The sequence below is a fragment of the Vigna unguiculata genome, chromosome 10 (assembly GCF_037176805.1).
Source record: "Vigna unguiculata cultivar grain cowpea cultivar isolate G323 ecotype 2 chromosome 10, ASM3717680v1, whole genome shotgun sequence".
NCBI lineage: Eukaryota > Viridiplantae > Streptophyta > Magnoliopsida > Fabales > Fabaceae > Vigna > Vigna unguiculata.
In genome coordinates this window covers 22,856,417-22,928,505 of record NC_140801.1, presented here as the reverse complement: position 1 = coordinate 22,928,505, position 72,089 = coordinate 22,856,417, and the positions used below count along the sequence as shown (strand labels likewise).

General features: G+C 26.6%; 1 pseudogene; it reads right to left on the bottom strand.

The window, feature by feature from the left end:
• Positions 1-25,102: 25,102 nt before the first annotated feature.
• On the bottom strand, positions 25,103-27,740 carry LOC114171272 (putative beta-1,4-xylosyltransferase IRX10L; annotated as a pseudogene).
• Positions 27,741-72,089: the final 44,349 nt, after the last annotated feature.

Here is a 72,089-nt window from a genome sequence, read left to right as displayed (position 1 = left end):
TAAAATTTCGATTATTTAGATCTCAAATAGTAAAAATTACAAAAAAATTAAGTAACTGTCACAAAAGCAAGAAAATTTTCAAATTTCGTAACACCATTAATCCCTTTTAAGTATAACAAGTTTCTCATAAAATTTTGAGCAATTTGTATGTAGAAAACCTGAATTATTTAAGTTGTAAATAGTAGAAAGTATAAAAAAACAATTGAAAATTTGTTACCTAGAGATTGAATTTGTTAAATTTCAGAAACTAATCCCATTTGAGTATCCGCCAACATGTTTATTATGAAATTTTGAGTTCTTTTTGTACATAAAATCTCAATTATTTCAATTGTATATAGTTAAAAATAGTAAAAAGAATTAAAAAAGTGTTACAGGAGATAGAACTTGTCAAATTTAAGAACACAAATCCTATCCTGGTATTGGCCATCTTGTTTCTTGTTAAATTTTTTGCAAGTTTTGTATAAAAAATATCAATTATTTAAATTGTAAATAGTAAAAATTAGTAAAAAAGTAAAGTAGTAAAATAAAAAGAACAAAATTTTCAAATTTCATAACAACAGTAATCCCTTTGACAATTTGCAACGACTTTCTTATAAAATTTTGAGGAATTTTTATGTAGAAAACATGAATTATTTAAATTGTAGATAGTAGAAAGTAGTAAAAAACAATTGAAAAATTATTACCTAGAGATTGAATTTTTGAAATTTCAGAAACTAATCCCATTTGAGTATCCGCCAACATGTTTGTTATGAAATTTTGAGATCTTTTTGTACATAAAAGTTCAATTATTTGAAATGTAAATAGTTAAAAATAGTAAAAAGATTTAAATAGAGTTACAAGAGATGGAACTTGTCAAATTTAAGAACACAAATTCTATCCTAGTATTCGCCAATTTGTTTCTTGTTAATTTTTTTGCAATTTTTATATATAAAATATCAATTATTTAAATTGTAAATAGTAAAAATTAGTAAAAAATAAAAGAATTGTCACAGACCAATAATCCCTTTGACAATTTGCAACAAGTTTCTTATGAATTTTTGAGCAAATTTTATGTAGAAATCGTGAATTATTTAAATTGTAAATAGTAGAAAGTAGTAAAAAAAGTTGAAAAATTGTTACCTAGAGATTAAAGTTTTTTTAAATTTCAGAAACAAATCGCATATGAGTATCAGCCAACCTGTTTGTTATGAAATTTTGAGATATTTTTGTACATAAAATTTCAATTATTTGAATTGTAAATAGTTAAAAATAGTAAAAACAATTAAAAAAGAGTTACCAGGAGATGGAATACGTCAAATTTAAGAACATAAACCCTATCCAAGTATTGGCCAACTTGTTTCTTGTTAAATTTTTTGCAAGTTTTGTATAAAAAATATCAATTATTTAAATTGTAAATAGTAAAAATTAGTAAAAAGGTAAAGTAGTAAAATAAAAAGAACAAAATTTTCAAATTTCATAACAACAGTAATCCCTTTGACAATTTGCAACGACTTTCTTATAAAATTTTGAGGAATTTTTATGTAGAAAACATGAATTATTTAAATTGTAAATAGTAGAAAGTAGTAAAAAATAATTGAAAAATTATTACCTAGATATTGAATTTTTGAAATTTCAGAAACTAATCCCATTTGAGTATCCGCCAAACTGTTTGTTATGAAATGTTGAGATCTTTTTGTACATAAAAGTTGAATTATTTGAATTGTAAATAGTTAAAAATAGTAAAAAATTAAAAAAGTTTTAGCAGGAGGTGAAATTTGTCAAATTTAAGAACACAAATCCTATACTAGTATTGGCCAACTTCTTTCTTGTGAATTTGTTTCCTATTTTTATACTTAAAATTTCGATTATTTAGATCTCAAATAGTAAAAATTACAAAAAAATTAAGTAACTGTCACAAAAGCAAGAAAATTTTCAAATTTCGTAACACCATTAATCCCTTTTAAGTATTTGCAACAAGTTTCTCATGAAATTTTGAGCAATTTGTATGTAGAAAACCTGAATTATTTAAGTTGTAAATAGTAGCAAGTATAAAAAAACAATTGAAAACTTGTTACCAAGAGATTGAATTTGTTAAATTTCAGAAACTAATCCCATTTGAGTATACGCCAACATGTTTATTATGAAATTTTGAGTTCTTTTTGTGCATAAAATTTCAATTATTTGAATTGTATATAGTTAAATACAGTAAAAAGATTTGAAAAAGTGTTACAGGAGATGGAACTTGTCAAATTAAAGAACACAAATCCTATCCTGGTATTGGCCAACTTGTTTCTTGTTAAATTTTTTGATAGTTTTGTATAAAAAATATCAATTATTTAAATTGTAAATAGTAAAAATTAGTAAAAATATAAAGAAGTGTCATAAAAAGAACAAAATTTTCAAATTTCATAACAACAGTAATCCCTTTGACAATTTGCAACGAGTTTCTTATGAAATTTTGAGGAATTTTTATGTAGAAAACATGAATTATTTAAATTGTAAATAGTAGAAAGTAGTAAAAAACAATTGAAAAATTATTACCTAGAGATTGAATTTTTGAAATTTCAGAAACTAATCCCATTTGAGTATCCGCCAACATGTTTGTTATGAAATTTTGAGATCTTTTTGTACATAAAAGTTCAATTATTTGAAATGTAAATAGTTAAAAATAGTAAAAAGATTTAAATAGAGTTACAAGAGATGGAACTTGTCAAATTTAAGAACACCAATTCTATCCTAGTATTGGCCAATTTGTTTCTTGTTAATTTTTTTGCAATTTTTATATATAAAATATCAATTATTTAAATTGTAAATAGTAAAAATTAGTAAAAAATAAAAGAATTGTCACAGACCAATAATCCCTTTGACAATTTGCAACAAGTTTCTTATGAATTTTTGAGCAATTTTTATGTAGAAATCGTGAATTATTTAAATTGTAAATAGTAGAAAGTAGTAAAAAAAGTTGAAAAATTGTTACCTAGAGATTAAATTTTTTTAAATTTCAGAAACAAATCGCATATGAGTATCAGCCAACCTGTTTGTTATGAAATTTTGAGATATTTTTGTACATAAAATTTCAATTATTTGAATTGTAAATAGTTAAAAATAGTAAAAACAATTAAAAAAGAGTTACCAGGAGATGGAATACGTCAAATTTAAGAACACAAACCCTATCCAAGTATTGGCCAACTTGTTTCTTGTTAAATTTTTTGCAAGTTTTGTATAAAAAGTATCAATTATTTAAATTGTAAATAGTAAAAATTAGTAAAAAGGTAAAATAGTAAAATAAAAAGAACAAAATTTTCAAATTTCATAACAACAATAATCCCTTTGACAATTTGCAACGACTTTCATATAAAATTTTGAGGAATTTTTATGTAGAGAACATGAATTATTTAAATTGTAAATAGTAGAAAGTAGTAAAAAACAATTGAAAAATTATTACCTAGAGATTGAAGTTTTGAAATTTCAGAAACTAATCCCATTTGAGTATCCGCCAAACTGTTTGTTATGAAATTTTGAGATCTTTTTGTACATAAAAGTTGAATTATTTGAATTGTAAATAGTTAAAAATAGTAAAAAATTAAAAAAGTTTTAGCAGGAGGTGAAATTTATCAAATTTAAGAAAACAAATCCTATACTAGTATTTGCCAACTTCTTTCTTGTGAATTTTTTTCCTGTTTTTATATTTAAAATTTCGATTATTTAGATCTCAAATGGTAAAAACTACTAAAAAAATTAAGTAACTATCACAAAAGCAAGAAAATTTTCAAATTTCGTAACACCATTAATCCCTTTTAAGTATAACAAGTTTCTCATAAAATTTTGAGCAATTTGTATGTAGAAAACCTGAATTATTTAAGTTGTAAATAGTAGAAAGTATAAAAAAACAATTGAAAATTTGTTACCTAGAGATTGAATTTGTTAAATTTCAGAAACTAATCCCATTTGAGTATCCGCCAACATGTTTATTATGAAATTTTGAGTTCTTTTTGTACATAAAATCTCAATTATTTCAATTGTATATAGTTAAAAATAGTAAAAAGAATTAAAAAAGTGTTACAGGAGATAGAACTTGTCAAATTTAAGAACACAAATCCTATCCTGGTATTGGCCATCTTGTTTCTTGTTAAATTTTTTGCAAGTTTTGTATAAAAAATATCAATTATTTAAATTGTAAATAGTAAAAATTAGTAAAAAAGTAAAGTAGTAAAATAAAAAGAACAAAATTTTCAAATTTCATAACAACAGTAATCCCTTTGACAATTTGCAACGACTTTCTTATAAAATTTTGAGGAATTTTTATGTAGAAAACATGAATTATTTAAATTGTAGATAGTAGAAAGTAGTAAAAAACAATTGAAAAATTATTACCTAGAGATTGAATTTTTGAAATTTCGGAAACTAATCCCATTTGAGTATCCGCCAACATGTTTGTTATGAAATTTTGAGATCTTTTTGTACATAAAAGTTCAATTATTTGAAATGTAAATAGTTAAAAATAGTAAAAAGATTTAAATAGAGTTACAAGAGATGGAACTTGTCAAATTTAAGAACACAAATTCTATCCTAGTATTGGCCAATTTGTTTCTTGTTAATTTTTTTGCAATTTTTATATATAAAATATCAATTATTTAAATTGTAAATAGTAAAAATTAGTAAAAAATAAAAGAATTGTCACAGACCAATAATCCCTTTGACAATTTGCAACAAGTTTCTTATGAATTTTTGAGCAAATTTTATGTAGAAATCGTGAATTATTTAAATTGTAAATAGTAGAAAGTAGTAAAAAAAGTTGAAAAATTGTTACCTAGAGATTAAAGTTTTTTTAAATTTCAGGAACAAATCGCATATGAGTATCAGCCAACCTGTTTGTTATGAAATTTTGAGATATTTTTGTACATAAAATTTCAATTATTTGAATTGTAAATAGTTAAAAATAGTAAAAACAATTAAAAAAGAGTTACCAGGAGATGGAATACGTCAAATTTAAGAACATAAACCCTATCCAAGTATTGGCCAACTTGTTTCTTGTTAAATTTTTTGCAAGTTTTGTATAAAAAATATCAATTATTTAAATTGTAAATAGTAAAAATTAGTAAAAAGGTAAAGTAGTAAAATAAAAAGAACAAAATTTTCAAATTTCATAACAACAGTAATCCCTTTGACAATTTGCAACGACTTTCTTATAAAATTTTGAGGAATTTTTATGTAGAAAACATGAATTATTTAAATTGTAAATAGTAGAAAGTAGTAAAAAATAATTGAAAAATTATTACCTAGATATTGAATTTTTGAAATTTCAGAAACTAATCCCATTTGAGTATCCGCCAAACTGTTTGTTATGAAATGTTGAGATCTTTTTGTACATAAAAGTTGAATTATTTGAATTGTAAATAGTTAAAAATAGTAAAAAATTAAAAAAGTTTTAGCAGGAGGTGAAATTTGTCAAATTTAAGAACACAAATCCTATACTAGTATTGGCCAACTTCTTTCTTGTGAATTTGTTTCCTATTTTTATACTTAAAATTTCGATTATTTAGATCTCAAATAGTAAAAATTACAAAAAAATTAAGTAACTGTCACAAAAGCAAGAAAATTTTCAAATTTCGTAACACCATTAATCCCTTTTAAGTATAACAAGTTTCTCATAAAATTTTGAGCAATTTGTATGTAGAAAACCTGAATTATTTAAGTTGTAAATAGTAGAAAGTATAAAAAAACAATTGAAAATTTGTTACCTAGAGATTGAATTTGTTAAATTTCAGAAACTAATCCCATTTGAGTATCCGCCAACATGTTTATTATGAAATTTTGAGTTCTTTTTGTACATAAAATCTCAATTATTTCAATTGTATATAGTTAAAAATAGTAAAAAGAATTAAAAAAGTGTTACAGGAGATAGAACTTGTCAAATTTAAGAACACAAATCCTATCCTGGTATTGGCCATCTTGTTTCTTGTTAAATTTTTTGCAAGTTTTGTATAAAAAATATCAATTATTTAAATTGTAAATAGTAAAAATTAGTAAAAAAGTAAAGTAGTAAAATAAAAAGAACAAAATTTTCAAATTTCATAACAACAGTAATCCCTTTGACAATTTGCAACGACTTTCTTATAAAATTTTGAGGAATTTTTATGTAGAAAACATGAATTATTTAAATTGTAGATAGTAGAAAGTAGTAAAAAACAATTGAAAAATTATTACCTAGAGATTGAATTTTTGAAATTTCAGAAACTAATCCCATTTGAGTATCCGCCAACATGTTTGTTATGAAATTTTGAGATCTTTTTGTACATAAAAGTTCAATTATTTGAAATGTAAATAGTTAAAAATAGTAAAAAGATTTAAATAGAGTTACAAGAGATGGAACTTGTCAAATTTAAGAACACAAATTCTATCCTAGTATTCGCCAATTTGTTTCTTGTTAATTTTTTTGCAATTTTTATATATAAAATATCAATTATTTAAATTGTAAATAGTAAAAATTAGTAAAAAATAAAAGAATTGTCACAGACCAATAATCCCTTTGACAATTTGCAACAAGTTTCTTATGAATTTTTGAGCAATTTTTATGTAGAAATCGTGAATTATTTAAATTGTAAATAGTAGAAAGTAGTAAAAAAAGTTGAAAAATTGTTACCTAGAGATTAAATTTTTTTAAATTTCAGAAACAAATCGCATATGAGTATCAGCCAACCTGTTTGTTATGAAATTTTGAGATATTTTTGTACATAAAATTTCAATTATTTGAATTGTAAATAGTTAAAAATAGTAAAAACAATTAAAAAAGAGTTACCAGGAGATGGAATACGTCAAATTTAAGAACACAAACCCTATCCAAGTATTGGCCAACTTGTTTCTTGTTAAATTTTTTGCAAGTTTTGTATAAAAAGTATCAATTATTTAAATTGTAAATAGTAAAAATTAGTAAAAAGGTAAAATAGTAAAATAAAAAGAACAAAATTTTCAAATTTCATAACAACAATAATCCCTTTGACAATTTGCAACGACTTTCATATAAAATTTTGAGGAATTTTTATGTAGAGAACATGAATTATTTAAATTGTAAATAGTAGAAAGTAGTAAAAAACAATTGAAAAATTATTACCTAGAGATTGAAGTTTTGAAATTTCAGAAACTAATCCCATTTGAGTATCCGCCAAACTGTTTGTTATGAAATTTTGAGATCTTTTTGTACATAAAAGTTGAATTATTTGAATTGTAAATAGTTAAAAATAGTAAAAAATTAAAAAAGTTTTAGCAGGAGGTGAAATTTATCAAATTTAAGAAAACAAATCCTATACTAGTATTTGCCAACTTCTTTCTTGTGAATTTTTTTCCTGTTTTTATATTTAAAATTTCGATTATTTAGATCTCAAATGGTAAAAACTACTAAAAAAATTAAGTAACTATCACAAAAGCAAGAAAATTTTCAAATTTCGTAACACCATTAATCCCTTTTAAGTATAACAAGTTTCTCATAAAATTTTGAGCAATTTGTATGTAGAAAACCTGAATTATTTAAGTTGTAAATAGTAGAAAGTATAAAAAAACAATTGAAAATTTGTTACCTAGAGATTGAATTTGTTAAATTTCAGAAACTAATCCCATTTGAGTATCCGCCAACATGTTTATTATGAAATTTTGAGTTCTTTTTGTACATAAAATCTCAATTATTTCAATTGTATATAGTTAAAAATAGTAAAAAGAATTAAAAAAGTGTTACAGGAGATAGAACTTGTCAAATTTAAGAACACAAATCCTATCCTGGTATTGGCCATCTTGTTTCTTGTTAAATTTTTTGCAAGTTTTGTATAAAAAATATCAATTATTTAAATTGTAAATAGTAAAAATTAGTAAAAAAGTAAAGTAGTAAAATAAAAAGAACAAAATTTTCAAATTTCATAACAACAGTAATCCCTTTGACAATTTGCAACGACTTTCTTATAAAATTTTGAGGAATTTTTATGTAGAAAACATGAATTATTTAAATTGTAGATAGTAGAAAGTAGTAAAAAACAATTGAAAAATTATTACCTAGAGATTGAATTTTTGAAATTTCGGAAACTAATCCCATTTGAGTATCCGCCAACATGTTTGTTATGAAATTTTGAGATCTTTTTGTACATAAAAGTTCAATTATTTGAAATGTAAATAGTTAAAAATAGTAAAAAGATTTAAATAGAGTTACAAGAGATGGAACTTGTCAAATTTAAGAACACAAATTCTATCCTAGTATTGGCCAATTTGTTTCTTGTTAATTTTTTTGCAATTTTTATATATAAAATATCAATTATTTAAATTGTAAATAGTAAAAATTAGTAAAAAATAAAAGAATTGTCACAGACCAATAATCCCTTTGACAATTTGCAACAAGTTTCTTATGAATTTTTGAGCAAATTTTATGTAGAAATCGTGAATTATTTAAATTGTAAATAGTAGAAAGGAGTAAAAAAAGTTGAAAAATTGTTACCTAGAGATTAAATTTTTTTAAATTTCAGAAACAAATCGCATATGAGTATCAGCCAACCTGTTTGTTATGAAATTTTGAGATATTTTTGTACATAAAATTTCAATTATTTGAATTGTAAATAGTTAAAAATAGTAAAAACAATTAAAAAAGAGTTACCAGGAGATGGAATACGTCAAATTTAAGAACATAAACCCTATCCAAGTATTGGCCAACTTGTTTCTTGTTAAATTTTTTGCAAGTTTTGTATAAAAAATATCAATTATTTAAATTGTAAATAGTAAAAATTAGTAAAAAGGTAAAGTAGTAAAATAAAAAGAACAAAATTTTCAAATTTCATAACAACAGTAATCCCTTTGACAATTTGCAACGACTTTCTTATAAAATTTTGAGGAATTTTTATGTAGAAAACATGAATTATTTAAATTGTAAATAGTAGAAAGTAGTAAAAAACAATTGAAAAATTATTACCTAGAGATTGAATTTTTGAAATTTCAAAAACTAATCCCATTTGAGTATCCGCCAAACTGTTTGTTATGAAATTTTGAGATCTTTTTGTACATAAAAGTTGAATTATTTGAATTGTAAATAGTTAAAAATAGTAAAAAATTAAAAAAGTTTTAGCAGGAGGTGAAATTTGTCAAATTTAAGAACACAAATCCTATACTAGTATTGGCCAACTTCTTTCTTGTGAATTTTTTTCCTATTTTTATATTTAAAATTTCGATTATTTAGATCTCAAATAGTAAAAATTACTAAAAAAATTAAGTAACTATCACAAAAGCAAGAAAATTTTCAAATTTCGTAACACCATTAATCCCCTTTATGTATTTGGAATAAGTTTCTCATGAAATTTTGACCAATTTGTATGTAGAAAACCTGAATTCTTTAAGTTGTAAATAGTAGAAAGTATAAAAAAACAATTGAAAATTTGTTACCTAGAGATTGAATTTGTTAAATTTCAGAAACTAATCCCATTTGAGTATCCGCCAACATGTTTATTATGAAATTTTGAGTTCTTTTTGGTACATAAAATCTCAATTATTTGAATTGTATATAGTTAAAAATAGTAAAAAGAATTAAAAAAGTGTTATAGGACATAGAACTTGTCAAATTTAAGAACACAAATCCTATCCTGGTATTGGCCAACTTGTTTCTTGTTAAATTTTTTGCAAGTTTTGTATAAAAAATATCAATTATTTAAATTGTAAAGAGTAAAAATTAGTAAAAAAGTAGAGAACTGTCATAAAAAGAACAAAATTTTCAAATGTCATAACCCCAATAATCCTTTTGACAATTTGCAACGAGTTTCTTATGAAATTTTGAGGAATTTTTATGTAGAAAACATGAATTATTTAAATTGTAAATAGTACAAAGTAGTAAAAAACAATTGAAAAATTATTACCTAGAGATTGAATTTTTGAAATTTTAGAAACTAATCCCATTTGAGTATCCGCCAAACTGTTTGTTATGAAATTTTGAGTTCTTTTTGTACATAAAAGTTGAATTATTTGAATTGTAAATAGTTAAAAATAGTAAAAAATTAAAAAAGTTTTAGCACGAGGTGAAATTAGTCAAATTTAAGAACACAAATCCTATACTAGTATTGGCTAACTTCTTTCTTATGAATTTTTTTCCTATTTTTATATTTTAAATTTCGATTATTTAGATCTCAAATAGTAAAAATTACTAAAAAAATTAAGTAACTGTCACAAAAGCAAGAAAATTTTCAAATTTTGTAACACCATTAATCCCCTTTAAGTATTTGGAACAAGTTTCTCATGAAATTTTGAGCAATTTGTATGTAGAAAACGTGAATTATTTAAATTGTAAATAGTAGAAAGTATAAAAAAACAAATGAAAATTTGTTACCCAGAGATTGAATTTGTGAAATTTCAAAAACTAATCCCATTTCAGTACCGCCAACATGTTTATTATGAAATTTTGAGTTCTTTTTGTACATAAAATCTGAATTACTTGAATTGTATATAGTTAAAAATAGTAAAAAGAATTAAAAAAGTGTTATAGGAGATAGAACTTGTCAAATTTAAGAACACAAATCCTATCCTGGTATTGGCCAACTTGTTTCTTGTTAAATTTTTTGCAAGTTTTGTATATAAAATATCAATTATTTAAATTGTAAAGAGTAAAAATTAGTAAAAAAGTAAAGAAGTGTCATAAAAAGAACAAAATTTTCAAATGTCATAACACCAATAATCCCTTTGACAATTTGCAACGAGTTTCTTATGAAATTTTGAGGAATTTTTATGTAGAAAACATGAATTATTTAAATTGTAAATAGTACAAAGTAGTAAAAAACAATTGAAAAATTATTACCTAGAGATTGAAGTTTTGAAATTTCAGAAACTAATCCCATTTGAGTATCCGCCAAACTGTTTGTTATGAAATTTTGAGATCTTTTTGTACATAAAAGTTGAATTATTTGAATTGTAAATAGTTAAAAATAGTAAAAAATTAAAAAAGTTTTAGGAGGAGGTGAAATTTGTCAAATTTAAGAAAACAAATCCTATACTACTATTGGCCAACTTCTTTCTTGTGAATTTTTTTCCTATTCTTATATTTAAAATTTCGATTATTTAGATCTCAAATAGTAAAAATTACTAAAAAAATTAAGTAACTGTCACAAAAGCAAGAAAATTTTCAAATTTAGTAACACCATTAATCCCCTTTAAGTATTTGGAACAAGTTTCTCATGAAATTTTGAGCAATTTGTATGTAGAAAACCTGAATTATTTAAGTTGTAAATAGTAGAAAGTATAAAAAAATGACTAAAAATTTGTTACCTAGAGATTGAATTTGTTAAATTTCAGAAACTAATCCCATTTCAGTATCCGCCAACATGTTTATTATGAAATTTTGAGTTCTTTTTGTACATAAAATCTCAATTATTTCAATTGTATATAGTTAAAAATAGTAAAAAGAATTAAAAAAGTGTTACAGGAGATAGAACTTGTCAAATTTAAGAACACAAATCCTATCCTGGTATTGGCCATCTTGTTTCTTGTTAAATTTTTTGCAAGTTTTGTATAAAAAATATCAATTATTTAAATTGTAAATAGTAAAAATTAGTAAAAAAGTAAAGTAGTAAAATAAAAAGAACAAAATTTTCAAATTTCATAACAACAGTAATCCCTTTGACAATTTGCAACGACTTTCTTATAAAATTTTGAGGAATTTTTATGTAGTAAACATGAATTATTTAAATTGTAAATAGTAGAAAGTAGTAAAAAACAATTGAAAAATTATTACCTAGAGATTGAATTTTTGAAATTTCAGAAACTAATCCCATTTGAGTATCCGCCAAACTGTTTGTTATGAAATTTTGAGATCTTTTTGTACATAAAAGTTGAATTATTTGAATTGTAAATAGTTAAAAATAGTAAAAAATTAAAAAAGTTTTAGCAGGAGGTGAAATTTGTCAAATTTAAGAACACAAATCCTATACTATTATTGGCCAACTTCTTTCTTGTGAATTTTTTTCCTATTTTTATATTTAAAATTTCGATTATTTAGATCTCAAATAGTAAAAATTACTAAAAAAATTAAGTAACTGTCACAAAAGCAAGAAAATTTTCAAATTTCGTAACACCATTAATCCCCTTTAAGTATTTGGAACAAGTTTCTCATGAAATTTTGAGCAATTTGTATGTAGAAAACCTGAATTATTTAAGTTGTAAAAATTAGAAAGTATAAAAAAACAATTGAAAATTTGATACCTAGAGATTGAATTTGTTAAATTTCAGAAACTAATCCCATTTGAGTATCCGCCAACATGTTTATTATGAAATTTTGAGTTCTTTTTGTACATAAAATCTGAATTACTTGAATTGTATATAGTTAAAAATAGTAAAAAGAATTAAAAAAGTGTTATAGGAGATAGAACTTGTCAAATTTAAGAACACAAATCCTATCCTGGTATTGGCCAACTTGTTTCTTGTTAAATTTTTTGCAAGTTTTGTATAAAAAATATCAATTATTTAAATTGTAAAGAGTAAAAATTAGTAAAAAAGTAAAGAAGTGTCATAAAAAGAACAAAATTTTAAAATGTCATAACACCAATAATCCCTTTGACAATTTGCAACGAGTTTCTTATGAAATTTTGAGGAATTTTTATGTAGAAAACATGAATTATTTAAATTGTAAATAGTACAAAGTAGTAAAAAACAATTGAAAAATTATTACCTAGAGATTGAAGTTTTGAAATTTCAGAAACTAATCCCATTTGAGTATCCGCCAAACTGTTTGTTATGAAATTTTGAGATCTTTTTGTACATAAAAGTTGAATTATTTGAATTGTAAATAGTTAAAAATAGTAAAAAATTAAAAAAGTTTTAGCAGGAGGTGAAATTTGTCAAATTTAAGAACACAAATCCTATACTAGTATTGGCCAACTTCTTTCTTGTGAATTTTTTTCCTATTTTTATATTTAAAATTTCGATTATTTAGATCTCAAATAGTAAAAATTACTAAAAAAATTAAGTAACTGTCACAAAAGCAAGAAAATTTTCAAATTTCGTAACACCATTAATCCCTTTTAAGTATAACAAGTTTCTCATGAAATTTTGAGCAATTTGTATGTAGAAAACCTGAATTATTTAAGTTGTAAATAGTAGAAAGTATAAAAAAACAATTGAAAATTTGTTACCTAGAGATTGAATTTGTTAAATTTCAGAAACTAATCCCATTTGAGTATCCGCCAACATGTTTATTATGAAATTTTGAGTTCTTTTTGTACATAAAATCTCAATTATTTGAATTGTATATAGTTAAAAATAGTAAAAAGAATTAAAAAAGTGTTACAGGAGATAGAACTTGTCAAATTTAAGAACACAAATCCTATCCTGGTATTGGCCAACTTTTTTCTTGTTAAATTTTTTGCAAGTTTTGTATAAAAAATATCAATTATTCAAATTGTAAATAGTAAAAATTAGTAAAAAAGTAAAGTAGTAAAATAAAAAGAACAAAATTTTCAAATTTCATAACAACAGTAATCCCTTTGACAATTTGCAACGAGTTTCTTATAAAATTTTGAGGAATTTTTATGTAGTAAACATGAATTATTTAAATTGTAAATAGTAGAAAGTAGTAAAAAACAATTGAAAAATTATTACCTAGAGATTGAATTTTTGAAATTTCAGAAACTAATCCCATTTGAGTATCCCCCAAACTGTTTGTTATGAAATTTTGAGATCTTTTTGTACATAAAAGTTGAATTATTTGAATTGTAAATAGTTAAAAATAGTAAAAAATTAAAAAAGTTTTAGCAGGAGGTGAAATTTGTCAAATTTAAGAACACAAATCCTATACTAGTATTGGCCAACTTCTTTCTTGTGAATTTTTTTCCTATTTTTATATTTAAAATTTTGATTATTTGGATCTCAAATAGTAAAAATTACTAAAAAAATTAAGTAACTGTCACAAAAGCAAGAAAATTTTCAAATTTCGTAACACCATTAATCCCCTTTAAGTATTTGGAACAAGTTTCTCATGAAATTTTGAGCAATTTGTATGTAGAAAACCTGAATTATTTAAGTTGTGAAAAGTAGAAAGTATAAAAAAACAATTGAAAATTTGATACCTAGAGATTGAATTTGTTAAATTTCACAAACTAATCCCATTTGAGTATCCGCCAACATGTTTATTATGAAATTTTGAGTTCTTTTTGTACATAAAATCTCAATTATTTGAATTGTATATACTTAAAAATAGTAAAGAGAATTAAAAAAGTGTTACAGGAGATAGAACTTGTCAAATTTAAGAACACAAATCCTATCCTGGTATTGGCCAACTTGTTTCTTGTTAAATTTTTTGCAAGTTTTGTATAAAAAATATCAATTATTTAAATTGTAAAGAGTAAAAATTAGTAAAAAAGTTAAGAAGTGTCACAAAAAGAAGAAAATTTTCAAATTTCATAAAACCAATAATCCCTTTCAAAATGTGCAACAAGTTTCTTCTGAAATTTTGAGCAATTTTTATAAAAAAAAACATGATTTATTTAAATTGTAAATAGGTGAAAGTAGTAAAAAACAATTGAAAAATTGTTACCTAGAAATTGAATTTTTTAAATTTAGAAACAAATTGCATTTGAGTATTTACCAACCTGTTTGTTATTAAATTTTGAGATATTTTTGTACATAAAATTTTAATTACTTGAATTGTAAATAGTTAAAAATAGTAAAAAGAATTAAAAAAGGGTTACCAGGAGATGGAATTTGTCAAATTCAAGAACACTATTATCTCCTTTGACTATTTGCAACAAGTTTCTTATAAAACTTTGACCAATTTGTATGTAGAAAACATGAATTATTTAAATTGTAAATAGTAGAAAGTAGTAAATAAATTGAAAAAATTTTACCTAGAAATATAATTTTTTAAATTTCAGAAACTAATCCCATATGAGTATTCACTAACCTCTTTGTTATGAAATATTGAGATTTTTTGGTACATATAAGTTAAATTATTTGAATTGTAAATAGTTAAAAATAGTTAAAAGAATTAAAAAAGTGTTACCAGGAGATGGAATTTGTCAAGTTTAAGAACACAAATCCTATCCTAGAATTGGCCAACTCGTTACTTGTTAAACTTTTTGCAATTCTTTTATATAAAATATCAATTATTTATTTTGTAAATAGTAAAAATTAGTAAACAATTAAATAAGTGTCACAAAAAGAAGAAAATTTTGAAATTTGATAACACCTATATTCCCTTTGACAATTTGCAACAAGTTTCTTCTGAAATTTTGAGCAATTTTTATGAAAAAAACATGATTTATTTAAATTGTAAATAGTAGAAAGTAGTAAAAACAATTGAAAAATATTTACCTAGAGATTGAATTTTTATAATTTAGAAACAAATTGCATTTGATTATCCGCGAACCTGTTTGTTATGAAATTTTGAGATATTTTTGTACATAAAATTTTAATAACTTGAATTGTAAATAGTTAAAAATAGTAAAAAGAATTAAAAAAGGGTTACCAGGAGATGGAATTTGTCAAATTCAATAACAGAAGTATTGTCCTAGTATTGGTTAACTTGTTTCTTGTTAAACTATTTGCAATTTTTTTATATAAAATATCAATTATTTAATTTGTATATAGTAAAAATTAGGAGAAAATGAAAGAAGTGTGACAAAAAGAAGAAAATTTTCAAATTTCATAACACCAATAATCCTCTTTGACTATTTGCAACAAGTTTCTCATGAAATTTTGAGCAATTTTTATGTAGAAAACATGAATTATTTAAATTGTAAATAGTAGAAAGTAGTAAAAAACCATTGAAAATTTGTTACCTAGAGATTGAATTTTATAAATTTCAGAAATTAATCCCATTTGAGTATCTGCCAACTTGTTTGTTATGAAATTTTGAGATCTTTTTGTACATAAAAGTTCAATTATTTAAATTGTAAACAGTTAAAAATAGTAAAAGGAATTAAAAAATTGTTACCAGGAGATGGAATTTTTCAAATTTAGGAACACAAATCCTATCCTAGTATTGGCCAACTCATTACTTGTGAAATTTTTTGCAATTTTTATATATAAAATATCAATTATTTAAATTGTAAACAGTTAAAATTTGTAAAAAATTAAAAAAGTGTCACAAAAAGAAGAAAATTTTCAAATTTCATAACACCAATAATCCCTTTTACAATTTGCAACAAGTTTCTTATGAAATTTTGAGCAATTTTTATTAAAAAAACATGATTTATTTAAATTGTAAATAGTAGAAAGTAGTAAAAAACAATTGAAAATTTGAGATCTTTTTGTACATATAAGTTCAATTATTTGAATTGTAAATAGTTAAAAATAATAAAAAGAATTACAAAATTGTTACCAGGAGATTAAATTTGTCAAATTTAAGAACACAAATCCTATCCTAGTATTGGCCAACTCGTTACTTGTGAAACTTTTTGCAATTTTTATATATAAAATATTAATTATTTAAATTGTAAAGAGTTAAAATTAGTAAAAAACTAAAAAAGTGTGATGAAGGATTATCTTGTTCCTTTTTAAGATGATTGAATATGGTGTGAGTTGATTAAGAAATCTAAGTGAAATCCCAACTGGACATTAAGATAGCAAGCTATCTAGATGTGAAGGTTCCTTTCACAAAGCTCAAGAAAAGAAGATGATGGATTGATTCAAAACAAAAAGGAAATGGAAAACACATAAACCATAGAAAACCAAGAAAAATTAAAGGAAGAAGAAAACATAAAATGGAAAGAAAAGAAATGGTAAAAAATGTGAGAAGCACGCCACTACAAGGCTAGGCTAGAAGCCATGGCAACCTTGAAGATGAGTGGATGTGTGCCGCCACTTGCTATGCAAGATAAGGCTTAAAAGTATTCACTCCCAAGGGAGGAAACTCTCACAAATGGTTGAGACACAAGAGTGTTTTTACTTCAAAATGTTCAACCCTTTTACATGTCTAGGAGCACCCCTTATATAGAAGAGTTTAGGGGCCTCTAAGAAAATAAAAGATACATAAGGATGTCTCTACAAAAACCTAACCCTAGCTTCTAGAAACTAGGTCAAATAAGGTTACAAAAAATGAGAGACAAAAGAGCTAACTATGGTGTGTGCAAGGCTAAGTTCATTCTAGCCCAAAAGGAGACAAAGAATGTGTCTCATATGTCTCCAAAATGTGGCCAAAGTGTGCTAAAAACAAAGGACACCAAAGGTACATAGGTACACTTGTTTTATGCCTTTTACTTTATGCTTTATGCCTTTGCTTTACTCTCTCCTCCACATCATTTATGCTCCTCAATCATCATGCACCACCTAGCATTGCTTTCTTACTCCTAATTAACCTATAAAGCAAATAAACATAGATTAACATGTTGGCTTAAGTCAAGTCAACTATAGTGAACAAGTCAAACCTAGTCAAAGGTCAACAAGTCAACTAAAGTTGATTCAACTAAGTCAACTTAGGGAATCAAAAATAGCAAAGACAAATGAAAGGGATGAAGGATTAGTGAACTTCCTTTCTAAACATGCTTAGTCTTCTTAAGCATTTGCCTCCATCCTTGGTTGGGGTCAATCCTTCATCATCCTCCCCTCCTTGGAGAGAATTTGACCACAAATTCTTTAAGCCTTTGTAGATGGAGCTTGACTTGATTTGGGGGAGGATTTGTGCCTCCCTTTTATGAGCTCTTGTTCCATCCTTTCTAAGGGTATTACCCCTACCTTTGGTTAGGCCATATTTATTTTCTAGACTATTCTTCCTCTCTTGCTTGTACTTTGGGCCTTCCTTTTTGGCTTGGGAAGAGAAGGAAGGGTGATGTACATCTTGCTTTGGAAGAATTTTTTTGTAGGCAAGTAACACCTTGGTGAAAGCTTGCCCCTTTTCTTTTTCTTCTTTATCTTTTCTTATTATATTTCTATCCTTATTAACTTCTTGAGGTGATAGAGGTAGTAAAGTGGTCTTTTTCCCATTTATGAAGAAAATGTATTGGTTGGTATGGCCATCATGTAAAGTTTGTTTATCAAATTGCCATGGCCTACCTAGTAAGATATGTGTGACTTCCATGGGAACAACATCACATAGCACCTCATCTTTGTAGCTTCCTATAGAGAAGTTAATTAGGACTTGTTTATTGACATCTATTTCTCCCTCTTTACTTATCCAAGCAAGCTTGTAGGACTTAGCATGGGGAATGGTCTCTAAGCAAAGCTTTTCCACCAACCTTGTGCTAGCTACATTGGTACTACTTCCTCCATCAATAATTAGAGAGCAAACCCATTTGTTAAATTTGCATCTAGATTGAAAATTTTTTTCTCTTTGAGTTGGCTCAAGCTCACTTTGATCTTGACCTATCATGCGCCTTAATAACATAGGGTCTTTCTCAAAAATTTTAGTTTTACTAGAGGAAGAAGATTCTTTTGAAAGAGAATGGGGAGATGAGTGTTCACTTTCAACATCATTACTCTTCTTTAAGATCATGGTCCTTTTAGTTGAATAATTTAAAGCAATGTGATTATAACCCAAACATTTAATGGAACTTGATCTTTGAGAAGTGGAATGGTGAATGTGATCACTTTGACAAAAATTTGTAAAAGAGTAAAGAAGTGTCACAAAAAGAAGAAAATTTTCAAATTTCATAACACCAATAATCCCTTTGACAATTTGCAACAAGTTTCTTCTGAAATTTTGAGCAATTTTATGGAAAAAAAACAGTACTTATTTAAATTGTAAATAGTAGAAAGTAGTAAAAAACAATTGAAAAATTGTTACCTAGATATTGAATTTTTTAAATGTAGAAATAAATTGCATTTGAGTATCCGCGAACTTATTTGTTATGAAATTTTGAGATATTTTTGTACATAAAATTTTAATTACTTGAATTGTAAATAGTTAAAAATAGTAAAAAGAATTAAAAAAGGGTTACCAGGAGATGGAATTTGTCAAATTAAAGAACACAAATCCTATCCTAGTATTGGTTAACTTGTTTCTTGTTAAACTTTTTGCAATTTTTTTATATAAAATATCAATTATTTAATTTGTATATAGTAAAAATTAGTCGAAAATGAAAGAAGTGTGACAAAAAGAAGAAAATTTTCAAATTTCATAACACCAATAATCCTCTTTGACTATTTGAGCAATTTTTATGTGGAAAACATGAATTATTTAAATTGTAAATAGTAGAAAGTAGTAACAAACCATTGAAAATTTGTTACCTAGAGATTGAATTTTATAAATTTCAGAAACTAATCCGATTTGAGTATCTGCCAACCTGTTTGTTATGAAATTTTGAGATCTTTTTGTACATAAAAGTTCAATTATTTGAATTGTAAATAGTTAAAAATAGTAAAAGGAATTAAAAAATATTTACCAGGAGATGGAATTTGTCAAATTTAAGAACACAAATCCTATCCTAGTATTGGCCAACTCGTTACTTGTGAAATTTTTTGCAATTTTTACATATAAAATATCAATTATTTAAATTGTAAAGAGTAAAAATTAGTAAAAAATTAAAAAAAGTGTCACAAAAAGAAGAAAATTTTCAAATTCTATAACACCAACAATCCCTTTGACAATTTGCAACAAGTTTCTTCTGAAATTTTGATCAATCTTTATGAAAAAAACATGATTTATTTAAATTGTAAATAGTAGAAAGTAGTAAAAAACAATTGAAAAATTGTTACCTAGAGATTGAATTTTTTAAATTTAGAAACAAATTGCATTTGAGTATCCGCAAACCTGTTTGTTATGAAATTTTGAGATATTTTTATACAAAATTTTAATTACTTGAATTGTAAATAGTTAAAAATAGTAAAAAGAATTAAAGAAGGGTTACCAGGAGAAGGAATTTGCGAAACTCAAGAACACAAATCCTATCCTAGTATTGGTTAACTTGTTTCTTCTTAAACTTTTTGCAATTTTTTTATATAACATATCAATTATTTAATTTGTATATAGTGGAAATTAGTAAAAAATTAAAGATGTGTGACAAAAAGAAGAAAATTTTCAAATTTCATAACACCAATAATCCTCTTTGAGTATTTGCAACAAGTTTCTCATGAAATTTTGAGCATTTTTTATGTAGAAAACATGAATTATTTAAATTGTAAATAGTAGAAAGTAGTAAAAAACAATTGAGAATTTGTTACCTAGAGATTGAATTTTATAAATTTTAGAAACTAGTCCCATTTGAGTATCTGCCAACCTGTTTGTGATGAAATTTTGAGATCTTTTTGTACATATAAGTTCAATTATTTGAATTGTAAATAGTTAAAAATAGTAAAAAGAATTAAAAAATTGTTACCAGGAGATGGAATTTGTCAAATTTAAGAACACAAATCCTATCCTAGTATTGGCCAACTCGTTACTTGTGAAATTTTTTGCAATTTTTACATATAAAATATCAATTATTTAAATTGTAAAGAGTAAAAATTAGTAACAAATTAAAAAAAGTGTCACAAAAAGAAGAAAATTTTCAAATTCTATAACACCAACAATCCCTTTGACAATTTGCAACAAGTTTCTTCTGAAATTTTGACCAATTTTTATGAAAAAAACATGATTTATTTAAATTGTAAATAGTAGAGAGTAGTAAAAAATAATTGACAAATTGTTACCTAGAGATTGAATTTCTTAAAGTGAGAATCAAATTGAATTTGAGTATCAGCGGACCTATTTGTTATGAAATTTTGAGATATTTTTGTACATAAAATTTTAATTACTTGAATTGTAAATAGTTAAAAATAGTAAAAAGAATTAAAGAAGGGTTACCAGGAGAAGGAATTTGCGAACTCAAGAACACAAATCCTATCCTAGTATTGGTTAACTTGTTTCTTCTTAAACTTTTTGCAATTTTTTTATATAAAATATCAATTATTTAATTTGTATATAGTGGAAATTAGTAAAAAATTAAAGATGTGTGACAAAAAGAAGAAAATTTTCAAATTTCATAACACCAATAATCCTCTTTGACTATTTGCAACAAGTTTCTCATGAAATTTTGAGCATTTTTTATGTAGAAAACATGAATTATTTAAATTGTAGATAGTAGAAAGTAGTAAAAAACAATTGAGAATTTGTTACCTAGAGATTGAATTTTATAAATTTTAGAAACTAATCCCATTTGAGTATCTGCCAACCTGTTTGTGATGAAATTTTGAGATCTTTTTGTACATATAAGTTCAATTATTTGAATTGTAAATAGTTAAAAATAGTAAAAAGAATTAAAAAATTGTTACCAGGAGATGGAATTTGTCAAATTTAAGAACACAAATCCTATCCTAGTATTGGCCAACTCGTTACTTGTGAAATTTTTTGCAATTTTTACATATAAAATATCAATTATTTAAATTGTAAAGAGTAAAAATTAGTAACAAATTAAAAAAAGTGTCACAAAAAGAAGAAAATTTTCAAATTCTATAACACCAACAATCCCTTTGACAATTTGCAACAAGTTTCTTCTGAAATTTTGACCAATTTTTATGAAAAAAACATGATTTATTTAAATTGTAAATAGTAGAAAGTAGTAAAAAATAATTGAAAAATTGTTACCTAGAGATTGAATTTCTTAAAGTGAGAATCAAATTGAATTTGAGTATCAGCGGACCTGTTTGTTATGAAATTTTGAGATATTTTTGTACATAAAATTTTAATTACTTGAATTGTAAATACTTAAAAATAGTAAAAAGAATTAAAAAAGGGTTACCAAGAGATGGAATTTGTCAAATTTAAGAACACAAATCCTATCCTAGTATTGGCCAACTCGTTACTTGTGAAATTGTTAGCAATTTTTTTATATAAAATATCAATTATTTAAATTGTAAAGAGTAAAAATTAGTAAAAAATTACAAAAGTGTCACAAAAAGAAGAAAATTTTCAAATTTCATAACACCAATAATCCCTTTGACAATTTGCAACAAGTTTCTTCTGAAATTTTGAGCAATTTTTATGAAAAAAACATGATTTATTTAAATTTTAAATAGTAGAAAGTAGTAAAAAACAATTGAAAAATCTTTACCTAGAGATTGAATTTTTTAAATTTAGAAACAAATTGCATTTGAGTATCCACGAACCTGTTTGTTATGAAATTTTGAGACTTTTTGTACATAAAACATCAATTAATTGAATTGTAAATAGTTAAAAATAGTGAAAAGAATTAATAAAGGGTTACCAGGAGATGGAATTTTTCAAATTTAAGAACACAAATCCTATCATAGTATTGGCCAACTCGTTACTTGTGAAATTTTTTGCAATTTTTATATATAAAATATCAATTATTTAATTTGTATATAGTAAAAATTAGTAAAAAATTAAAGAAGTGTGATAAAAAGAAGAAAATTTTCAAATATCATAACACCAAGAATCCTCTTTGACTATTTGCAACAAGTTTCTCATGAAATTTTGAGCAATTTTTATGTACAAAACATGAATTATTTAAATTGTAAATAGTAGAAAGTAGTAAAAAACCATTGAAAATTTGTTACCTAGAGATTGAATTTTATAAATTTCAGAAACTAATCCCATTTGAGTATCTGCCAACCTGTTTGTTATGAAATTTTGAGATCTTTTTTTACATATAAGTTCAACTATTTGAATTGTAAATAGTTAAAAATAGTAAAAAGAATTAAAAAATTGTTACCCGGAGATGGAATTTGTCAAATTTAAGAACACAAATCCTATCCTAGTATTGGCCAACTCGTTACTTGCGAAATTTTTAGCAATTTTTATATATAAAATATCAATTATTTAAATTGTAAAGAGTTAAAATTAGTAAAAAATTAAAAAAGTTTCACAAAAAGAAGAAAATTTTCAAATTTCATAATACCAACAAGCATGAGACCCGAGCGTACGCACGGGTCGTGTTTTTGGTTTTTAAAATTTTTGTTTAGAAAACAGATTTTAATATTATTATCAATAAATCAATAATTTAATTTAAAAGTTATAGATGTTATAATTGTCAATTTAGATATATTCAAACGATAAATTCATCTAACAATGATATAATTATATATTTATGTATAATTAATTATTGTTATGTATTATGTGTTATATGTTATGTGTTTTTGAGTAATTTGGAATAATCAATTTGTGATGACATAGATTGTTATTTTGTTTAGATTAAGAAATGTCAGTATGATGTTTTTTAGAAGTTTAATTACAAAACATTGTTTGTAATAATAAGTTTAGAGTTTTAGTCAAGATTAAAGAGTAAAAAATAGGTGTTAATTTTTTTTGTTTTGGATTTTCTTGTTAGATTTCAAAGTTATTTAAAATATATTTGAAATAACTTAATCATGTTTTTTTTTTATATTTTTAATATTTAAAACAGATTTTATTGTTAATATATATAAATTAGTGATTTGAATAATTATTATTGTTATTGGTTTAATTATTTAAATATTATTCTTATTTAATGATTAATTATTCACCCAACTATAAATTTTGGAAATAAAAGAACACATAGTGGGATAATCCTGACAAAATTTTTCAGATATAGATACTTTATTTCAATCCACACCTCTTGAACTGACATAGTTGGAACACTTTTATTGTATTTGAATTTTTTTATTTTTTATCTTAATTTATATTAAAATTAATGTAATATTCTTATATTCAAATAAATAATTATGAGTAATTTTTATATATAAATTTTAATGATATGAGAAAAAGATAAGTAATTAATTATGATTACTTTTTATATAATATATTAAATAAAATTAAAATTTATAATTAAATTTCTAAATTATAAATTATATTAAAATGAAAGGTATTATATGGATTGTTGTTAAATTAAAATGTAGGCATATTATACAATATAACATAAAATTGATGTTTAAATTTTTCAAAAGAAGCATATTTATAGATATAAACCTATAAACAATTTAAAACATTGAAGAAGCATTTGTTTAATAATAATAATAATAATAGTAATAATAATAATAATAATTATAATAATAATAATAATAATATCAATAACAATAATAATAAAAATATTAATAATATTAACTTTACTAAAACTACAAATATTAATAATAATACTATTACTATGATTAATTGAAATAATATTCTAATACAAATAGTGCTAAGACTAATAATCTATAACAATATATAAAGGGGATTCTCCTTTTTGTGTCCACCTTTAAAAATACTAATTTTACCCTTTAAATATAATAATTTATTAAATTTTTAAAAATTGACTGTTATTTTTACAAATATTTTATAAAATCAGCTATTTCTGCTTCTTCTCCACTTCTTTATTTATTAATGGTTATTCTTTCATCTGTTTTGATATATTTCATTTTATTTTTAATAAATATAATTTTAGGTTATTTATTAACTTAATAATATTATAATATTATCACCTACTAATATAATTTCATATTTATTTACACAAACACAGTAACGTTGTGTTTACGCTGGTTAAAAGAGAATTACGTTATGTTATTTTAATAAGTAATATATTTATGGCTGTTTTATTTTTATGAAAAACACTAATCTGTATAGTTAATAAAATATTATAATAAAATTTAACAAAATATTATATTATCACGCTTTATCTATTAAATGCATAATTTATAATATCTTACATAGTATATATCCAGTACCAGATTCTGTTGTATGATTCCATTTATTAGAAGCCAAAAGTACATATTTTAATAATTAATTTATAAAATTTAAAATATCTCAAAGTTGGACAATAAAAATATAAATATAAAACGTAGTACATTTAAATCATAAAACTGTTTTACTAAACTTTAATACGAAATATTTGAAAAAAAAGACTTTGTTGAAGATTCTTACACTCCATCAAATACTTGATAATGCAATAAGTTGCACCACGTCTTTATCTATGGACATCTCTATCTTCAAAATAAGTTTTTCTACCAATGTTTATCTGTAACTGTAGAAGACTTTTCCTAACACTTAATGGAAAATTCAACTTCACATAATAAGGATAACATGCAGTTGAATTAAATATTCTTATGCGGATAAAATCTCAATAACTAATTTTAATTGTGGTCATTTAAATATTAAATAGTGACATCAAAATAAATATGAAATAATAAATTATTATATATATATATATATATATATATATTATTAATATTGAAATAAAAATAAACTATTATCTAAAATAAAAAAGAAAACGGTAACAGCAACAAATACTCCTATCTAAAATATGGCTTCTAGTAAGATAGATGTGAGTATGGTATTCAACTTTGGAACCTCCTCCTCAGCAACAAATACTTCTATCTTTTCTCATGGGATTGCATCAGCAAATGTCATCTACAATAATAACAGGTATGCAACTAAATATCATAGCCTCTACCAATCTTAGGCTCCAACGGGTCCATCCAAGTGGGTATACGCAAAACACAGCTACTGCATGTCCTTAAAGTACGTGGTTGGATGCTTAGTGGAGACATCAAATAGAGGACTGTCCTTAAAAGTTCTCCTACACTGCTACTCTTGCACCTCTGCAAGATTACACAACATGGCCCGTTTATAGTTAGTCCAAATTACAATAGTTATATGAATCAAAGTCCCTAGTCATTGCATCTTTTATAAGAAAATGTAAATCAGATTTCTTATGCAGCTATGATATAGAAGAAATAAAAGGCTACACACTCGGACATTCTTGTTTAAACTTGTAATAAGGCCTACCTTGCATAATAACCACCTTCAGAGTCATTGCCAACATCATAAAAGTCATCGAAAATACACAAAAATGACCTAGGAGTCTTATTAGGAATTAGGTGGGTGTGGATTTTCTTGGTGAAAAGTATGGAGAAATGGTATTTGAGCCCTCTTTCAGGCATATGTGATTCCTCTGTCCAAAGGTTTGAACCAATGTAGCACGCTTTAGCAGTTAAAGAATCCCCTCTTTCAATTGCCTTCTCTTCCATATACAAATTAATATAAATATATAATAAAAGTGGTATAAATAATGAATGTTGAAAATAATGCACAAAATTTGTACCTCGTAATGAAAACATGCCCCAAAATTTTGAGGAACCACAAAGAAGTGATGTGCCCCCTATGTGAGCCTTCAATAAGGTCAGTTGGAAGAAATAAGCTTTATGGCACTTCTTATCATTTGTGGTCATTGTATACAGGGGTATAAAACCTCTTCTAGATTAAAGTTTCAACAGGGCCAGATAAGAGAAACCGGTGATTAAAGATTTTAGTTGCAAACATATGGTTGAGGCATCTTGGATCTTTTTGCAGAATTTTCTTATTATACTTACTTGGAAGTTCATATACAAAAACCTTCAATCTCACCATGGGATTATCTTCCAATACATCATCAACACTACCTACAGTTGGTTTAACCACAACATGCTTATAACCTCACAAATTTAAAAAGTGTATTAGATTTCAATATATCTCTAGAAATATAATTGTTTAATATAATTAATTGAGAAAGTACAAATAAAACTCTGACCGTGTATAATTGCATATATGAAGCAGCATAAATCTAGATACTGAATAAGAGCTTAGTTTATAAGTTTCATTAAACCATGTGGTTTCAAACTATTTTAATCCAATACACATAAAACATGAGAAAATATGACCAAATCAATTGAAAAGCCTCACATTCAACTACCACATATTTCCAGCTTATTTATTCAAAGAAAATAGTTAGTTGCATTTTATGGCCAACCCTTTTATTTTAATCCCATTTCTGGATGAAATCCACTATGGTTTACCATGCTAAATTCTCTCTCCCTATAGCAATTATCTAAGATTTAAATAGACATCGTTAACCTGCTTCACATTTTATTTATTTCTTATTATTGGTGTAGGATATTCATTAAATAGTAAATATTCACAGTTTTGAAATATTCTCATTTAAAACACAACACTTTTAGTTTCAAGTATACTGCATAATTGCCCATTGATCTTTATTTATACCTCTCTTCTCTTATTTGATCTCCTTCCCAAACCCCAAACCCAAACAAATCCTTCCTTAAGAGTTACACATGCATTGAAATGAGGAAATGTTCTAGCCACGTAATCTAAAAAGTAAGCTTTTTGCCACAAATGCAGACAACAATATCCAAGAGGCCTTTCTACTTCAAGTGGTATTTTTTGATTCCAATATATTTTATTGAAGTAAATATTAATAAAAATAAATGTTTAGCACAAATTTTGGCAGCAAGTAGAAGAAAGTTTTCCTACTCTCTCCAAGCATGAAAAAAAAATTGAAGCCTTGTCTACCAATTTTACAAAAAGTTTCCATACTACATTTCAAAAACTAAAAAAGTAAGGACCAGTGTTGTACCTCTGAAAAAAATTGTCAGCGAGAATTATTTCCTATGTCTCCTTGAACTTCTTTCTAACATCCAAATTTAGGTCCTCGAGCTTTGAGCAGGGCTCAAACTCATTTGCAATATCCCTCACCGTACTAATGATAATAAAATAAGCAGTACATTATAAAGATACATAATGGATATTTTAAGTCATACATTACGAAGACATAATTGATAATATAAATCATATGCAATATCCTTCATCTTCCTGAAAAATGTTTGTGCAAATATAATGACTATTTCACTCTTCACCGAATACAATACAATACCTTTTTCTCAGATGGTATAGCTACCCCATTTGTTGCATTAGATGACCCCGTCCTATAATGAGTACTTGAAATATCAGATCCATCAAACAGAAAGAAGAAAAGAAGAACAACCAAGAAGCAACTAAAAAGTTAATAAATTAAATAAATAGAAAGAAAAGTACATTCATCAAATGAAACAATAAATCGTAACATGTACCTTCTATGTGCTATTTTAACAACAAACACCATCTCCCCAGCATTTCAAACGACTACAGAAAAAGAAAAAAATAAGCACACAGATAAATGAAACGCCTTTTCTTGAAGAGACATAAAAAAAAGGTTTTCTGCAAAGATCAAACATTTGAAAGCAAAATACATAAAACCCAAACCAAGATATGATATAGTTGTAAAATTGTAAAATGGTAAAGACAGAATTGGGAGACATGAAGCATAGAGAACAACACCATCAAGAAAAACATGTACAAAAATCAAGACAGAAACATAGACATCTTCATTTCAGTCATACTTTTTCTTCAATCCACAACCATACACATTACAAAAAATCTTACCCTTTATTCAATCTACAACCATAGACATCGAAAAAGCAACTAAACACACAATAATGATATTAAAAACAAAAAATAGTAAATATACTTCATGAAAACAAAAGGTTTAGGTTTTTCTTCAAAACAATGAAAAAACAAAAGGTTTAGGCTTTTCTTCAAAACAATGAAAAAAGAAGAAGTAGGAAACAAAAGTAGAAGAAGACCATGAAGGAGGAGAAAGAAAACTCAAGCTACTGACTTTAACCAACTATTAAAACGTACTAATCCAGAGGACACCATCTTCATCACAAAAAACCTAAAAAAAAAAATAAACCTTTCATGAAAAAAAGAAGAAGGAACACATAAGAATTAAAAGAAAAATAAATAACACCATAAAAAATAACAGAGAAATCTGAACATAGCTTTCAATAAATACTAACCCACTGCTACAACATATTTAACAGAAAAAAAACTACAGAAACATAACCTTTTATAAAGAAGAAGGACCACAAAAGAAGTAAAAAAAATAACACAATGAAGAACAACAAACAAATCTCAACAACAAACCACAAATAGACGAAAAAAAGAAAAGAAAAGAAGACCACCAACAATAACATCATCATCCTCAGTCATTCTATTTGTTCAAAAATACTTTCTAAAAACAAAAACTTGAACCTTTTCTTCAACCCACAATAATAGATGTATCAAGTATAAAAAAAATAAATACAACAACACCATCAACAACAACAAAACATGTTCAAGATTTTGTTAAAAATACCTTCTAAAAATAAAAACATCAGTGTTTTCTTCAAAACGAAACACATTGCAAAAATTAAATCTTTCACGAAGTAAAAAAAAACAGAACAACAACAACAAACACAACAACAACAAACAGAACAAAAAAAAACTTAAGTTGATATGAGGAAAAAGAAAGAAGAAGGATTGAAGAAGAAGGAATACGGAAGAAGAAAAAAAGAAATTACCTCGACGAAGTTGATTGCCTTGGAGAAGAAGATCCTACCGATTGCCTTGCAAAAATTAAATCTTTCACAAAGTAAAAAAAAAATAACAGAGTAAGAAGAAGAAAGAAAAAAGATCCTTGAAGAAAAAAGAATAAATTAAGAAATAGAAAAAAAAATTACCTACACCAATCAAAACTTCTGTCAACCTTCAACAAAAATAAATAGAAAAAAAAACTTAAGTTGGTATGAGGAAGAAGGAAGAAGAAGGATTGAAGAAGAAGAAGAAGAAAAACAGAAGAAGAAGAAGAAGGAAAATGAAAGAAGAAAAAAAAATTACCTCAACGAAGTTGATTGCTTGGGAGAAGAAAACCCTACCGTCAACATTCCACAACAACAAACTGGAAATTAAAAACAAAACGAAAACCTAACTTGATATGAAGAAGAAGAAAGAAGAAGGATTGAAGAAGAAGAAAAAAAGCTAACCTCGAGTAAACTGATTGCTTTGGAGAAGAATGATGCTGCTGTCTGACAACGTCAATCAATATTTAAAAAAGACGTTCGAACCGCGAAAACACAACAACATCAAAAAGACAAAAATACCCTCAATTTTAACCATGTGTCAATAAATTAAAATGTCTATTTCAGTAATTTACCTACACTAAGAATTTCTTAGATATATAGTCGATAATCCCTTTGACAATTTGCAACAAGTTTCTTCTGAAATTTTGAGCAATTTTTTTGAAAAAAACATGATTTATTTAAATTGTAAATAGTAGAAAGTAGTAAAAAACAATTGAAAAATTGTTACCTAGAGATTGAATTTTTTAAATTTAGAAACAAATTGCATTTGAGTATCCACGAACCTGTTTGTTATGAAATTTTGAGAACTTTTTGTACATAAAAGATCAATTATTTGAATCGTAAATAGTTAAAAATAGTAAAAAGAATTAAAAAAAGGGTTACCTGGAGATGGAATTTGTCAAATTTAAGAACACAAATCCGATCCTAGTATTGCCCAACTCGTTACTTGCGAAATCTTTAGCAATTTTTATATATAAAATATCAATTATTTAAATTGTAAAGAATTAAAATTAGTAAAAAATTAAAAAAGTGTCACGAAAAGAAGAAAATTTTCAAATTTCATAACATCAATAATCCCTTTGACAATTTGCAACAACTTTCTTCTAAAATTTTGAGCAATTTTTATGAAAAAAACATGACTTATTTAAATTGTAAATAGTAGAAAGTAGTAAAAAACAATTGAAAAATTGTTACCCAGAGATTGAATTTTTTAAATTTAGAAACAAATTGCATTTCAGTATCCACGAACCTGTTTGTTATGAAATTTTGAGAACTTTTTGTACATAAAAGATCAATTATTTGAATTGTAAATAGTTAAAAATAGTAAAAAGAATTAAAAACGGGTTACCAAGAGATAGAATTTGTCAAATTTAAAAACACAAATCCTATCCTAGTATTGGTTAACTTGTTTCTTATTAAACTTTTTGCAATTTTTTTATATAAAATATCAATTATTTAATTTGTATATAGTAAAAATTAGTAAAAACCTCTTAAAGAACTGTGACAAAAAGAAGAAAATTTTCAAATTTCATAACACCAACAATCCTCTTTGACTATTTGCAACAAGTTTCTCATGAAATTTTGAGGAATTTTTATGTAGAAAACATGAATTATTTAAATTGTCAATACTAGAAAGTATTAAAAAATAATTGAAAATTTGTTACCTAGAGATTGAATTTTATAAATTTCAGAAACTAATCCCATTTGAGTATCTGCCAACCTGTTTGTTATGGAATTTTGAGATCTTTTTGTACATAAAAGTTCAATTATTTGAATTGTAAATAGTTAAAAATAGTAAAAGTAATTAAAAAATTGTTACTAGGAGATGGGATTTGTCAAATTTAAGAACAAAAATGTTATTCTTGTATTGGCCAACTCGTTACTTGTGAAATTTTTTGCAATTTTAATATATAAAATATCAATTATTTAAATTGTAAAGAGTAAAAATTAGTAAAAAATTACAAAAGTGTCACAAAAAGAAGAAAATTTTCAAATTTCATAACACCAATAATCCCTTTGACAATTTGCAACAAGTTTCTTCTGAAATTTTGAGCAATTTTTATGAAAAAAACATGATTTATTTAAATTGTAAATAGTAGAAAGTAGTAAAAAATAATTGAAAAATTGTTACCTAGAGATTGAATTTCTTAAAGTGAGAAACAAATTGAATTTGAGTATCCACGAACCTGTTTGTTGTGAAATTTTGAGAACTTTTTGTACATAAAAGATCAATTATTTGAATTGTAAATAGTTAAAAATAGTAAAAAGAATTAAAAACGGGTTACCAAGAGATAGAATTTGTCAAATTTAAAAACACAAATCCTATCCTAGTATTGGTTAACTTGTTTCTTATTAAACTTTTTGCAATTTTTTTATATAAAATATCAATTATTTAATTTGTATATAGTAAAAATTAGTAAAAACCTCTTAAAGAACTGTGACAAAAAGACGAAAATTTTCAAATTTCATAACACCAACAATCCTCTTTGACTATTTGCAACAAGTTTCTCATGAAATTTTGAGGAATTTTTATGTAGAAAACATGAATTATTTAAATTGTCAATACTAGAAAGTATTAAAATATAATTGAAAATTTGTTACCTAGAGATTGAATTTTATAAATTTCAGAAACTAATCCCATTTGAGTATCTGCCAACCTGTTTGTTATGGAATTTTGAGATCTTTTTGTACATAAAAGTTCAATTATTTGAATTGTAAATAGTTAAAAATAGTAAAAGTAATTAAAAAATTGTTACTAGGAGATGGGATTTGTCAAATTTAAGAACAAAAATGTTATTCTTGTATTGGCCAACTCGTTACTTGTGAAATTTTTTGCAATTTTAATATATAAAATATCAATTATTTAAATTGTAAAGAGTAAAAATTAGTAAAAAATTACAAAAGTGTCACAAAAAGAAGAAAATTTTCAAATTTCATAACACCAATAATCCCTTTGACAATTTGCAACAAGTTTCTTCTGAAATTTTGAGCAATTTTTATGAAAAAAACATGATTTATTTAAATTGTAAGTAGTAGAAAGTAGTAAAAAATAATTGAAAAGTTGTTACCTAGAGATTGAATTTCTTAAAGTGAGAAACAAATTGAATTTGAGTATCCACGAACCTGTTTGTTGTGAAATTTTGAGAACTTTTTGTACATAAAAGATCAATTATTTGAATTGTAAATAGTTAAAAATAGTAAAAAGAATTAAAAAAGGGTTACCAGAAGATGGAATTTGTCAAATTTAAGAACACAAATCCTATCCTAGTATTGGCCAACTCGTTACTTGCGAAATTTTTAGCAATATTTATATATAAAATATCAATTATTTAAATTGTAAAGAGTTAAAATTAGTAAAAAATTAAAAAAGTGTCACAAAAAGAAGAAAATTTTCAAATTTCATTACACCAATAATCCCTTTGACAATTTGCAACAAGTTTCTTCTTAAATTTTGAGCAATTTTTATGAAAAAAACATGATTTATTTAAATTGTAAATAGTAAAAAGTAGTAAAAAGCAATTGAAAAATTGCTACCTAGAGATTGAATTTTTTAAATTTAGAAACAAATTGCATTTGAGTATCACGAACCTGTTTCTTATGAAATTTTGAGATCTTTTTGTACATAAAAGTTCAATTATTTGAATTGTAAATAATTAAACATAGTAAAAAGAATTAAAAAAGGGTTACCAGGAGATGGAATTTGTCAAATTTAAGAACACAAATCCTATCCTAGTAATGGCCAACTTGTTAGTTGTGAAATTTTTTGCAATTTTAATATATAAAATATCAATTAATTAATTTCTATATAGTAAAAATTAGTAAAAAATTAAAGAACTGTGACAAAAAGAAGAAAATTTTCAAATTTCATAACACCAATAATCCTCTTTCACTATTTGCAACAAGTTTCTCATGAAATTTTGAGCAATATTTATGTAGAAAGCATGAATTATTTAAATTGTAAATAGTAGAAAGTAGTAAAAAACCATTGAAAATTTGTTACCTAGAGATTGAATTTTATAAATTTCAGAAACTAATCCCATTTGAGTATCTGCCAACCTGTTTGTTATGAAATTTTGACATCTTTTCGTACATATAAGTTCATTTATTTGAATTGTAGATAGTTAAAAATAGTAAAAAGAATTAAAAAATTGCTACCAGGTGATGGAATTTGTCAAATTTAAGAACACAAATCCTATCCTAGTATTGGCCAACTCGTTACTTGAGAAATTTTTAGCAATTTTTATATATAAAATATCAATTATTTAAATTGTAAAGAGTTAAAATTAGTAAAAAGTTAAAAAAGTGTCACAAAGAGAAGAAAATTTTCAAATTTCATAACACCAATAATCCCTTTGACAATTTGCAACAAGTTTCTTCTGAAATTTTGAGCAATTTTTTTGAAAAAAACATGATTTATTTAAATTGTAAATAGTAGAAAGTAGTAAAAAACAATGGAAAATTTGTTACCTAGAGATTGAATTTTATAACTTTCAGAAACTAATCCCATTTGAGTATCTGCCAACTTGTTTATTATGGAATTTTGAGATCTTTTTGTACATAAAAGTTCAATTATTTGAATTGTAAATAGTTAAAAATAGTAAAAAGAACTAAAAAAGGGTTACCTGGAGATGGAATTTGTCAAATTTAAGAACACAAATCCGATCCTAGTATTGCCCAACTCGTTACTTGCGAAATCTTTAGCAATTTTTATATATAAAATATCAATTATTTAAATTGTAAAGAATTAAAATTAGTAAAAAATTAAAAAAGTGTCACGAAAAGAAGAAAATTTTCAAATTTCATAACATGAACAATCCCTTTGACAATTTGCAACAACTTTCTTCTAAAATTTTGAGCAATTTTTATGAAAAAAACATGACTTATTTAAATTGTAAATAGTAGAAAGTAGTAAAAAACAATTGAAAAATTGTTACCTAGAGATTGAATTTTTTAAATTTAGAAACAAATTGCATTTCAGTATCCACGAACCTGTTTGTTATGAAATTTTGAGAACTTTTTGTACATAAAAGATCAATTATTTGAATTGTAAATAGTTAAAAATAGTAAAAAGAATTAAAAACGGGTTACCAAGAGATAGAATTTGTCAAATTTAAAAACACAAATCCTATCCTAGTATTGGTTAACTTGTTTCTTATTAAACTTTTTGCAATTTTTTTATATAAAATATCAATTATTTAATTTGTATATAGTAAAAATTAGTAAAAACCTCTTAAAGAACTGTGACAAAAAGACGAAAATTTTCAAATTTCATAACACCAACAATCCTCTTTGACTATTTGCAACAAGTTTCTCATGAAATTTTGAGGAATTTTTATGTAGAAAACATGAATTATTTAAATTGTCAATACTAGAAAGTATTAAAATATAATTGAAAATTTGTTACCTAGAGATTGAATTTTATAAATTTCAGAAACTAATCCCATTTGAGTATCTGCCAACCTGTTTGTTATGGAATTTTGAGATCTTTTTGTACATAAAAGTTCAATTATTTGAATTGTAAATAGTTAAAAATAGTAAAAGTAATTAAAAAATTGTTACTAGGAGATGGGATTTGTCAAATTTAAGAACAAAAATGTTATTCTTGTATTGGCCAACTCGTTACTTGTGAAATTTTTTGCAATTTTAATATATAAAATATCAATTATTTAAATTGTAAAGAGTAAAAATTAGTAAAAAATTACAAAAGTGTCACAAAAAGAAGAAAATTTTCAAATTTCATAACACCAATAATCCCTTTGACAATTTGCAACAAGTTTCTTCTGAAATTTTGAGCAATTTTTATGAAAAAAACATGATTTATTTAAATTGTAAGTAGTAGAAAGTAGTAAAAAATAATTGAAAAGTTGTTACCTAGAGATTGAATTTCTTAAAGTGAGAAACAAATTGAATTTGAGTATCCACGAACCTGTTTGTTGTGAAATTTTGAGAACTTTTTGTACATAAAAGATCAATTATTTGAATTGTAAATAGTTAAAAATAGTAAAAAGAATTAAAAAAGGGTTACCAGAAGATGGAATTTGTCAAATTTAAGAACACAAATCCTATCCTAGTATTGGCCAACTCGTTACTTGCGAAATTTTTAGCAATATTTATATATAAAATATCAATTATTTAAATTGTAAAGAGTTAAAATTAGTAAAAAATTAAAAAAGTGTCACAAAAAGAAGAAAATTTTCAAATTTCATTACACCAATAATCCCTTTGACAATTTGCAACAAGTTTCTTCTTAAATTTTGAGCAATTTTTATGAAAAAAACATGATTTATTTAAATTGTAAATAGTAAAAAGTAGTAAAAAGCAATTGAAAAATTGCTACCTAGAGATTGAATTTTTTAAATTTAGAAACAAATTGCATTTGAGTATCACGAACCTGTTTCTTATGAAATTTTGAGATCTTTTTGTACATAAAAGTTCAATTATTTGAATTGTAAATAATTAAACATAGTAAAAAGAATTAAAAAAGGGTTACCAGGAGATGGAATTTGTCAAATTTAAGAACACAAATCCTATCCTAGTAATGGCCAACTTGTTAGTTGTGAAATTTTTTGCAATTTTAATATATAAAATATCAATTAATTAATTTCTATATAGTAAAAATTAGTAAAAAATTAAAGAACTGTGACAAAAAGAAGAAAATTTTCAAATTTCATAACACCAATAATCCTCTTTCACTATTTGCAACAAGTTTCTCATGAAATTTTGAGCAATATTTATGTAGAAAGCATGAATTATTTAAATTGTAAATAGTAGAAAGTAGTAAAAAACCATTGAAAATTTGTTACCTAGAGATTGAATTTTATAAATTTCAGAAACTAATCCCATTTGAGTATCTGCCAACCTGTTTGTTATGAAATTTTGACATCTTTTTGTACATATAAGTTCATTTATTTGAATTGTAGATAGTTAAAAATAGTAAAAAGAATTAAAAAATTGCTACCAGGTGATGGAATTTGTCAAATTTAAGAACACAAATCCTATCCTAGTATTGGCCAACTCGTTACTTGAGAAATTTTTAGCAATTTTTATATATAAAATATCAATTATTTAAATTGTAAAGAGTTAAAATTAGTAAAAAGTTAAAAAAGTGTCACAAAGAGAAGAAAATTTTCAAATTTCATAACACCAATAATCCCTTTGACAATTTGCAACAAGTTTCTTCTGAAATTTTGAGCAATTTTTTTGAAAAAAACATGATTTATTTAAATTGTAAATAGTAGAAAGTAGTAAAAAACAATGGAAAATTTGTTACCTAGAGATTGAATTTTATAACTTTCAGAAACTAATCCCATTTGAGTATCTGCCAACTTGTTTATTATGGAATTTTGAGATCTTTTTGTACATAAAAGTTCAATTATTTGAATTGTAAATAGTTAAAAATAGTAAAAAGAACTAAAAAAGGGTTACCTGGAGATGGAATTTGTCAAATTTAAGAACACAAATCCTATCCTAGTATTGGCCAACTCGTTACTTGCGAAATTTTTAGCAATTTTTATATATAAAATATCAATTATTTAAATTGTAAAGGGTTAAAATTAGTAAAAAATTAAAAAAGTGTCACGAAAAGAAGAAAATTTTCAAATTTCATAACACCAATAATCCCTTTGACCATTTGCAACAACTTTCTTGTGAAATTTTGAGCAATTTTTATGAAAAAACATGATTTATTTAAATTGTAAATAGTAGAAAGTAGTAAAAAACAATTGAAAAATTGTTACCTAGAGATTGAATTTTTTAAATCTAGAAACAAATTGCATTTCAGTATCCACGAACCTGTTTGTTATGAAATTTTGAGAACTTTTTGTACATAAAAGATCAATTATTTGAATTGTAAATAGTTAAAAATAGTAAAAAGAATTAAAAAAGGGTTACCAGGAGATGGAATTTGTCAAATTTAAGAACACAAATCCTATCCTAGTATTGGTTAACTCGTTTCTTATTAAACTTTTTGCAATTTTTTTATATAAAATATCAATTATTTAATTTGTATATAGTAAAAATTAGTAAAAACCTCTTAAAGAACTGTGACAAAAAGAAGAAAATTTTCAAATTGCACTAGTGTTATACCCGTGCGTACGCACGGGTGATGTGTTTTTTTTTTCTTTTAATTTTGTATTTGTAAAGTAAAAAATATTAATTATTTTTTTTAATTAATCATTTTTTTCATATATATCATTGTACAATATTATTGTTTATACAAATAATAATAATAATAAATATTGTAGTTAAATATTATTAGAATTAGTATAGATGAATATTACTTTAGCTTTTGTAGTTATATTTTTGAATGGAGTAATTCAAATTTGGTTACATACAAATTTAGATATTTTTTTAATATAAATAAATTTATATTATATTTTTTAGTGGATTGTTTTAAAATTGTTTAGAAATAATCATAAATATATTATTAGTTGAATAAGAAAATATTATGTTTTTCGATTACTTACTAATAAATAAATTGGTTACAGTTATGATTATTTTGATTATGTTATTTATATATTAAAATATTATATGATTATTGGTTATTATAATCTTTGGAACGATATATTAATTAAAAGTTTAAATATAGTTGCAAATGTGAGGAATTGTTTTTTTTTTTTTAATATTTTGAGTGTAAAATTACAAATATTGAAAGTAATAGATGGAAAAGGATGTTTAAAGAGGGAAAAAACTCTTTGGTAGATTTATTTGTGTTCTAAGAGAAAGTTTCACCCTAGGAAAACAAAAAGAACTTCATGACTATATCAAGAAAATTGTGCACTAAAGAATACCAAAATTTGTAACCTTGTTTTAATCCTAAAAAAATAAGTTTTAATTATTCACAGGTATCTTTTGCAACAAAATAATTAAAAATAATAATGTTATTTTATACTAACATTTTAAATAAAAATAATACAAGTGTAATAAATATTTCTAATTTTCAATAAATATAAATTCAACTTCTAATTAATAATAAAATATTAACATTAATAAATCAATAAATAAAGAAATAGAATATAAAAATTGATTACATTTATAATAACAAATAGTAGTAAAAATAACACTAATAATCAAATAAAAGTATTAAAATAAAAGATAATTATTGAATAAAATTATAATATCAATGATAAATATATTACAAATTAGGGAAGACAATGTGAATTGAATTCTTGATTTTTTGATTTTTTATATATGCATGTCATTTTTAAAATCAAATATAGACATATTATATATTATAGGTTAAAATACTCCGATGGTCCTCGTTTTGGTTCAAAAATCTCAAATTGGTCCTCGAATTTTAATTGATCTCAATTTCATCCTCATTTTTGTAAATGTGTTTTAAATTAACCCTTTCCGTTATCAGTTCACAGACGGCGTTTATTCCTGATGATGTGACTGTTTTGTGTATTCTGACGTGTCATTCACTTGTTTTGGCACATATGTTCTTAGTTTCTCTTTTAAAAAGAGATTATTTTCATAACATTTGAATGTTAGGGTTTGAAAAGGGTGAGGTGAAGCTGTCTCTTGCGTTCTCAATTGGTAAGATTAGTAATGTCTCCCTCTCATTCTTGCTCATCCTGCACTTGCAATGCTTGGGAGATGAAAAATTCCAGCTTTTCTTCTCATGGAGGTGTAGTGAGGAAGTCCGATTTAACACCTGTTTGTTATTGCGGTGAGAAGGCAATCACAAGAACTGCTAGAACGGCTAAGAACAGGGGGAGAAAATTTTGGGGGGACAAGCAACATTTAATCACAAAATAAAAGCCATACAACATCATTCCCAACCAACAAAACCCTAAACAGCCAAGGATGAACCGATACTCACCTTCACAGTGTGGCGCTCAAGAACGACTACGATCAACGACACTAAAGCTCGAAAATCGAACACTGAAATGTTCGAGCTCACCTTCGACGACGCTGAATCTCACCTTCGTCGACGTTCACGGCATTGACTCGAGTCGCCCTCGTAGTCGCGATTCTTCAACACTCAATTTCAATCCTAATTCATTAATTTAGGGTTTCTATACAAATGCTTATTTTAATGAATAACGCCACGTACAAATTTTTCAGTCCTCAAATTAATGAATCAAGCCACGTCAGATGATTAAAATGAAGTTAACGTTAACAAATTTTGACACTGTTAACGATTGGGTTAATTTAAAACACATTTACAAAAATAAGGACGAAATTGAGATCAATTAAAATTCGAGGACCAATTTGAGATTTTTGAACCAAAACGAGGACCATCGAAGTATTTTAACCTATATTATATTATGTATTATGAATCCTTTACAAAAAGAACAACACCAATAATAATAATAATAATAATAATAATAATAATAATAATAATAATAATAATAATAATAATAGAATCACAATAACAATTAAATAATATTAAATATTTGTTAATCCTAATAATATTAATAATATTACAAATAATAATAATAATAATAATAATAATTCGAAAAGATTAAATTATTAATCACTCGTATTTTTTTGTTACGAATTAACTAAAAATAAAAAAGATTATTTTACACTCATTCTGATTTGAATACCAATACTTATAATAATAACACTAATATATTGTGTGTTATACCATACTAATAATAATAATAATAATAATAATAATAATAATAATAATAATAATAATAATAATAATAATAATAATAATATTAATAATAATAGAACAGTATATGTATATTGTGGTTGACATCAATGTAATAGTGTAAACATATTGTAGTTTATGAATCCGTACAAAATAATAATAATATTATTATGAAATAATTAAATAATTAATCACATGTATATTTTGTAATAAATTAAATAAAAAATAATAATAATATTTTACACTAATAATAATTTCAATACCAATCCTAATAATAATATTAATATTGATATATCGTGTGTTATACCAATACTGATAATAAAATAATAATAATAATAATAATAATAATAATAATAATAATAATAATAATAATAATAATAATGTAAGGATATTGTGCATTATAGATCTCATAAAATATCAATTATTTAATTTGTATATAGTAAAAATTGGTAAAAAATTAAAGAAGTGTGACAAAAAGAAGAAAATTTTCAAATTTCATAACACCAATAATCCTCTTTCACTATTTGCAACAAGTTTCTTATGAAATTTTGAGCAATTTTTATGTAGAAAACATGAATTATTTAAATTGTAAATAGTAGAAAGTAGTAAAAAACAATTGAATTTTTTTTTACCTAGATATGGAATTTTATAAATTTCAGAAACTAATCCCATTAGAGTATCTGCCAACCAGTTTGTTATGGAATTTTGAGATCTTTTTGTACATATAAGTTCAATTATTTGAATTGTAAATATTAGAGAATAGTAAAAAGAATTAAAAAATTGTTACCAGGAGATGAAATTTGTCAAATTTAAGAACACAAATTCTATCCTAGTATTGGCCAACTCTTTACTTGTGAAATGTTTTGCAATTTTTATATATAAAATATAGATTATTTAATTTGTATATAGTAAAAATTAGTAAAAACCTCTTAAAGAAGTACAACAAAAAGAAGAAAATTTTTATATTTCGTAACACCAATAATCCTCTTTGACTATTTACAACAAATTTCTCATGAGATTTTGAGAAATTTTTATGTAGAAAACATGAATTATTTAAATTGTAAATAGTAGAAAGTAGTAAAAAACCATTGAAAATTTGTTACCTAGAGATTGAATTTTATAAATTTCAGAAACTAATCCCATTTGAGTATCTGTCAACCTGTTTGTTATGAAATTTTGAGATCTTTTTATACATATAAGTTCAACTATTTGAATTGTAAATAGTGAAAAATAGTAAAAAGAATTAAAAAATTATTACCAGGAGATGGAATTTGTCAAATTTAAGAACAAAAATGCTATTCTTGTATTCGCCAACTCGTTACTTGTGAAATTTTTTTCAATTTTTATATATAAAATATCAATTATTTAAATTGTAAAGAGTAAAAATTAGTAAAAAATTACAAAAGTTTCACAAAAAGAAGAAAATTTTCAAATTTCGTAACACCAATAATGCCTTTGACAATTTGCACCAAGTTTCTTCTGAAATTTTGAGCAATTTTTATGAAAAAAATATGATTTATTTAAATTGTAAATTGTAGAAAGTAGTAAAAATCAATTGAAAAATTGTTACCTAGAGATTGAATTTTTTAAATTTAGAAACAAATTGCGTTTGAGTATCCGCGAACCTGTTTGTTATGAAATTTTGAGATATTTTTGTACATAAAATTTGAATTACTTGAATTGTAAATAGATAAAAATAGTAAAAAGAATTAAAAAAGGGTTACCAGGAGATGAAATTTGTCAAATTCAAGAACACAAATCCTATCCTAGTATTGGTTAACTTGTTTCTTGTTAAATTTTTTGCAATTTTTTTATATAAAATATCAATTATTTAATTTGTAAATAGTAAAAATTAGTAAAAAAATAAAGAAGTGTCACAAAAGGAAGAAAATATTCAAATTTCATTACACCAATAATCCTCGTTGACTATTTGGAACAAGTTTCTCATCAAATTTTGAGCAATTTTTATGTAGAAAACATGAATTATTTAAATCGTAAATAATAGAAAATAGTAAAAAACAATTGAAAATGGTTACCTAGAGATTTAATTTTTTAAATTTCAGAAACTAATCCCATTTGAGTATCCGCCGACAGGTTTGTTACGAAATTTTGAGTTCTTTTTGTACATAAAATTGCAATTATTTGAATTGTAAATAGTTAAATATAGTAAGAAGAATTAAAAAAAGTTTTACAGGAGGTGGAACTTGTCAAATTTAAGAACACAAATCTTATCCTGGTATTGGCCAACTTGTTTCTTGTTAAATTTTTGCAATTTTTATATATAAAATATCAATTATTTAAATTATAAATAGTAAAAATTAGTAAAAAATTAAACAAGTGTCACAAAAACAAGAAAATTTTCAAATTTCGTATCACCATTAATCCCCTTTGACTATTTGCAACAAGTTTCTTATCAAACTTTGACCAATTTGTATGTAGAAAACATGAATTATTTAAATTGTAAATAGTAGAAAGTAGTAAAATATATTGAAAAATTTTTACCTAGAAATTTATTTTTTAAATTTCAGAAACTAATCCCATTTGAGAATTCGCCAACCTGTTTGTTATGAAATATTGAGATTTTTTGGTACATTCAATTTCAATTATTTGAATTGCAAATAGTTAAAAATAGTAAAAAGAATGAAAAAAGTCTTACCAGGAGATGGAATTTGTCAAATTTAAGAACACAAATTCTATCCTAGTATTGGCCAACTCGTTTCTCGTAAAATTTTTTGCGATTTTTATATATAAAATATAAATTATTTAAATTGTAAATAGTAAAAATTAGTTAAAAATTAAACAAGGGTCAGAAAAAGAAGAAAATTTTTAAATTTCGTAACACCATTAATCCCCTTTGAGTATTTGCAACAAGTTTCTTATCAAACTTTGACCAATTTGTATGTAGAAAACATGAATTATTTAAATTGTAAATAGTAGAAAGTAGTAAAATAAATTGAATATTTTTTACCTAGAAATTTATTTTTTAAATTTTAGAAACTAATCCCATTTGAGAATTCGCCAACCTGTTTGTTATGAAATATTGAGATTTTTTGGTACATTCAATTTCAATTATTTGAATTGTAAATAGTTAAAAATAGTAAAAAGAATTAAAAAAGTCTTACCAGGAGATGGAATTTGTCAAATTTAAGAACACAAATCCTATCCTAGTAATGGCCAACTCGTTTCTTGTGAATTTTTTTTTTCAATTTTTATATATAAAATATCAATTATTTAAATTGTAAATAGTAAAAATTAGTAAAAAATAAAAAAGTGTCACAAAAACAAGAAAATTTTTAAATTTCGTAACACCATTATGTTGGCAAAAGCAATACAAGTCTAAATGCTGAAGTAAGATTTTGATGATGATAAAAGAAGCCTGAAAGCCATCCGGAAGTCAATATGAAGACCATATGTTGTTATGTTTAAAGCTATCTTGTAAAATGTAATTAGATTAGTTAGAATCAGTATTGTACAAAGAAAATTATGGTATTTCTCGAAAAATCAAAGTGATAATCGATAAATGGTTGTTTTTTAGAAACTAGAGTACTAGTGCTGTGACTGCAAGAGAGTTCTCTGAGTGTTCTCAATAGAAGCTTTGAAAAACCTAGTGTGGATAGAGCGATAACTTTTCCTGAAAGGTGTTCTAGGAGATTGAGTGCTGCTGTTGTTGCTAGGAAAGCTAAGGTCAAGGTTCTTTGTGTGATTCAGAGAAAGGTGTTCATCTCTTGTGTGATTCAAGAGAGGTGTTTTCTTTCCTTACACTCTTAATATCTGATTGTAAATCTGTTACTTGTTAGTGATTTAGTTAATCTCGTTTTTGAGAGATTAACAACTGGACGTAGGGTCTTTTGATCCCAACCAATATAAATACTTGTGTTCAATCTTCTTCTCTATCTCTTTATTTCATCTATTATTGTGTTTAAAGAAATTAATTATTGATTTAATTGATAAATTTTGGAAAAATTTTAAAGTATTAATTTTATTACTTAAAAACCAATTCACCCCCCTCTTGGTTTTGTCCGCACGCTCAAACATTCCGCTGCACGATACCAACAATTGGTATCAGAGCTTGCTTTGATAGTTATTCAAAATTTTCGAAAATGGTTGGACAAAATCAAAGCTTTGCTGAGGGTGCGTCTATCAACAAACGTCCTCTATTTACTGGTGAAAATTATCCTTTCTGGAAAGTTAGAATGCAAATTTTTCTGGAATCTGTTGATAGAGGTATTTGGGATGCTGTTTTAAATGGTCCATTTGTTCCTGTTAATATCGTAAATGATGTGCAGGAACCAAAGCCATTTTCGCAATGGACAGCAGACGAAAATAGACGAGCCCAATATGATGTAAAAGCTAAAATATAATTTCATCTGCTTTAACCCTAGATGAGTTTTACAGGATCTCAGTATGCACCAGTGCACAAGAAATGTGGGAAATATTGCGTGTAAACCATGAAGGAATAGACGATGTGAAAAGAGCACGCAAGAACTCCTTGATCCAAGAATACGAAATGTTTCGGGTGTAGCAAGGAGAAACTATATACGATGTGCAGAAACAATTCACACATATCGTCAATCATCTCACAAGTCTAGGTAAAAATTTTGACACTGATGAATTAAATATAAAAGTTCTTAAATCCTTGAACAGGACTTGGCAGCCGAAGGTGCCATCACGGAGTCACAAAACCTTTGGACAATGACAATGGCGGCTCTGTTTGGAAAGCTGAGAGAACATGAGCTTGAACTAGGCAGATTAAATGATGAAGAAGATATTGGAAGAAAGAAGAACATAGCCTTTAAAACCGAGGTGATTAAAGGCAAAAGGCAAAAGGAAGAAGAAGATTCGGATGACGATGAAAATCTTAGTCTTATGATTAAGAAATTTACAAAATTCATGAAGGCCAAAGGTAAAAATTAATTCAAGAGCAACAAGAAGGATAATCAAGGATCATCCTCAAATTTCAAATGCTACGGATGTGGAGATTCTGGACACATCAAAGCTGACTGCCCAAATTCAAAGAAAAGTGAAGAAAAGAAGGGTAGAAAATTCTTCAAAAAGAAAGCATACATAGCTTGGGAAGACAATGCCTCAAGCTCATCAAATTCTAGTGATTCTGAAACTGAAGAAGCAAATCTATGTTTGATGGCTAATCATGATGATTCTAACAGTGAGGTAAATTCTACTTACTATGAAAATGACTATGATGATTTGTATGATGCTTTTCAACAATTACTTATTAAATCTAGTAAATTGGATACTGCTCATAAAAAGTTAAAATCTGATTTTAAAGATTTACAAAGTAAATTCGAAAAATCTCTTGAAGAAGAAGAATTTTTGAAAAACAAAATTTCAAATTTAGAAAATAAAGAAACTAATGAATGTGCTTCATGTAAAAGTTACATGTTTGATATATGTATTTTGGAAAAACATCTTGAAGATGCTTTAGAAAATAAAAACTGTGAAAAGTTTAAAATCAAGAAAAACCCAAATAAGACCAAGCATGCTCATAATCATAGTTTTAAAAGGTATGAGACACAATAATATTTACTTGATGGATCTTGATAATGCATCATCTAGTGATATAACTTGTTTGGTTGTTAAAGAAGAAAATCCCTAGTTATGGCATAAACGAGCTGCTCATATTAACATGCAACAATTAAACAAACTGATTTCTAAAGAATTAGTAATTGGATTGCCTAAAATAAAGTTTGAAAAAGATAAACTATGTGATGCATGTCAAAAAGGAAAACAAGTAAAATCTTCATTTCATTCAAAAAATGTGATTTCTACATCAAAACCTTTAGAACTTTTGCATATGGATTTGTTTGGTCCTTCAAGGACAAAAAGCTTTGGAGGAAATTATTATGCTTTTGTTATTGTTGATGATTACTCACGATATACATGGACTTTCTTTCTCACACTAAAAAGTGAGGCATTTAAAGCTTTTAAAAAGTTTGCAAAAGCAGTTCAAAATGAAAAAGATTTGAAAATTAAAGTTTTAAGAAGTGATCATGGTGGAGAATCTCAAAATGAATTATTTGAAAACTTTTGTGAAGAAAACAGAATTATGCATAATTTTTCTGCACCTAGAACTCCTCAACAAAATGGAGTTGTAGAAAGGAAAAATAGATCTTTAGAAGAATTAGCTCGCACAATGTTGAACGAATATGATGTGCCTAAATATTTTTGGGCTGATGTTGTGAGCACAGCTTGTTATGTATTAAATAGAATGCTCATTAGACCAATTTTAAAAGTTACCCCCTATGAATTGTTTAAAGGAAGAAAGCCTAATGTAGCACATTTAAAAATATTTGGATGCAAATGCTTTGTTCTAAATAACGAAAAAGAAAATTTAGGTAAATTTTATTCTAAAGCTGATGAAGCTATTTTCTTAGGATATTCATTAACTAGTAAAGCCTATAGGATTTTTAATAGAAGAACCTTTAATATGGAAGAATCTGTGCATGTTGTTTTTGATGAAATTGTGGACCTTGAGGAGAACCCTCTTGAGTCAAATAAAACAAATGCAGGTGATGAAGAATATTTCAAAGAAGCCCTTGATAAGATATATCTAAATGAAAATCCACTGACTGAACCTGAAGATCTTGCCAAAAGCTAGAAATCACCTAGAGGATTATCTCTAGAAAATGTCATTGGAGATATATCAAAGGGAGTAGTTACTAGAAATATGTCAAATTTTTGTATGACTGTTGCCTTTGTTTCACAGATAGAACCCAAAAGTGTAGACAAAGCTCTTCAAGATGATCAATGGTGCATAGCAATGCAAGAAGAGCTGAATCAATTTGAAAGGAATGAAGTTTGGGAACTCATTCCTAGGGATGATTCACACCAAGTCATAGGAACAAAATAGGTGTTCAGAAACAAGCTGGATGAGGATGGAAACATCACTAAAAACAAAGCCAGACTTGTAGCAAAGGGATACAGACAAGAAGAAGGTATAGACTATGATGAGACTTATGCTCCAGTTGCCAGGTTAGAAGCTATACGTTTACTTTTTGCCTATGCTTCTCTCATGAAATTTAAATTATATCAGATGGATGTCAAAAGTGCTTTTTTAAATGGATTTATAAAAGAAAATGTGTATGTTGAACAACCACCTGGCTTTGAAGACTATAAGTTTCCTAATCACATTTATAAATTAAAAAAAGCATTGTATGGATTAAAACAAGCACCTAGATCTTGGTATGAACGATTAAGTACATTTTTGCTAGAAAATGATTTTGAAAGAGGTAAAATTGATTTAACTCTGTTTATTAGTAAATGAGCATATTTTGCTAGTTCAGATTTTTGTAGATGACATAATATTTGGGTCTACTGATAGTTCACTATGTAAAGGCTTTGCAAGCATAATGCAGGGAGAGTTTGAAATGTCAATGATGGGAGAATTGACATTCTTTTTGGGTCTTCAAATTAAGCAAATGGAAAATGGAACTTTCATTTCTCAATCTAAGTACTGTAAAGAAGTACTTAAGAAATTTGGAATGGATACTGCTAAGGAAGCAAGTACTCCTATGGGAACCTCCTGCTACTTAGACAAAGATGAATCAGGAATAGAGGGAAATCAAACTATGTTTAGAGGCATGATAGGTTCTTTGTTGTATCTTACTGCAAGTAGGCCTGATATTATGCATTTTGTATGTGTGTGTGCTCGATTTCAAGCCAATCCAAAAGAATCACATCTTACTGCAGTAAAAATAATTTTAAAATACTTTAAAGGAACTGGATGTTTTGGACTTTGGTATCCTTCAGGAGCATCTCCTAATTTGATAGGCTATTCAGATGCTGATTATGGTGGCGGTAAAATAGATAGAAAAAGTACTAGTGGTACCTATCACCTCCTAGGTAGTTCATTAGTCTCTTGGCACTCGAAGAAACAAGCTTGTGTGGCTTTGTCAACTACAGAGGCTGAATACATAGCAGCTGGAAACTGTTGTGCTCAAATTCTTTGGATGAAACAACAGCTAGAAGATTATAATACTTTCTAAATCACATACCTTTGAAATGTGATAATACCAGTGCTATTAATTTAACCAAAAATCCCATAATGCACTCTAGGACAAAGCACATTGAAATAAGGCATCATTTCTTAAGAGATCACATTAATAAAGGAAATTGTGAGATAAAATACGTAGATACAAAGCATCAATTAGCTGATATCTTTACCAAACCTTTAGCTAAAGATAGATTTTATGAACTAAGAAGAGACTTAGGCATATTAGAGATCTCTTAAATTGTCAAAAACTCAAAATCCTTAAAAAATCCGAAAAATAGCGTCAATAATCGATTATAAGTGTCAATAATCGATTATCAGACACTCTTAAAAATTCCCAAAACATTCTGGAATAATCAATTATCTGGAGACATAATCGATTATCCTTAAACTTCTCAGCCTTAAAATTCAAAAATGTTCTGTAATAATCGATTATTTGGGGCAATAATCGATTATCCTTAATTTTGAGCCAAAAATCAAAAACTCACTGGAATAATCGATTATCACTTAGGATAATCGATTATCAGCTCGTCAGGATTCATATTTTGCCCAGAACATGAACCAATAATCGATTATCATCTTAGGATAATTGATTATTACACGTTGTTGGACCAAATAATTTTAAAAACTAGCCGTTGCAACGGCTAGATTTGCATCAAATCGCGTGTATATGGCCGTTGGAGACTCTTCTCTATAAATATGAGCCATTTTTCTCACCAGAACACTCTTTTCTCTCCATCAACACTCAAAGTTTTCTCATTTTCTCATTTTCTCATTTTCTCAAAAACTCACAAAAACTTCCCTCTCCTTTAGCTCAACCATGGCTGAATCCTCTCGTAGAAAGATTCCTACACGCAGAAGGACTGCATCTCGTGCCTCTCAACCCTCAACTGCACCTCGAACAGCTTCCATTGAAGGATGGATTTCGGATGAAGAAAGAAGATCTGAATTCATCACATTGTGGAAAGACAAACCCCTCATCACTGCAAAATTCATCCAGTCTCAATGGTTTGTAAATCGCCATTTCACAATTCAAAATTTTCTGGGTGAACAAGGTGTGAAATTCTTCACAGAGATGCAAGGCATCTACTACCCTGATTTGGTACGAGCCTTCTACTTCAATTAAAAATTCAGAGATGGAGTTGGGTTCACAAAGGTGAAAGGTGTTAACATTATTCTAGATGATGATATTTGGGAAAATGTTGCACAATTTCCCATTCATGATGGCACATCCCCAATCCTCACAGCTGGCATTGAAGGGTTCAACAAAATTTTTGCATATAGATCCTTTATGCGATGCCCAGATCAAGAAATAGGTCGTCAATTCCTAGCCGGACCTCTCAAAATCGATGAGCGTCTACTTCACTATCTCATTATTTGGATTCTATGGCCACGTGGTACAAACCACGCACAGTGCAGTGAAGCAGATCTTATGATCATCTATGCCATGCTCAACCACATTCCTATCTATTGGCCAAGCATCATTCTTGACACCATGCTCAAAGCTAAGAGATTGCCTCAATATCCTCTCCCGTATTCGTTGCTCATCTCTCGTATTTGTGAGTATAAAGGGGTAAATGTCTCTGATGAACAGTCTCATAAGACAACTACAGCCAACAAAATTGCGGAAAACTCCTTGAAGCAGATGAAGTTTATTCCTTTTGGGAATACCTACATTCACAAGGATGATATGCCTTCCTCGGACAATGAAGAAGAAGAAAATCCTCCCACTGCTCCTATTCATCCTGTTGACACAAATATTGGATCATCCAGTGGTGTTGGTGGCTCATCTTCTTCTTTAGAGGATCACATTTTAAATGTCAACCAGAGACTTGAAGAATTCTTTCTTCTCTCCACTCATAGACATGAAGAAGTCACTAGCTTAATTAGAGGATTAGAATCTAGGATCTCTAACTTAGAACATAAATTTGATAAATATGAGGAAGATGATGACATGAGTCAAGACTTTTAAAAGTCTACATCATAGTCTATTTTTTTGCAATTGTAATATGTTTTCCGGTTTTATTATTTTTTTTCAATAAAAGTATATTTGTCTTGTTATTCTTTACCATTGCCTAATTGAGGGGGAGCTTCCTCATTAAAACTTTTTTCATATGATCAAAACAGGGGGAGAAAAAGTTTAAACGTTTAAACTAAACAGTGCTACTAACAAATCTACTTGTAAGATATTTTGATTGCAGATACTTTAAACATATTGTTTTGATCATCATCAAAAAAGGGGAGATTGTTGGCAAAAGCAATACAAGTCTAAATGCTGAAGTAAGATTTTGATGATGATAAAAGAAGACTGAAAGGCATCCGGAAGTCAATATGAAGACCATGTGTTGTTATGTTTAAAGCTATCTTGTAAAATGTAATTAGATTAGTTAGAATCAGTATTGTACAAAGAAAATTCTGGTATTTCTCGAAAAATCAAAGTGATAATCGATTATCACTTAGAATAATCGATTATCCTGAGCTGAACCAATTCCTTTTCAAGCAAGCATTGGAATAATCGATTATCACCTCTGATAATCGATTATCTGCTCAAAAAATTTGTTTTTCATAAACCACACTGGAATAATCGATTGTCACTAGTGATAACTGGTCAGTTGGGTGCGACTGTTCAACTTTTTGACCTAATTTCTGGAACTACTATTTAAAGGAACCTCAGAGTTACTTCTCACTTAGCTTTTTGAGAAGCTAGAGTACTAGTGTTGTGACTGCAAGAGAGTTCTCTGAGTGTTCTCAATAGAAGCTTTGAAAAACCTAGTGTGGGTATAGCGATAACTTTTACTGAGAGGTGTTCTAGGAGATTGAGTGCTGCTGCTGTTGCTAGGAAAGCTAAGGTCAAGGTTCTCTGTGTGATTCAGAGAAAGGTGTTCATCTCTTGTGTGATTCAAGAGAGGTGTTTTCTTTCCTTACACTCTTAATATCTGATTGTAAATCTGTTACTTGTTAGGGATTTAGTTAATCTCGTTTTTGAGAGATTAATAACTAGACTAAGGGTCTTTTTATCCGAACCAGTATAAATACTTGTGTTCAATCTTTTTCTCTATCTCTTTATTTCATCTATTATTGTGTTTAAAGAAATTAATTATTGATTTAATTGATAAATTTTGGAAAATTTTAAAGTATTAATTTTATTACTTAAAAACCAATTCACCTCCCTCTTGGGTTTGTCCGCACGCTCAAACATTCCGCTGCGCGATACCAACACATTAATCCCCTTTGACTAGTTGCAATAAGTTTCTTCTGAAATTTTGAGTAATTTTTATGAAAAAAACATGATTTATTTAAATTGTAAATAGTAGAAAGTAGTAAAAAACAATTGAAAAATTTTTACCTACAAATTGAATTTTTTAAATTTAGAAACAAATTGAATTTGAGTATCCACGAACTTGTTTGTTATGAAATTTTGAGATCTTTTTGTACATAAAATTTTAATTACTTGAATTGTAAATAGTTAAAAATAGTAAAAAGAATTAAAAAGGGTTACTAGGAGATGGAATTTGTCAAATTCAAGAACACAAATCCTATCCTAGTATTGGTTAACTTGTTTCTTGTTAAACTTTTTGCAATTTTTTTATATAAAATATCAATTATTTAATTTGTATATAGTAAAAATCAGTAAAAAAATTAAAGAAGTGTGCCAAAAAGAAGAAAATTTTCAAATTTCATAACACCAATAATTCTCTTTGACTTTTTGCAACAAGTTTCTCATGAAATTTTGAGCAATTTTTATGTGAAAACATAAATTATTTCAATTGTAAAGAGTAGAAAGTAGTAAAAAACCATTGAAAATTTGTTACCTAGAGATTGAATTTTATAAATTTCAGAAACTAATCCCATTTGAGTATCTGCCAACCTGTTTGTTATGAAATTTTGAGATCTTTTTGTACATATAAGTTCAATTATTCGAATTGTAAATAGTTAAAAATAGTAAAAAGAATTAAAAAATTGTTACCAGGAGATGGAATTTGTAAAATTTAAGAGCACAAATCCTGTCCTAGTATAGGCCAACTCGTTACTTGTGAAATTTTTTGCAATTTTTATATATAAAATATCAATTATTTAAATTGGAAAGACAAAAAATTAGTAAAAAATTAAAAAAGTGTCACAAGAAGAAGAAAACTTTCAAATTTCATAACACCAATAATCCTCTTTGACTATTTGCAACAAGTTTCTCATGAAATTTTGAGCAATTTTTATAAAAAAAACATGATTTATTTAAATTGTAAATAGTAGAAAGTAGTAAAAAACAATTGAAAAATTGTTACCTAGAGATTGAATTTTTTAAATCTAGAAACAAATTGCATTTGAGTATCCGCGAACCTGTTTTTTATGAAATTTTGAGATATTTTTGTACATAAAATTTTAATTACTTGAATTGTAAATAGTTAAAAATAGTAAAAGGAATTAAAAAAGGGTTATCAGGAGATGGAATTTGTCAAATTCAACAACACAAATCCTATCCTAGTATTGGTAAACTTGTTTCTTGTTAAACTTTTTGCAATTTTTTTATATAAAATATCAATTATTTAATTTTTATATAGTAAAAATTAGTAAAAAATTAAAGAAGTGTGACAAAAAGAAGAAAATTTTCAAATTTCATAACACCAATAATCCTCTTTGACTATTTGCAACAAGTTTCTCATGAAATTTCGAGCAATTTTTATGTAGAAAACAAGAATTATTTAAATTGTAAATAGTAGAAAGTAGTAAAAAACCATTGAAAATTTGTTACCTAGAGATTGAATTTTATAAATTTCAGAAACTAATCGCATTTGAGTATCTGTCAACCTGTTATGAAATTTTGAGATCTTTTTGTACATATAAGTTCAATTATTTGAATTGTAAATAGTTAAAAATAGTAAAAAGAATTAAAAAATTGTTACTAGGAGATGGAATTTGTCAAATTTAAGAACACAAATCCTATCCTAGTATTGGCCCACTCGTTACTGGTGAAATTTTTTTTCAATTTTTATATATAAAATATCAATTATTTAAATTGTAAAGAGTAAAAATTAGTAAAAAATTAAAAAAGTGTCACAAAAAGAAGAAAATTTTCGAATTTCATAACACAAATAAGCCCTTTGACAATTTGCAAAAAGTTTCTACTGAAATTTTGAGCCATTTTTGTGAAAAAAACATGACTTATTTAAATGGTAAATAGTAGAAAGTAGTAAAAAACCATTGAAAATTTGTTACCTAGAGATTGAATTTTATAAATTTCATAAACTAATCCCAGTTGAGTATCTGCCAACCTGTTAGTTATGAAATTTTGAGATCTTTTTGTACATAAAAGTTCAATTATTTGAATTGTAAATAGTTAAAAATAGTAAAAAGAATTAAAAAATTGTTACTAGGAGATGAAATTTGTCAAATTTAAGAACACAAATCCTATCCTAGTATTGGCCAACTCGTTACTTGTGAAATCTTTTGCAATTTTTATATATAAAATATCAATTATTTAAATTGTAAAGAGTAAAAATTAGTAAAAAATTAAAAAAGTGTCACAAAAAGAAAAAAAATTTTAAATTTCATAACACCAATAATCCTTTGACAATTTGCAACAAGTTTCTTCTGAAATTTTGAGCAATTTTTATGAAGAAAACATGATTTATTAAAATTGTAAATAGTTGAAAGTAGTAAAAAACAATTCAAAATTTGTTACCTAGAGATTGAATTTTATAAATTTAGAAACAAATTGCATTTGAGTATCCGCGAACCTGTTTGTTATGAAATTTTGAGATATTTTTGTACATAAAATTGTAATTACTTGAATTGTAAATAGTTAAAAATAGGAAAAAGAATTAAGAAAGGGTTACCAGGAGATGAAATTTGTCAAATTCAAGAACACAAATCCTATCCTAGTTTTGGTTAACTTGTATCGTGTTAAACTTTTTGCAATTTTTTTATATAAAATATCAATTATTTAATTTTTATATAGTAAAAATTAGTAAAAAATTAAAGAAGTGTGACAAAAAGAAGAAAATTTTCAAATTTCATAACACCAATAATCCTCTTTGACTATTTGCAACAAGTTTCTCATGAAATTTCGAGCAATTTTTATGTAGAAAACAAGAATTATTTAAATTGTAAATAGTAGAAAGTAGTAAAAAACCATTGAAAATTTGTTACCTAGAGATTGAATTTTATAAATTTCAGAAACTAATCCCATTTGAGTATCTGCCAACCTATTTGTTATGAAATTTTTAGATCTTTTTGTACATATAAGTTCAATTATTTGAATTGTAAATAGTTAAAAATAGTAAAAAGAATTAAAAAATTGTTACTAGGAGATGGAATTTGTCAAATTTAAGAACACAAATCCTAACCTAGTATTGGCCACTCGTTACTGGTGAAATTTTTTTTCAATTTTTATATATAAAATATCAATTATTTAAATTGTAAAGAGTAAAAATTAGTAAAAAATTAAAAAAGTGTCACAAAAAGAAGAAAATTTTCAAATTTCATAACACAAATAAGCCCTTTGACAATTTGCAAAAAGTTTCTACTGAAACTTTGAGCCATTTTTATGAAAAAAACATGACTTATTTAAATGGTAAATAGTAGAAAGTAGTAAAAAAATATTGAAAATTTGTTACCTAGAGATTGAATTTTATAAATTTCAGAAACTAATCCCATTTGAGTATCTGCCAACCTGTTTGTTATGAAATTTTTAGATCTTTTTGTACATATAAGTTCAATTATTTGAATTGTAAATAGTTAAAAATAGTAAAAAGAATTAAAAAATTGTTACTAGGAGATGGAATTTGTCAAATTTAAGAACACAAATCCTAACCTAGTATTGGCCACTCGTTTGGTGAAATTTTTTTTCAATTTTTATATATAAAATATCAATTATTTAAATTGTAAAGAGTAAAAATTAGTAAAAAATTAAAAAAGTGTCACAAAAAGAAGAAAATTTTCAAATTTCATGACACCAATAATCCCTTTGACAATTTGCAACAATTTTGGTATGAAATTTTGAGCAATTTTTATGAAGAAAACATGAACTATTTAAATTGTAAAAAGTAGAAAGTAGTAAAAAACAATTGAAAATTTGTTACCTAGAGATTGAATTTTATAAATTTCAGACACTAATCCCATTTGAGTATCTGCCAACATGTTTGTTATGAAAATTTGAGATCTTTTTGTACATATAAGTTCAATTATTTGAATTGTAAATAGTTAAAAATAGTAAAAAGAATTAAAAAATTGTTAACAGGAGATGGAATTTGTCAAATTTCATAACAAAAATCCTGTCCTAGTAATTGCTAACTCGTTACTTGTGAAATTTTTAGCAATTTTTATATATAAAATATCAGTTATTTAAATTGTAAAGAGTAAAAATTAGTAAAAAATTAAAAAAGTGTCACAAAAAGAAGAAAATTTTCAAATTTCATAACACCAATAATCCTCTTTGACTATTTGCAACAAGTTTCTCATGAAATTTTGAGCAATTTTTATGTAGAAAACATGAATTATTTAAATCATAAATAATAGAAAATAGTAAAAAACAATTGAAAATGGTTACCTAGAGATTGAATTTTTTAAATTTCAGAAACTAATCCCATTTGAGTATCCGCCAACATGTTTGTTACGAAATTTTGAGTTCTTTTTGTACATAAAATTGCAATTATTTGAATTGTAAATAGTTAAATATAGTAAAAAGAATTAAAAAAAGTTTTACAGGAGGTGGAACTTGTCAAATTTAAGAACACAAATCTTATCCTGGTATTGGCCAACTTGTTTCTTGTTAAATTTTTGCAATTTTTATATATAAAATATCAATTATTTAAATTATAAATAGTAAAAATTAGTAAAAAATTGGATACTGCTCATAAAAAGTTAAAATCTGATTTTAAAGATTTACAAAGTAAATTCGAAAAATCTCTTGATGAAGAAGAATTTTTGAAAAACAAAATTTCAAATTTAGAAAATAAAGAAATTGATGAATGTGCTTCATGTAAAAGTTACATGTTTGATATATGTATTTTGGAAAAACATTTTGAAGATGCTTTAGAAAATAAAAACTGTGAAAAGTTTAAAATCAAGAAAAACCCAAATAAGACCAAGCATGCTCATAATCATAGTTTTAAAAGGTATGAGACACAATAATATTTACTTGATTGATCTTGATAATGCATCATCTAGTGATATAATTTGTTTGGTTGTTAAAGAAGAAAATCTCTGGTTATGGCATAAACGAGCTGCTCATATTAACATGCAACAATTAAACAAACTGATTTCTAAAGAATTAGTAATTGGATTGCCTAAAATAAAGTTTGAAAAAGATAAACTATGTGATGCATGTCAAAAAGGAAAACAAGTAAAATCTTCATTTCATTCAAAAAATGTGATTTCTACATCAAAACCTTTAGAACTTATGCATATGGATTTGTTTGGTCCTTCAAGGACAAAAAGCTTTGGAGGAAATATCAATTATTTAAATTATAAATAGTAAAAATTAGTAAAAAATTAAACAAGTGTCACAAAAACAAGAAAATTTTCAAATTTTGTAACATCATTAATCCCCTTTGACTATTTGCAACAAGTTTCTTATCAAACTTTGACCAATTTGTATGTAAAAAACATGAATTATTTAAATTGTAAATAGTAGAAAGTAGTAAAATAAATTGAAAAATTTTTACCTAGAAATTTATTTTTTAAATTTCAGAAACTAATCCCATTTGAGAATTCGCCAACCTGTTTGTTATGAAATATTGAGATTTTTTGGTACATTCAATTTCAATTATTTGAATTGCAAATAGTTAAAAATAGTAAAAAGAATGAAAAAAGTCTTACTAGGAGATGGAATTTGTCAAATTTAAGAACACAAATTCTATCCTAGTATTGGCAAACTCGTTTGTCGTAAAATTTTATGCAATTTTTATATATAAAATATAAATTATTTAAATTGTAAATAGTAAAAATTAGTAAAAAATTAAACAAGGGTCAGAAAAAGAAGAAAATTTTTAAATTTCGTAACACTATTAATCCCCTTTGAGTATTTGCAACAAGTTTCTCATCAAACTTTGACCAATTTGTATGTAGAAAACATGAATTATTTAAATTGTAAATAGTAGAAAGTAGTAAAATAAATTGAATATTTTTTACCAAGAAATTTATTTTTTAAATTTTAGAAACTAATCCCATTTGAGAATTCGCCAACCTGTTGGTTATGAAATATTGAGATTTTTAGGTACATTCAATTTCAATTATTTGAATTGTAAATAGTTAAAAATAGTAAAAAGAATTAAAAAAGTCTTACCAGGAGATGGAATTTGTCAAATTTAAGAACACAAATCCTATCCTAGTAATGGCCAACTCGTTTCTTGTGAATTTTTTTTTTCAATTTTTATATATAAAATATCAATTATTTAAATTGTAAATAGTAAAAATTAGTAAAAAATAAAAAAGTGTCACAAAAACAAGAAAATTTTTAAATTTCGTAACACCATTATGTTGGCAAAAGCAATACAAGTCTAAATGCTGAAGTAAGATTTTGATGATGATAAAAGAAGCCTGAAAGCCATCCGGAAGTCAATATGAAGACCATATGTTGTTATGTTTAAAGCTATCTTGTAAAATGTAATTAGATTAGTTAGAATCAGTATTGTACAAAGAAAATTATGGTATTTCTCGAAAAATCAAAGTGATAATCGATTATCACTTAGAATAATAGATTATCCTGAGCTGAACCAATTCATTTTCAAGAAAGCACTAGAATAATCGATTATCACCTCTGATAATGATTATCTGCTCAAAAAATTTGTTTTTCATAAACCCCACTTGAATAATCGATTATCATTAGTGATAATCGATTATCCTGGTCAGTTGGGCGCGACTGTTCAACTTTTTGACCTAATTTCTGGAACCCTTTTTTAAAGGAACCTCAGAGTTACTTCTCACTTACCTTTTTTAGAAACTAGAGTACTATGGTTGTGACTGCAAGAGAGTTCTCTGAGTGTTCTCAATAGAAGCTTTGAAAAACCTAGTGTGGGTAGAGCGATAACTTTTCCTAAAAGGTGTTCTAGGAGATTGAGTGCTGCTGTTGTTGCTAGGAAAGCTAAGGTCAAGGTTCTTTGTGTGATTCAGAGAAAGGTGTTCATCTCTTGTGTGATTCAAGAGAGGTGTTTTCTTTCCTTACACTCTTAATATCTGATTGTAAATCTGTAACTTGTTAGTGATTTAGTTAATCTCGTTTTTGAGAGATTAACAATTGGACGTAGGGTATTTTGATCCCAACCAGTATAAATACTTGTGTTCAATCTTCTTCTCTATCTCTTTATTTCATCTATTATTGTGTTTAAAGAAATTAATTATTGATTTAATTGATAAATTTTGGAAAAATTTTAAAGTATTAATTTTATTACTTAAAAACCAATTCACCCCCCTCTTGGTTTTGTCCGCACGCTCAAACATTCCGCTGCACGATACCAACAATTGGTATCAGAGCTTGCTTTGATAGTTATTCAAAATTTTCGAAAATGGTTGGACAAAATCAAAGCTTTGCTGAGGGTGCGTCTATCAACAAACGTCCTCTATTTACTGGTGAAAATTATCCTTTCTGGAAAGTTAGAATGCAAATTTTTCTGGAATCTGTTGATAGAGGTATTTGGGATGCTGTTTTAAATGGTCCATTTGTTCCTGTTAATATCGTAAATGATGTGCAGGAACCAAAGCCATTTTCGCAATGGACAGCAGACGAAAATAGACGAGCCCAATATGATGTAAAAGCTAAAATATAATTTCATCTGCTTTAACCCTAGATGAGTTTTACAGGATCTCAGTATGCACCAGTGCATAAGAAATGTGGGAAATATTGCGTGTAAACCATGAAGGAACAGACGATGTGAAAAGAGCACGCAAGAACTCCTTGATCCAAGAATACGAAATGTTTCGGGTGTAGCAAGGAGAAACTATATACGATGTGCAGAAACAATTCACACATATCGTCAATCATCTCACAAGTCTAGGTAAAAATTTTGACACTGATGAATTAAATATAAAAGTTCTTAAATCCTTGAACAGGACTTGGCAGCCGAAGGTGCCATCACGGAGTCACAAAACCTTTGGACAATGACAATGGTGGCTCTGTTTGGAAAGCTGAGAGAACATGAGCTTGAACTAGGCAGATTAAATGATGAAGAAGATATTGGAAGAAAGAAGAACATAGCCTTTAAAACCGAGGTGATTAAAGGCAAAAGGCAAAAGGAAGAAGAAGATTCGGATGACGATGAAAATCTTAGTCTTATGATTAAGAAATTTACAAAATTCATGAAGGCCAAAGGTAAAAATTAATTCAAGAGCAACAAGAAGGATAATCAAGGATCATCCTCAAATTTCAAATGCTACGGATGTGGAGATTCTGGACACATCAAAGCTGACTGCCCAAATTCAAAGAAAAGTGAAGAAAAGAAGGGTAGAAAATTCTTCAAAAAGAAAGCATACATAGCTTGGGAAGACAATGCCTCAAGCTCATCAAATTCTAGTGATTCTGAAACTGAAGAAGCAAATCTATGTTTGATGGCTAATCATGATGATTCTAACAGTGAGGTAAATTCTACTTACTATGAAAATGACTATGATGATTTGTATGATGCTTTTCAACAATTACTTATTAAATCTAGTAAATTGGATACTGCTCATAAAAAGTTAAAATCTGATTTTAAAGATTTACAAAGTAAATTCGAAAAATCTCTTGAAGAAGAAGAATTTTTGAAAAACAAAATTTCAAATTTAGAAAATAAAGAAACTAATGAATGTGCTTCATGTAAAAGTTACATGTTTGATATATGTATTTTGGAAAAACATCTTGAAGATGCTTTAGAAAATAAAAACTGTGAAAAGTTTAAAATCAAGAAAAACCCAAATAAGACCAAGCATGCTCATAATCATAGTTTTAAAAGGTATGAGACACAATAATATTTACTTGATTGATCTTGATAATGCATCATCTAGTGATATAATTTGTTTGGTTGTTAAAGAAGAAAATCCCTGGTTATGGCATAAACGAGCTGCTCATATTAACATGCAACAATTAAACAAACTGATTTCTAAAGAATTAGTAATTGGATTGCCTAAAATAAAGTTTGAAAAAGATAAACTATGTGATGCATGTCAAAAAGGAAAACAAGTAAAATCTTCATTTCATTCAAAAAATGTGATTTCTACATCAAAACCTTTAGAACTTTTGCATATGGATTTGTTTGGTCCTTCAAGGACAAAAAGCTTTGGAGGAAATATCAATTATTTAATTTGTAAATAGTAAAAATTAGTAAAAAATTAAAGAAGTGTCACAAAAGGAAGAAAATATTCAAATTTCATTACACCAATAATCCTCGTTGACTATTTGGAACAAGTTTCTCATGAAATTTTGAGCATTTTTTATGTAGAAAACATGAATTATTTAAATCGTAAATAATAGAAAATAGTAAAAAACAATTGAAAATGGTTACCTAGAGATTGAATTTTTAAATTTCAGAAACTAATCCCATTTGAGTATCCGCCAACATGTTTGTTACGAAATTTTGAGTTCTTTTTGTACATAAAATTGCAATTATTTGAATTGTAAATAGTTAAATATAGTAAAAAGAATTAAAAAAAGTTTTACAGGAGGTGGAACTTGTCAAATTTAAGAACACAAATCTTATCCTGGTATTGGCCAACTTGTTTCTTGTTAAATTTTTGCAATTTTTATATATAAAATATCAATTATTTAAATTATAAATAGTAAAAATTAGTAAAAAATTAAACAAGTGTCACAAAAACAAGAAAATTTTCAAATTTCGTAACACCATTAATTCCCTTTGACTATTTGCAACAAGTTTCTTATCAAACTTTGACCAATTTGTATGTAGAAAACATGAATTATTTAAATTGTAAATAGTAGAAAGTAGTAAAATAAATTGAAAAATTTTTACCTAGAAATTTATTTTTTAAATTTCAGAAACTAATCCCATTTGAGAATTCGTCAACCTGTTTGTTATGAAATATTGAGATTTTTTGGTACATTCAATTTCAATTATTTGAATTGCAAATAGTTAAAAATAGTAAAAAGAATGAAAAAAGTCTTACCAGGAGATGGAATTTGTCAAATTTAAGAACACAAATTCTATCCTAGTATTGGCCAACTCGTTTCTCGTAAAATTTTTTGCAATTTTTATATATAAAATATAAATTATTTAAATTGTAAATAGTAAAAATTAGTAAAAAATTAAACAAGGGTCAGAAAAAGAAGAAAATTTTTAAATTTCGTAACACCATTAATCCCCTTTGAGTATTTGCAACAAGTTTCGTATCAAACTTTGACCAATTTGTATGTAGAAAACATGAATTATTTAAATTGTAAATAGTAGAAAGTAGTAAAATAAATTGAATATTTTTTACTTAGAAATTTATTTTTTAAATTTCAGAAACTAATCCCATTTGAGAATTCGCCAACCTGTTTGTTCTGAAATATTGAGATTTTTTGGTACATTCAATTTCAATTATTTGAATTGTAAATAGTTAAAAATAGTAAAAAGAATTAAAAAAGTCTTACCAGGAGATGGAATTTGTCAAATTTAAGAACACAAATCCTATCCTAGTAATGGCCAACTCGTTTCTTGTGAATTTTTTTTTTCAATTTTTATATATAAAATATCAATTATTTAAATTGTAAATAGTAAAAATTAGTAAAAAATAAAAAAGTGTCACAAAAACAAGAAAATTTTTAAATTTCGTAACACCATTATGTTGGCAAAAGCAATACAAGTCTAAATGCTGAAGTAAGATTTTGATGATGATAAAAGAAGCCTGAAAGCCATCCGGAAGGCAATATGAAGACTATATGTTGTTATGTTTAAAGCTATCTTGTAAAATGTAATTAGATTAGTTAGAATCAGTATTGTACAAAGAAAATTATGGTATTTCTCGAAAAATCAAAGTGATAATCGATTATCACTTAGAATAATAGATTATCCTGAACTGAACCAATTCATTTTCAAGAAAGCACTAGAATAATCGATTATCACCTCTGATAATGATTATTTGCTCAAAAAATTTGTTTTTCATAAACCCCACTTGAATAATCGATTATCATTAGTGATAATCGACTATCCTGGTCAGTTGGGCGCGACTGTTCAACTTTTTGACCTAATTTCTGGAACCCTTATTTAAAGGAACCTCAGAGTTACTTCTCACTTACCTTTTTTAGAAACTAGAGTACTAGTGTTGTGACTGCAAGAGAGTTCTCTGAGTGTTCTCAATAGAAGCTTTGAAAAACCTAGTGTGGGTAGAGCGATAACTTTTCCTAAAAGGTGTTCTAGGAGATTGAGTGCTGCTGTTGTTGCTAGGAAAGCTAAGGTCAAGGTTCTTTGTGTGATTCAGAGAAAGGTGTTCATCTCTTGTGTGATTCAAGAGAGGTGTTTTCTTTCCTTACACTCTTAATATCTGATTGTAAATCTGTAACTTGTTAGTGATTTAGTTAATCTCGTTTTTGAGAGATTAACAATTGGACGTAGGGTATTTTGATCCCAACCAGTATAAATACTTGTGTTCAATCTTCTTCTCTATCTCTTTATTTCATCTATTATTGTGTTTAAAGAAATTAATTATTGGTTTAATTGATAAATTTTGGAAAAATTTTAAAGTATTAATTTTATTACTTAAAAACCAATTCACCCCCCTCTTGGTTTTGTCCGCACGCTCAAACATTCCGCTGCACGATACCAACAATTGGTATCAGAGCTTGCTTTGATAGTTATTCAAAATTTTCGAAAATGGTTGGACAAAATCAAAGCTTTGCTGAGGGTGCGTCTATCAACAAACGTCCTCTATTTACTGGTGAAAATTATCCTTTCTGGAAAGTTAGAATGCAAATTTTTCTGGAATCTGTTGATAGAGGTATTTGGGATGCTGTTTTAAATGGTCCATTTGTTCCTGTTAATATTGTAAATGATGTGCAGGAACCAAAGCCATTTTCGCAATGGACAGCAGACGAAAATAGACGAGCCCAATATGATGTAAAAGCTAAAATATAATTTCATCTGCTTTAACCCTAGATGAGTTTTACAGGATCTCAGTATGCACCAGTGCACAAGAAATGTGGGAAATATTGCGTGTAAACCATGAAGGAACAGACGATGTGAAAAGAGCACGCAAGAACTCCTTGATCCAAGAATACGAAATGTTTCGGGTGTAGCAAGGAGAAACTATATACGATGTGCAGAAACGATTCACACATATCGTCAATCATCTCACAAGTCTAGGTAAAAATTTTGACACTGATGAATTAAATATAAAAGTTCTTAAATCCTTGAACAGGACTTGGCAGCCGAAGGTGCCATCACGGAGTCACAAAACCTTTGGACAATGACAATGGCGGCTCTGTTTGGAAAGCTGAGAGAACATGAGCTTGAACTAGGCAGATTAAATGATGAAGAAGATATTGGAAGAAAGAAGAACATAGCCTTTAAAACCGAGGTGATTAAAGGCAAAAGGCAAAAGGAAGAAGAAGATTCGGATGACGATGAAAATCTTAGTCTTATGATTAAGAAATTTACAAAATTCATGAAGGCCAAAGGTAAAAATTAATTCAAGAGCAACAAGAAGGATAATCAAGGATCATCCTCAAATTTCAAATGCTACGGATGTGGAGATTCTGGACACATCAAAGCTGACTGCCCAAATTCAAAGAAAAGTGAAGAAAAGAAGGGTAGAAAATTCTTCAAAAAGAAAGCATACATAGCTTGGGAAGACAATGCCTCAAGCTCATCAAATTCTAGTGATTCTGAAACTGAAGAAGCAAATCTATGTTTGATGGCTAATCATGATGATTCTAACAGTGAGGTAAATTCTACTTACTATGAAAATGACTATCATGATTTGTATGATGCTTTTCAACAATTACTTATTAAATCTAGTAAATTGGATACTGCTCATAAAAAGTTAAAATCTGATTTTAAAGATTTACAAAGTAAATTCGAAAAATCTCTTGAAGAAGAAGAATTTTTGAAAAACAAAATTTCAAATTTAGAAAATAAAGAAACTGATGAATGTGCTTCATGTAAAAGTTACATGTTTGATATATGTATTTTGGAAAAACATCTTGAAGATGCTTTAGAAAATAAAAACTGTGAAAAGTTTAAAATCAAGAAAAACCCAAATAAGACCAAGCATGCTCATAATCATAGTTTTAAAAGGTATGAGACACAATAATATTTACTTGATTGATCTTGATAATGCATCATCTAGTGATATAACTTGTTTGGTTGTTAAAGAAGAAAATCCCTGGTTATGGCATAAACGAGCTGCTCATATTAACATGCAACAATTAAACAAACTGATTTCTAAAGAATTAGTAATTGGATTGCCTAAAATAAAGTTTGAAAAAGATAAACTATGTGATGCATGTCAAAAAGGAAAACAAGTAAAATCTTCATTTCATTCAAAAAATGTGATTTCTACATCAAAACCTTTAGAACTTTTGCATATGGATTTGTTTGGTCCTTCAAGGACAAAAAGCTTTGGAGGAAATTATTATGCTTTTGTTATTGTTGATGATTACTCACGATATACATGGACTTTCTTTCTCACACTAAAAAGTGAGGCATTTAAAGCTTTTAAAAAGTTTGCAAAAGCAGCTCAAAATGAAAAAGATTTGAAAATTAAAGTTTTAAGATGTGATCATGGTGGAGAATCTCAAAATGAATTATTTGAAAACTTTTGTGAAGAAAACGGAATTATGCATAATTTTTCTGCACCTAGAACTCCTCAACAAAATGGAGTTGTAGAAAGGAAAAATAGATCTTTAGAAGAATTAGCTCGCACAATGTTGAACGAATATGATGTGCCTAAATATTTTTGGGCTGATGTAGTGAGCACAGCTTGTTATGTATTAAATAGAATGCTCATTAGACCAATTTTAAAAGTTACCCCCTATGAATTGTTTAAAGGAAGAAAGCCTAATGTAGCACATTTAAAAATATTTGGATGCAAATGCTTTGTTCTAAATAACGAAAAAGAAAATTTGGGTAAATTTGATTCTAAAGTTGATGAAGCTATTTTCTTAGGATATTCATTAACTAGTAAAGCTTATAGGATTTTTAATAGAAGAACCTTGAATATGGAAGAATCTGTGCATGTTGTTTTTGATGAAATTGTGGACCTTGAGGAGAACCCTCTTGAGTCAAATAAAACAAATGCAGGTGATGAAGAATATTTCAAAGAAGCCCTTGATGAGATATATCTAAATGAAAATCCACTAACTGAACCTGAAGATCTTGCCAAAAGCTGGAAATCACCTAGAGGATTATCTCTAGAAAATGTCATTGGAGATATATCAAAGGGAGTAGTTACTAGAAATATGTCAAATTTTTGTATGACTGTTGCCTTTGTTTCACAAATAGAACCCAAAAGTGTAGACAAAGCTCTTCAAGATGATCAATGGTGCATAGCAATGCAAGAAGAGCTGAATCAATTTGAAAGGAATGAAGTTTGGGAACTCATTCCTAGGGATGATTCACACCAAGTCATAGGAACAAAATAGGTGTTCAGAAACAAGCTGGATGAGGATGGAAACATCACTAAAAACAAAGCCAGACTTGTAGCAAAGGGATACAGACAAGAAGAAGGTATAGACTATGAAGAGACTTATGCTCCAGTTGCCAGGTTAGAAGCTATACGTTTACTTCTTGCCTATGCTTCTCTCATGAAATTTAAATTATATCAGATGGATGTCAAAAGTGCTTTTTTAAATGGATTTATAAAAGAAAATGTGTATGTTGAACAACCACCTTGCTTTGAAGACTATAAGTTTCCTAATCACATTTATAAATTAAAAAAAGCATTGTATGGATTAAAACAAGCACCTAGATCTTGGTATGAACGATTAAGTACATTTTTGCTAGAAAATGATTTTGAAAGAGGTAAAATTGATTTAACTCTGTTTATTAGTAAATGAGCATATTTTGCTAGTTCAGATTTATGTAGATGACATAATATTTGGGTCTACTGATAGTTCACTATGTAAAGGCTTTGCAAGCATAATACAGGGAGAGTTTGCAATGTCAATGATGGGAGAATTGACATTCTTTTTGGGTCTTCAAATTAAGCAAATGGAAAATGGAACTTTCATTTCTCAATCTAAGTACTGTAAAGAAGTACTTAAGAAATTTGGAATGGATACTGCTAAGGAAGCAAGTACTCCTATGGGAACCTCCTGCTACTTAGACAAAGATGAATCAGGAATAGAGGTAAATCAAACTATGTTTAGAGGCATGATAGGTTCTTTGTTGTATCTTACTGCAAGTAGGCCTAATATTATGCATTCTGTATGTGTGTGTGCTCGATTTCAAGCCAATCCAAAAGAATCACATCTTACTTCAGTAAAAAGAATTTTAAAATACTTTAAAGGAACTGCATGTTTTGGACTTTGGTATCCTTCAGGAGCATCTCCTAATTTGATAGGCTATTCAGATGCTGATTATGGTGGCGGTAAAATAGATAGAAAAAGTACCAGTGGTACCTATCACCTCCTAGGTAGTTCATTAGTCTCTTGGCACTCGAAGAAACAAGCTTGTGTGGCTTTGTCAACTACAGAGGCTGAATACATAGCAGCTGGAAACTGTTGTGCTCAAATTCTTTGGATGAAACAACAACTAGAAGATTATAATATCTTTCTAAATCACATACCTTTGAAATGTGATAATACCAGTGCTATTAATTTAACCAAAAATCCCACAATGCACTCTAGGACAAAGCACATTGAAATAAGGCATCATTTCCTAAGAGATCACATTAATAAAGGAAATTGTGAGATAAAATACGTAGATACAAAGCATCAATTAGCTGATATCTTTACCAAACCTTTAGCTAAAGATAGATTTTATGAACTAAGAAGAGACTTAGGCATATTAGAGATCTCTTAAATTGTCAAAAACTTAAAATCCTTAAAAAATCCAAAAAATAGCGTCAATAATCGATTATAAGTGTCAATAATCGATTATCAGACACTTAAAAATTCCCAAAACATTCTGGAATAATCGATTATCTGGAGACATAATCGATTATCCTTAAACTTCTCAGCCTTAAAATTCAAAAATGTTCTGTAATAATCGATTATTTGGGGCAATAATCGATTATCCTTAATTTTGAGCCAAAAATCAAAAACTCACTGGAATAATCGATTATCACTTAGGATAATCGATTATCAGCTCGTCAGGATTCATATTTTGCCCAGAACATGAACCAATAATCGATTATCATCTTAGGATAATCGATTATTACACGTTGTTGGACCAAATAATTTTAAAAACTAGCCGTTGCAACAGCTAGATTTGCATCAAATCGTGTGTATATGGCCGTTGGAGACTCTTCTCTATAAATATGAGCCATTTTTCTCACCAGAACACTCTTTTCTCTCCATCAACACTCAAAGTTTTCTCATTTTCTCATTTTCTCAAAAACTCACAAAAACTTCCCTCTCCTTTACCTCAACCATGGCTGAATCCTCTCGTAGAAAGATTCCTACACGTAGAAGGACTGCATCTCGTGCCTCTCAACCCTCAACTGCACCTCGAACAGCTTCCATTGAAGGATGGATTTTGAATGAAGAAAGAAGATCTGAATTCATCACATTGTGGAAAGACAAACCCCTCATCACTGCAAAATTCATCCAGTCTCAATGGTTTGTAAATCGCCATTTCACAATTCAAAATTTTCTGGGTGAACAAGGTGTGAAATTCTTCACAGAGATGCAAGGCATCTACTACCCTGATTTGGTACGAGCCTTCTACTTCAATTAAAAATTCAGAGATGGAGTTGGGTTCACAAAGGTGAAAGGTGTCAACATTATTCTAGATGATGATATTTGGGAAAATGTTGCACAATTTCCCATTCATGATGGCACATCCCCAATCCTCACTACTGGCATTGAAGGGTTCAACAAAATTTTTGCATATAGATCCTTTATGCGATGCCCAGATCAAGAAATAGGCCGTCAATTGCTAGTCGGACCCTCAAATTCGATGAGCGTCTACTTCACTATCTCATTATTTGGATTCTATGGCCACGTGGTACAAACCACGCACAGTGCAGTGAAGCAGATCTTATGATCATCTATGCCATGCTCAACCACATTCCTATCTATTGGCCAAGCATCATTCTTGACACCATGCTCAAAGCCAAGAGATTGCCTCAATATCCTCTCCCGTATTCGTTGCTCATCTCTCGTATTTGTGAGTATAAAGGGGTAAATGTCTCTGATGAACAGTCTCATAAGACAACTACAGCCAACAAAATTGCGGAAAACTCCTTGAAGCAGATGAAGTTTATTCCTTTTGGGAATACCTACATTCACAAGGATGATATGCCTTCCTCGGACAATGAAGAAGAAGAAAATCCTCCCACTGCTCCTATTCATCCTGTTGACACAAATATTGGATCATCCAGTGGTGTTGGTGGCTCATCTTCTTCTTTAGAGGATCACATTTTAAATGTCAACCAGAGACTTGAAGAATTCTTTCTTCTCTCCACTCATAGACATGAAGAAGTCACTGGCTTAATTAGAGGATTAGATTCTAGGATCTCTAACTTAGAACATAAATTTGATAAATATGAGGAAGATGATGACATGAGTCAAGACTTTTAAAAGTCTACATCATAGTCTATTTTTTTGCAATTGTAATATGTTTTCCAGTTTTATTATTTTTTTTCAATAAAAGTATATTTGTCTTGTTATTCTTTACCATTGCCTAATTGAGGGGGAGCTTCCTCATTAAAACTTTTTTCATATGATCAAAACAGGGGGAGAAAAAGTTTAAACGTTTAAACCAAACAGTGCTACTAACAAATCTACTTGTAAGATATTTTGATTGCAGATACTTTAAACATATTGTTTTGATCATCATCAAAATAGGGGAGATTGTTGGCAAAAGCAATACAAGTCTAAATGCTGAAGCAAGATTTTGATGATGATAAAAGAAGACTGAAAGCCATCCGGAAGTCAATATGAAGACCATGTGTTGTTATGTTTAAAGCTATCTTGTAAAATGTAATTAGATTAGTTAGAATCAGTATTGTACAAAGAAAATTCTGGTATTTCTCGAAAAATCAAAGTGATAATCGATTATCACTTAGAATAATCGATTATCCTGAGCTGAACTAATTCCTTTTCAAGCAAGCATTGGAATAATCAATTATCACCTCTGATAATCGATTATCTGCTCAAAAAATTTGTTTTTCATAAACCACACCGGAATAATCGATTATCACTAGTGATAACTGGTTAGTTGGGTACGACTGTTCAACTTTTTGACCTAATTTCTGGAACCCCTATTTAAAGGAACTTCAGAGTTACTTCTCACTTAGCTTTTTGAGAAGCTAGAGTACTAGTGTTGTGATTGCAAGAGAGTTCTCTGAGTGTTCTCAATAGAAGCTTTGAAAAACCTAGTGTGGGTAGAGCGATAACTTTTACTGAGAGGTGCTCTAGGAGATTGAGTGCTGCTGCTGTTGCTAGGAAAGCTAAGGTCAAGGTTCTCTGTGTGATTCAGAGAAAGGTGTTCATCTCTTGTGTGATTCAAGAGAGGTGTTTTCTTTCCTTACACTCTTAATATCTGATTGTAAATCTGTTACATGTTAGGGATTTAGTTAATCTCGTTTTTGAGAGATTAATAACTAGACGTAGGGTCTTTTTATCCGAACCAGTATAAATACTTGTGTTCAATCTTCTTCTCTATCTCTTTATTTCATCTATTATTGTGTTTAAAGAAATTAATTATTGATTTAATTGATAAATTTTGGAAAATTTTAAAGTATTAATTTTATTACTTAAAAACCAATTCACCCCCCTCTTGGGTTTGTCCGCACGCTCAAACATTCTGCTGCGCGATACCAACACATTAATCCCCTTTGCCTAGTTCCAATAAGTTTCTTATCAAACTTTGACCAATTTGTATGTAGAAAACATGAATTATTTAAATTGTAAATAGTAGAAAGTAGTAAAATAAACTGAAAAATTTTTACCTAGAAATTTAATTTTTAAATTTCAGAAACTAATCCCATTTGAGTATCTGCCAAGCTGTTTGTTATGAAATTTTGAAATCTTTTTGTACATAAAAGTTCAATTATTTGAGTTGGAAATAGTTAAAAATAGTAAAAAGAATTAAAAAAGGGTTACCAGGAGATGGAATTTTCAAATTCAAGAACACAAATCCTATCCTAGTATTGGTTAACTTGTTTCTTGTTAAACTTTTTGCAATTTTTTTTATATGAAATATCAATTATTTAATTTGTATATAGTAAAAGTTAGTAAAAAATTAAAGAAGTGTGACAAAAAGAAGAAAATTTTCAAATTTCATAACACCAATAATCCTGTTTGAATATTTGCAACAAGTTTCTCATGAAATTTTGAGCAATTTTTATGTAGAAAACATGAATTATTTAAATTGTAAATAGTAGAAACTAGTAAAAAACCATTGAAAATTTGTTACCTAGAGATTGAATTTTATAAATTTCATAAACTAATCCCATTTGAGTATCTGTCAACCTGTTTGTTATGAAATTTTGAGATCTTTTTGTACATATAAGTTCAATTATTTGAATTGTAAATAGTTAAAAATAGTAAAAAGAATTAAAAAATTGTTACTAGGAGATGGAATTTGTCAAATTTAAGAACACAAATCCTATCTTAGTATTGGCCAACTCGTTACTTGTGAAATTTTTGCAATTTTTATACATAAAATATAAATTACTTAAATTGTAAAGAGTAAAAATTAGTAAAAAATTAAAAAAGTGTCACAAAAAAGAAGAAAATTTTCAAATTTCATAACACCAATAATCCCTTTGACAATTTGCAACAAGTTTCTTCTGAAATTTTGAGGAATTTTTATGAAAAAAACATGATTTATTTAAATTGTAAATAGTAGAAAGTAGTAAAAAACAATTGAAAAATTTTTACCTACAAATTGAATTTTTTAAATTTAGAAACAAATTGAATTTGAGTATCCACGAACCTGTTTGTTATGAAATTTTGAGATCTTTTTGTACATAAAATTTTAATTACTTGAATTGTAAATAGTTAAAAATAGTAAAAAGAATTAAAAAGGGTTACTAGGAGATGGAATTTGTCAAATTCAAGAACACAAATCCTATCCTAGTATTGGTTAACTTGTTTCTTGTTAAACTTTTTGCAATTTTTTTATATAAAATATCAATTATTTAATTTGTATATAGTAAAAATCTGTAAAAAAATTAAAGAAGTGTGCCAAAAAGAAGAAAACTTTCAAATTTTATAACACCAATAATCCTCTTTGACTATTTCCAACAAGTTTCTCATGAAATTTTGAGCAATTTTTATATAGAAAACATAAATTATTTAAATTGTAAATAGTAGAAAGTAGTAAAAAACCATTGAAAATTTGTTACCTAGAGATTGAATTTTATAAATTTTAGAAACTAATCCCATTTGAGTATCTGCCAACCTGTTTGTTATGAAATTTTGAGATCTTTTTGTACATATAAGTTCAATTATTTGAATTGTAAAAAGTTAAAAATAGTAAAAAGAATTATAAAATTGTTTCTAGGAGATGGAATTGGTCAAATTTAAGAACACAAATCCTATCCTAGTATTGGCCAACTCGGTACTTGTGAAATCTTTTGCAATTTTTATATATAAAATATCAATTATTTAAATTGTAAAGAGTAAAAATTAGTAAAAAATTAAAAAAATGTCACAAAAAGAAGAAAATTTTTAAATTTCATAACACCAATAATCCTGTTTGAATATTTGCAACAAGTTTCTCATGAAATTTTGAGCAATTTTTATGTAGAAAACATGAATTATTTAAATTGTAAACAATAGAAAGCAGTAAAAAACCATTGAAAATTGGTTACCTAGAGATCGAATTTTATAAATTTCAGAAACTAATCCCATTTAAGTATCTGCCAACCTGTTTGTTATGAAATTTTGTGATCTTTTTGTACATATAACTTCAATTATTTGAATTGTAAATAGTTAAAAATAGTAAAAAGAATTAAAAAATTGTTACTAGGAGATGAAATTTGTCAAATTTAAGAACACAAATCCTATCCTAGTATTGGCCAACTCGTTACTTGTGAAATCTTTTGCAAATTTTATATATAAAATATCAATTATTTAAATTTTAAAGAGTAAAAATTAGTAAAAAATTAAAAAAGTGTCACAAAAAGAAGAATATTTTCAAATTTCATAACACCAATAATCCCTTTGACAATTTGCAACAAGTTTCTTCTGAAATTTTGAGCAATTTTTATGAAAAAAACAACATATATTTAAATGGTAAATAGTAGAAAGTAGTAAAAAATAATTGAAAATTTGTTACCTATAGATTGAATTTTATAAATTTCAGAAACTAATCCCATTTGACT